Raw genomic sequence first — 72,089 nt, forward strand, 5'->3', positions numbered from 1 at the left:
GCTGTAGGGAGGTCATACTGGCATGTGGAGGCCACACACAATACTGAGCCTCATTTTGACTTGTTTTAAGGACATTACATCAAAGTTGGATCAGCCTGTAGTGTGTTTTTCCACTTTAATTTTGTGTGTGACTCCAAATCCAGACCTCCATTGGTTAATAAATTTGATTTCCATTGATGATTTTTGTGTGATTTTGTTGTCAGCACATTCAACTTTGTACAGAACAAAGTATTCAATGAGAATATTTAATTCATTCAGATCTAGGATGTGTTATTTGAGTGTTCCCTTTATTTTTTTGAGCAGTGTATATCAGATGTGCAAACTATCACAGAAGCTAGGAGGTAAGAGTGAGGCGAACATCATTGGTGTGACTGCTCAGAAAAGACCTCTCACTGACTCTGCCACTGTTGCTCCTTGTTTATGTTCCTTTCATATGTGTGATATAATCATACACTGCATTAAACACTTAATAGATTCTTCACTTAAAAGCTCTCTGTGTGAAAAGTCCTCATTTGTTGACACCTATTCAGCCTCAGCACTGGCTGTACTGATTATTCTATTAAATCCTCAAAAAAGACGACTTAATGGATGCTTTTAAAGAGATGCACAAATCACACGGGAAATGGCAGTTAATAAAATGCAGTGAATGAAGTTTGCCTCATTATGTTGCCCCTTTTCTATCATCATGATCAAACCATGCAGAAATTATTGCTTACAGCTTAAGTTTTGTGATTTTGTGATGGCAGGATAAAATACAAATGAAGCCCTTGTAATAGATTAGAAAACAGATCAGAAAACTTAGTTTTCATCAAAGCAAGCCACCTTTCTGCAGCCTATCCCAGCTGACATAGGGTGAGAGGCAGGGTACACCCTGTACAGGTCACCAGCCGTCGCAGGGCTAACACAGAGAGACAGACAAGCATTCACACCTTTGGGCAATTTAGAGGACTAATTAACCTAACCCCAGTAACTGCATGTCGTTGGACTGTGGGAGGAAACCCATGCAGACACGGGAGAACATGCAAACTCCACACAGAGAGGCGGAATCAAACCCAGATCTTCTAGATGTCATTCTAACTGTGAGGCAGTGGCGCTAACCACCACACCACTGTGCTGCCCCTGTTTTTTTTTTATCCTTTATGTGAAAAAAAAACCTGCAGAAACTCAGTACATTAATTGGGAAACATAGAATCATGAATGTATCAAAACTGTTTTTTTTTATTGAAAATCATAAACTTTAAAACTTTAGGAACATTTACAAAAATCATTAACTGGCATCTGAATTTCTTAAAGAAAGAACTAACAAAGTACTTTCACATTCCATCAAAACAAAGCATAAAACAAATTATACATTATGCACATTTAATTACGTTCGAGCTATATGATTTAAACATCAAGTGACACAAAATAATTAACAAATAACTGGAAATTACACATGTCTGGAAAACCAATTATGTTTACATGAGTAATGTAAGTATCATCATCAAAGTTGACTTTGGTTTTGGTCAGTGATTAAATCTGACCTGACTGAGATTAAAAAAAAAAGTAGAAAATGCAGAAAGAGATAAATGTCACCATCATTTAACAAATGAAGAAGCTACTTTCAGCTGCTCACAGGGGGTCGCCACAGCAGGTAGCTCTGCATGTTTGACCTTTTACACTGGAGGTCCTTTCTGACGTAACCCTCCAGGGGACTTGTGTCAAATGATGGTCATAAAAGGCAGAATGACAGAGTAACAGGCCATAGAGAGAAAAAAAGGGGGTGGAGGAGAGTCAGAGATTGATTGGCTCAGAAAAGGCAAGAACATCGTTGGATAATGTTAACAAAACTGAGAGTGATGAAAAGAATTAAGCTGCAAAAATAGCCCAATCTGCAGAGATATTTGTTATTAAATTTAAACAAAATCATAATGTGTGGCAACATTATACAGATAAATTAGGACAAGAGGATGTCAGACATCTGAATTACTGAGAGCTGAGAAACTTTTGGCAGTGCAGAAATTGGTCACCATCCATGAAGACACTCAGCAGTGAGGAAATGAGTACTGAAACCAGTCTTGTGTCCAGCTGCACATGTTTTCTGCCGCTCTGCTCTCAATAATGTTGTGCTGCTGCTGCTTCTTGAGGTACAAAAGTCCCACATGTCAGACTAAAGCAGTACATTCACAACCGGCACCACCAAACGATTATGTATATTTGAATATGGTTGGTTCTTCATTCTTGATTCTCTGTGCAACTTTCTTCCTTCTTTAACTTCCACCATTTAATCCTTCTGCCTTCACTTGCTTCCTCTTCTTCATGTCTATAATTAGCCAAACAGCTGGGTGAAGTGGCAGTTTTTTACCACGCCCCTGGAGGGGGAATGGGGTATTGTTTTTGGTATGTTTGTCTGTTTGTTAACAATATTACAGCAAAACTACCAGTCCGATTCTTACCAAATTTGCATTAAAGATGGCCAGTGTCCCCTAGATCACCTGATTTGCCAATTTGCCATAATTGGGTCAAGGTTAGAGGTCAAGATTTTCTGAAAATCTTGTGAATGCAATAACTCAAGAGCAATGTGAGGTAGGATGTTCAAATTCACAACATAGATGCATCTACTAAAAATCTTGGATGAGTTGAATCTCGATGACCTTTACCTCAAGTTAAAGGAAAATTATGGGCATGGAATGTAGGACCTATCAGTGGTAGCGCTAAGGATTTTTTTCCATAAGTTTATTTTTTTTCTAAGTGGACTTGTGTGTCTCTTCTGAAGCCTATTTTCATGAGTCCAATCCAAAATTACATGAGCGCAAATTTTAAAGGCAAACTGATGCCAAACGCATAACCAGAGAATGGCCATTTTCATATGCAAATCAATTCTGTGCATATTGGAGATTTTCTGGCTGCATCCAGGGTAAACTGAAGAAGATGCCTGGAAAACAAAGATGTTTTGAAATAAAGCAATTAGAGAACTACAGATGTCTATTGAATTATTTTACATTATTAAGAACAACATAAACCCACTGCTGGCAAGCAAGGGAGATACCTTCTAGTTAATATTTCAGAACTCAACAACAACCAGTGCTTGGCATAACTGGCAGGGTGGAGAGTGAGACAGAGGTCATCTTCTTGCTAAAATCAGTTGTTCAAACACTGATATAAATAATAATTCTGCTTATATCAAAATTTTGATATAATACCATCCTGTTGAAGCACCAGTCAGTATACAGATAATTGTACTCTTTTGTGTTGGTTATAACTTTGGTCCCTAGAAAGTTGTTATAACAGTGTTTGACTGTCTTTCTCTCCTTCAGTGATATAGTCTATGAAAGCGTAGCTGTTGCTGATTGAAGGTGACAACTTCTCCTGATGCCTTTTTATAATAGGGGAGGCTTGGGCTGGGAGTGTTGGAGAAGGATGTTGGATTATTTTAGCTTTTTTTTTTTTTTTTAAATGTGGTAACTGAATAATTCTTGGATTTTAAGCCACGGGCTACAGAAGGCATGAGCATTAGCACCTCTAAGTCTGAGGCCATGGTCCTCAGCTGGAAAAGGGTGGAGTGCCCACTCCGGCTCAGGGACAAGTTACTGCCCCAGGTGGAGGAGTTTAAGTATCTTGGGGTCTTGTACATGAGTGACAGGAGAAGAGAGTAGGAGATTGGCAGATGGATTGGGGCTGCATCTGCAGTGATCTGAATACTGCACCGGTCTGCTGTGGTAAAGAGGGAGCTGAGCATGAAAGCGAAGCTGTTGATTTACCAGTCAGTCTACGTCCCTACCCTCACCTATGTTCATGAGCTGTGGGTAGTGACCGAAAGAATGAGACTGCGAATACAAGCAGCAGAAAAGAGCTTCCTCTGAAGGGTGGCTGGTCTCTCTCTTAGAGAGAAGGTCAGGACTGCAGCCATCTAGAAGGGGCTCAAAGTAGAGCCGCTGTTCCTATACATTGAAAGGGCCAGTTGACGTGGTTTGGGCATCTATCTAGGATGCCCCCTGGGCGCCTCTTGGATGAGGTGTTCTGGGCATGTCCTACTGGGAGGAGACCCCAGGGCAGACCCAGGACACGCTGGAGAGATTATCTCTCAGCTAGCCTAGAAACGCCTTGGAGTCCCCCAGATGAACTGGAGGAGGTGGCTGGGGAGAGGGAGGTCTAGGCTTTTCTGTTTAGGATGCTGCCCCTGCAACCCTGCCCCAGATCACTGGAAGAAAATGGAGGATGGAGGATGGTGGCTACGGAGGGGCCTACGAAAGGTGTACAAATATTGTGGCCGTTTTGGCTAAAATCTGAAGGCAAAAAGTGTCCAACTGTCTCGTTTGGTCACCATTTTTTCTACCTCACTCTCAGACCAGACATGTTGATACTGTGGTCATATACCTACTTACACAATCTACTTCCTGGACTTGAGGGTTTTTTCAGTGGGAAGAAGCTGACCAGACATTATAGGGTATTCTCTAGATGCACTGGGCAATACTCTACATGTTACAGGACTGTCGCTGTCAGCTGACGGATGGATTGTTTTCATAGGTGGTTATTTTCTTGTATAAGCTGAGGCAAAATTCACGCATCTAGAATGTTGTGGACTTTTTGTGGTTTCGGAAGGTTGAGAAACATTTGCCTACCACAGGTCCACTTACAATTTATTGGACATTTTCTGGGGTGAACTTTGAGCTCCAGAATGCATCCAGTGACAACTTCCATGCGTCCCTGAACACATGGACGCATCTTAGCGCTACCCCTGCCTATGTGTTATCTCAGTGATTCAGTGTTTGGAGCGTGGCATGATTGTGTTTAAATCAGCTAAAATGTCTGCTGGAGGGGTTTGCTGTGCCAGGCGCCACTTGTTAGATTTAATTACTTCTACCTTCAAGGCCTGTAGCCCATTACTAGAGATAGACTAATCATATTTAAGATTGAAGCAGTAATTAATGGTGGGATTTTTTTTTATGCAGTCTTACAGGAAAGGGGTCTAATAGAGACCAGTCAGTAGCAATGACTCAGCGTGGGATATGGAGAGTCCTGGTCTTCACTTTTGCTGCCATCACAAATGTGGAAGGCGTATGCTAACACCTGAATGGTCACATCAGCCTGCCTTTCAAACTGCAGCAGAGACTGTGTACTGTATGACCAAGATGTTATATTTAAACTGAGGTATTTTTACTTTGCAACCTCCACTTTGCAGATGACATCTACTAGATGGGAGGTAGCAACCAAGAACTCCAGATGCTAACAGACAAACTGGTGGACAGAGCAGAAGTGTATGGCATGGAAGTAAGCTCAGACAAAAGCAAAGTAATGGTGAACAGCAATAACAACAACAGTGCCAACATTTCAATGAATGGAAAACAGCTAGCAGAAGTCGAGGTATTCAAGTACCTCGGTTCAACTATAACCAAAGATGGTAGATACACTGCAGAGATAAAAAAGCAGGATTGCCATCGCCACATCAGCCATGTCATGGCAAGGTAAAGAACTAAGCTTCCAGACCAAACTCAAGCTCTATAAGTCTCTAGTTCTATCTATCTTCCTGTATGGGTGTGAAAGCTGGACTCTGACAGCCGAGATGGAGACGCGTATACAAATGGTCGAAATGAAGAGCTACTGCAGGCTCCTTGGCATCTCACGGATGGAACATAAGACCGATGAGCATGTCAGAGGACAGGTCACCACCCCAGCAGGACTTCAAGAACACCTCCTCTCAATGGAGAAAAGATGGAAGCTTCAGTGGTTTGGGCAAGTTGCAAGACATGACTCTTTGTCCAAAACAATCCTCCAGGGAACAGTTGAAGGAGGAAGACAACGAGGCCGACCACAAAAACGCTGGACAGATGATGTCAAGGCCCGGACTGGTCAGAGTACAGTATGAACAGCCTGCTGCGTGAAGTCAAGGACAGACCAAAGTGGAGAAAGACAGTAATGACAGCATCTGCCATGACATAGACAGCTATGGTAGCATCTCTCATGCCTCCCTACAACCGCGATGGTGGTTATGGAATGAATTAAATTTAACTTTTACATTAAAAATATTAGCTTAATTTGAATTTTATATTTTATAGACTGTTGTTAAAGGAAGCAAATTCAAAATGTGCTATTATTTTTCTTAAAATGATACATTTTCTCAGTTTAAACATTTGATATACTTTCTATATTCAGGGGGTTTTTTTTGTGGGTTTTTTTTTTGGACACAGTGTCCCAACTTTTTTTTTAGAATTGAGTTTGTACATGTAACAGATGCTGTTTCTGTATCTTAACAGTCTTTTGTAGTAGACAGTTATGGTACACCTTCTTTTCATTCTTCCACTACTTTTGCCAAATAACTGTTATGTTTTCTTTGATGATTACCTCTCTTAAGCACCCTTTTGACTGCCATGTCCGTAACCTCATGCCCTGCTATCCATGTTCTATCAGCCAGTCTATTCAGTCCCCTACAATAGAACCAACAGCTTCACCATTAGACCCGATCGAGTTCCAGGCAGGTTTTCTTTTAGAGCCATCAAAACAACTGAACAAATCACTGCTCTCCCCAACCTGACCTCCTCCAAGCACATATAATAGCTGTTAGATGATTGAATGAGGGGGTTTCTGCTTATACAACAGATCTACGTTTTACAGTACTTCCAGTATGTGTGGGATGTAAAAGGCAAAGCCTGATTTACCATCTTGGGGATCATATAAATCTAGAGTTGACATTCCCAGTTTAACCTTTCCTCCACTATATCATGAAACATATAATTCAACAGTTCAGTATTAGAGAGATGCTTTCAAATACTAAAAATCGCAAAAACCCGAATGTTTTCACAGGGGTGATGCGTGCATTTCCAAATGTGTGGAAACAGTTCTACAGAAGGTAGAAGAAAAGGTTCATTGGTCTTTGAGTCAACCCTGTACCTCAGCTGAGATAAAACAGCCTATCAGAGGGAGTGCTTCTGAGCAGAGCTGCATCACATATGTATCTGTGACCAGAGTCAAAAGGTATACATTCAGCTCATAATTTAGGCCTTATTCAAGAAGCAAGAGCAGATAGTTTTCCAAGCTTAGCAAATTTGGGAGAATTTCATTTTCATTTTTGCTTTTACAAATTTAATAAAAACTCATTTAAAATTGTATAAGAATGAAAAGATGAATAAAATACATGTACAGTAAAAGGCTCAGGACATAGTGAAGGCAGACCAGCGCCAAGCCAGAGCCCTATTCCAGGAAGTGGGTTTAGCTAACCCTGAGCTGAAGGAAACTCCAGGTTTTCTGTTCCTGAAAGGAGGGTAACTTGAACTTCAAGTCAGTTACCAGAGTACCTGACTTTGTCCTGTCTCTCTCCCCTCAGCCCCAACCAGTCGTGGCAGATGGCTGCTCCTCCCTGAGCCTGGTTCTGCCGGAGGTTTTTCCTGTTAAAAGGGAGTTTTTCCTTCTCACTGTCAACAAGTGCTTGCTCATAGGGGTTCATTTTGACTGTTGGGCTTTCTCTGTAATTATTGTAGGGTCTTTACCTTACAATATAATGCACCTTGAGGTGACTGTTGTGATTTGGCACTATATGAATAAACTGAATTGAAATGACACCAAACAATAGCAGAATAAGCTGTTTGGCAGAGAAGGTGGCAAGTTTTTCATGGGCACAATCCACAAATGTATTTTCCTTACAAATGTGGAACAAATAAAAAGGTTTTCCACTGGTATCAAATTTATTGCCAAGAGGCATTTTTACAGCATGGCAGCTGGGATAAGTGTGAAAAAATGGGTCTGTGTGTGTTTATATATGGTGTTCACATCTAAATTGACTTTCTCTGGTGGTTGCAAGATGTTTGCATATCTCAGAGGAGTTTATGGGGCTTCCTCTGCACAGCTCCATTCACACTGGCTGTGTGATAGCATTCATATTCACAAGCATCTCTTTTTGAGTTAGATCCTCTTGAAAATATTGGGGCTCATTCTAGCAGAAAAATTTTCTCCTTCCATGGAGAAATGACAGTGAAAGACATTTGCACAGTGGATTCATGGTCTTCTCCCTTTGTGTCATGTGCCCTGTTTCTCTCTATATTAAGTAGTCAGTCTATGCCCACAGCAGATGAGCACAGACTGCAATTTTTCAGTTCTGCGTTTGTGTACAAGAGATAAATCCATTTGTATGTCCACTAGTTTAAAATCTTAAAGAGCTGTTCCTTATCAGTAGAAACTGGACTTACAGCTTGTAAGCATTTCATTTACAGTGCTGCAAAATATAGTAACAACAGCACCTAGCTACTAGACACTTCCTAATACCCAATGTTGTTTAATGTTACTTATTTGAGCTTACATTCTGGTGACTGAGTACGCAGTATTTACTGACTGGATTTCTCATTCCCCGTTGAGTAAAATCAAGGAAAACAGACTCGAAGTACAAACAAAGAAGCAGCTTCTAGGCTTTTGCAAAGTGTTAAAGAAAACACCAGAAATGTGGTGCTCTGGGAATTTTTCAGATTCAGGAGCTGAAATTATGCTATTTTCTTGGAAGTTAATTTCCAAAAAAGATAATTGGTAAATGTACAAGTCTTTCTGTGAATGCTTGAGTGCTCTTCTGTGGTGTTTTTTTTTTCACCCCATCACTTGCTGCAGTGCTTTATAAAATGAACTAAGAACTAACTAAATTCAAAAGCATTCAGGATATAATGGAACAAATCCTGCAGGTTGGAACTTGTGTAACTTATGTTTGACCATTATGTTGAGAATGCAAATAATGTGAAGTCTGGTTCAACCATCATACCAGTGTTTTCTGTCACATTAAAATCAATCAACATTTTAACTAGGTTTAAAACATACAGTAAATTACAGTGATCCCATAATAAGAATGTGAAAATTTTACATTAGCTACGATAAAGAAAATAATTTCACTACTATCAGCTGCCAAAGTCCACTGCCATCATTTTAATGTTGAGTCATATTTCTGAGATGCAGTGAAAGTGATCTTTGGCATTATGAGAAAGTCCATCCATCCATCCATCCATCCATCTTCTTCCACTTATCCGGGTCCAGGTCACAGGGGCAGCAGCCAAAGCAGAGAAGCCCAGACCTCCCTCTCCCCAGCCGCCTCCTCCAGCTCATCCAAGGGAATCCCAAGGCATTCTCAGGCCAGCCAAGAGATATAATCTCTCCAGTGTGTCCAGGGTCTGCCCCTGGGCCTCCTCCCAGTGAGACGTGCCCAGAACACCTCATCCAAGAGTGAGTTTCTGAAGAAACTTACCCACAAAAAGAAGGACTATACCCGCTACACACCTGCCTGTCCGCTCTCCACTGCTGCACTCGCTCCCCAGCTTGAATCCTGCCTGTCTTCCTCATAACCTTCCGAGGCATTCAATCTACCCACAAGATAACAAGTTCAGCTCACAGTAATTCAGAGAATCACCCATATTCACCTCCATCTTTTTAATATTCCTTCTCCTCTCTCGTAGCATTCCTGGTTCAGTTCCCACAGACTGCTTTACCTCTCTCGTCTCTTCACTAAATAATTTTGTAAATAAATGCTTTAAACTTGCTTCCAGTGTGAGGATGAATTTAGAGTCCAATTTGTGCCTAAGCATGACAGCCTCTTTATTTTTTCTAGTAATGCCCAAACCATTTTAGCATCTGATTGTCAGTTAATTATGTGAAGCTGTTGAAAGCTAGCAGATTACTTCATGGATAATTTGCTGCTTTAAAGATGTGGGTGATATGCAGATATGTAGAAAAACACTTAATGGTGTAAAATAGAAGTTTCAGCTGTAGGAGGAGGAAAGTATGGGGGGGTTTGTGGAGCTACAGTCTACTGAACAGATGCAGAAATGACAATAAGGGGGTTTTAGGCTCTTAGGTTACTTTTTAATCTTAGTAAATTCTAATAAGCAAGCAACAGAAGTGTTTTTGTGTGCGGTGTGTGGGATCCAAAAAAATACCAATTTTAAATTTCAGGATTAGACTCCCCTTTATCATGACTTTTTTTTTTTTTAATTAAAATGTTCTAATAGCCCAATGTGCAAATCATGTTGCAGAATCTGATAATTCACCGAACTTCTGGATTCATATCCATCTTAAAGTTGTCAAAATGTATCCTTAAGCATGACTAAAAGCCTGAATAGGGAACTGTCACCAAGATTCCAAGTTTATAGGTGATGATGTGGCTCTAACAGCCTCGCTGTATGAAACGAACTTATAAACTTACAGCTGCTTCAGAACATAGACACACTCAGCAAGTTGTTCAACTATCTTATAAAATGGATCAGCCATTAGACTGGTATTTACATTGTTTTTTCTAGCTCTATTGACCCCTCAGTGGTCAATCGTCCACATTCACCCCATACACTGCTTTGTTCCATCTACATATTTAGCTTCACGTCCATGAAAGATACGCATCCTTGGGCTGTGGAAGAAGCTCCCCGTAGACATAGGGAAAGCAGGCAATGTCCACACAGTCAAGTGTGAACTACTCACCCTCAGGTATTTATGGTGGAGGGAATCATTTCCCCACTCAGACCATAAACTCAAGTTCAAGTCATAGACATCAGATTTTAACACATCATTTATATTATTTTGTATTCATTATTAATTCAAAATGTTACTTGGTCAGGTTTAGGCACTAAAACAACTTGGTTAGGGTTAGAAAAAGATCAGGGTTTGGGTTAAAATATAAATAATCAGAGTTAGCATCAAGTCAGTTAAACTTCTGGATATTGATCTGGTCATTTCAGTAGCAGAGGGGGTTATTAATCAATTTCAGCTGCTTTGGTGTTAATGAAATTAAAATCAGGTGCGCTAGAGGGGCAACAATGAGACAACCCCCCAAGAGGAATAATTATACAGGTGGAGGTCACTGACATTTTTTCTTTGTCGTCACTTCTGTTTGTTGGGGTTTTTTTCTTTTAGTTTGTTTGTTTGTTTTCTCTCACTAGTCTTGCATTTGGCTAGGGTCAGTGTCACTACCAGTGCTGCAATGAGAACTAAATAATTTCCGGTTTTGCTATGAAACTGACTGAAAGATAATATGAAGTCCAGCCTTTCTGATTCCCACTCACTGCGTGACCTCATTCACTCCAAAAATGTACTAAATACTCTGCGCTTGTTTAAACACATATGTGGTTCATATATTTGGTTACAGTTGTCTTTCTTTTAGTTTTTCCAAAGCCACTGTTCAATATTTCATTGTATTTATGAAGAAAACTATTTCAATTATTTGCATACTACACATAACAGAGACACGGCGAGATGGAGGCAGATGATCTGGCAACCCTAAATGGAGCAACTGAAAGAAAACAGCATGCTGCATATATCAGACTTCCTGGATGGTACTCTCTGTTTATTTTCATACAGTGAAAACAGCCACGAGGCTGCAAAATATCAAGTACCACACTGCACGTCTTTACAAAAAAAACGCATTCTTAAAGTTACTGGAAAAGAGGACTGAGCACTGAATGGCTCAAGAGCCAGATATTTCCTTCTGGAGCTGGAAGAGGAGCAGCTGTAATTCCATATAATAAATATGAAATGACTATATTATCAGAATTTGTCAATTCTGCCTGGTAATATTTAGAAAGTACAAAGGATTATTAAGGAATAAGGAACAATAAGGAAAATTATGTTTAACAAAATGTGATTTGACAAAGGCAAAATTTTGAAATAAAGTAAAAATTCTATATTGATTATAGCATCATCCATCCATTCATTTTCTACACTTATCGGGTCGGGTCGCGGGGGCAGCAGCCTAAGCAGAAAAGCCAGACCTCCACCTCCTCCATCTTATCCAGAGCAACACCGAGGCTTTCCCAGCCAGCCAAGAGATATAATCTCTCCAGCGTGTCCTGGTCTACCCCCAGCAAGACATGCCTTAGTCAGATGCCCAAAACAACTCAACTGGCTCCTTTCGATGCTACGCAGTAGTGTTTCCCTCCTGAATGACCGAACTCCCTATCCAGTCTCTGAAGGGAGAGGCCAGCCACCCTCATAGAAAGCTAATTTCCACTGCTTTTATCTGCAATCTCATTCTTTCAGTCACTACCCAAAGCTTGTGACCATAGGTGAGGGTAGGGACATAGATCGACTGGTAAATTGACACCTTCACTTTTATGCTCAGCTCTCTGTTCACCACAATGGACCCACTCTGTCTGTCAGTCTGCCGCACCCCTCTTCCCTCACTCTTGAACAAAACCCAAGATACTTTTCCGTCTCAGGACCATAACCTCAGACTTGAAAGTGCTAATTCTCATACCCGCCGCTTCACACTCAGCTGTGAACTGCACCGGTGCGAGTTGAAGGCCACCCCCTGAAACGAGTCCAACTTGTTAGTGGCAGTGTGGACCAAGCTCTCACTGCAGTTGTACAGGGCATGAACGGCTCATAACAAAGGGCCAAACACGGCTTCAGGGTAGGGCCCCCGTAACCCTATCCCAGGCAGGGTAAACTGTTCCCTTGATCTTCCTCTCATGAGGGTCATGTGAATTGCTCTTCTTCTGATCCCTCAGGACCAATTTGTCTTTGGAGACCCTATCAGAAGGGGAAAAAGCTCCTGGACAACATAACCCCTGGGGTCACTGGGACACACAAACCCTCCATCAGGATAAGGGGGCAATTCACAGAGGGAATTGAGTATAAGCATCAATTTAGCTGAAATTGATGCTTATCTTACATTATAAAGATGAACTTTATAATATAAGATAAGGATACTGTAATCATAGAGAGAAACCCAGAGAGTCAGATGGTTCTGTGTGAGCAAACAATTTGTGACGGTGGGGAAGAAGAACTCCCTTTAAGAGGAAGACCTCTGTCAGAACCAGAAAGCCACGACAGGTTGGGCTGTTATTCATCAACTCTTTGATTCTCGTTCATTCATGCCACATTAGAAAGTGGGAATTAAGCCAATCCTTAAAAATATCCTTTTCATAAAAAAGAGGCTCATAATCAAATCTGACAGTGCTGAAAGTTTTTTCTTATCCATCCAGCCAGACTGAAACCAAAATCTATATCACACAAGGTGTTCCAAATCTCTATTGTGAGCTTTCCATTTGCTGGAGCTTTCATCTGGCTGCTGGAAACTTGTACATCAGACTGAATGGGAGCCTTTTGGACTAAGAGCTCTTGTGAAAAAATAAAATAAGTGTAACAAAAGAATGGGGGCTGCTCAGAAAGAGAGCGAGGGCGTAGCAATGGGGGTCTGCAAGAGGGAAAATAGCATGAGGAAGTAAGGAAGTAAAGCAATATGGGCTCAGGCACTGAAGCTTGTGTGTTATATAGATCCTTTCTCCATAAGGGCTGCACAACTTCTAAACAAAATGGATCTCCAATGAAAACCTATTAGCTCCTCTATAAGGCAGGGAACACTCTGTTACCCTGCGGCACAAACTGAATACATTTCGGAAAAGTGCAAAAAGCCTGCTTCACTCCAGTGTGCTTTTCACAGTGTAGCCTCCAATTTTATGCTGATATTTTTATACCTTCTCTTCTCAGAAAATCATTACTCTTGTGTGTTTTAACTGCTTCCATTTTAGCCCTCCTCCTGCCCCTTTTTTAAAGCTCCTGGAGAGCTGCAGGGAGGAGCTGCTCAAACAGGCGTGATAGTAACTGTGGTGTAATTAGAAGAGTGCCACTCCGTGCCGAGCAATCTAGACAAATTAGCAAAGCTTTGCTGAATTCTCGGTCCTCAAGGGCCCCACATGAAGCAAACACAAAATATGCTGAATTCACTGTGGGGAAACAGATGTATGTGAGTCAACAGTATGTATGCAGTCTGTCTTGTGACTGAGACTTGTGGTTTCCTCTGCAATAAAGCTTTGATTTGAAGTGAAAACACAACAATGCGAGGTTGCGGTGTTGCATAAATGTATGTGTATTTGTCCCAGACTGTTGAAATTTTCCTGGTTCTGCGTGCTCTGCAAGCCAAACACTCACTGGCTGAAGTCGATGTCAAAATACCCGAGCTTCAAAAATCTAAATTCTAGAGCTTGAGTTCCAAACTAAATTGTTCCAGCAGACCACCAGTCGTCTTCCATCAGCTATAACATGATAGCATCGTTAGCCTTGTGGTTCAGGCAGAATCAGAGTCCATGAGGGTGGCAGGAAGTTCCTGTGTTCTTCAGTGGGACCTGTGTTCACAGACCAGTGCCGTAGAACTCAAGAGAACAGTAGAACTCGCAGGTCAGTCACTGGCACCGGTTCTGTTCACAGATGAGTGCAGGTTCACACTGAGCATGTGTGACAGATGTGAAAGAGTTTGTGAAGAGAACAGATCCGGGTCCTGCTCTCCTTGTGTAAAGTCTCTTGCTGTTTCCTGCACACTCTGGAGACTGTTACCAAAGCAGGTAAAATGGATTCACAATGAGTTATGCTTCCTAACTTCACAGATATCCCTGAAGTTATCTGAATTGATGACCAAGTGTCCCCTTAACTTGTTTGTGTAGTGTATGAGCTTTTATAAGCTTAATTTTAAAAGTACAGGGCAAAAATGGAAAATTTATGCTTTAAATATTAAATCTACAAAACAATGAAATGAGTAAAAAAGAGCCTGTCTGTCCTGAAGCTGTGCAAACTGTTACTATGATCTATGTTTAGAGGTAAGCGGTTAGGCAAATTGCTTAACTAAACAGGCAGAACTCTGTACCCCAGGAGAAGAATGGAACAAGTTCCATATTCCAAAATGATGATGTTGGTTTTTTAAATAGTGTATTTTAACCCAGATCACCACTACTACTTACAGTAACCAAGTCATTGTGCATTAGCAGAACTGAGTACCAGTCACCTAAAACAGAACTGTCCTGTGCTTGCGCGGTGCACAAGGATGCAGTAGTTCACTTGTGGACAGTTAGGTTAGAAAAGTGTGGACTTCATCGGTATTGTGTGTCCAGATTTCTGGCTAGGAAGTGATTTTGACCTTTGGAAAACAGGATAGGCATGTCAGAACCTGGCTAATAAGGTGGTACCAATTAACCCTTGAGTTCATTGGTACTGTACCACCTTATGCTACAGAGTAGTGCTGGACTTTTGAACGTTATCGGAAATCAGTGTGGTTAGACAACCTTGGAAGTGCATCCATGTTCTCCCCATGTTTCTCCAACCACAAAACACCTACTGATACCATAGAACACATTTTACCAATGATCCCTGTGTGTGTGAGCATTGTGAGCTCTGCTGAGGTGACCGAGAGTGGCAGGAGGCTTTGTTATGCTTGTGTAATTATCGCCTTGTAGCTTCTCAGCGGGCCCCTGAGGAGTGGCTGTTTGGAAAGTCCTGCTGGCACCATCTTTCCTTCACCCCATGGCTTCTTTTTACAAGCACTCCTCATGGTTACTGTCATTCAAGTAATGTCCTCGTTTGTGCTTTGTGAGCTGCAGCAACACAAGGTGATCAGGATGGAGCCTTTCACTGACAGAACCTGGGATTTGATTGCTAGAACCCTCCATCTGGGGTGTGACTATTACATAAAAGAAAATTAATCTTTTCCATGTTTAAGATCCCAAATCCTGCACTGAAAAATAATCACAACCAGATGACACAGACATGTGAGCACCGTGGTTAGATTATAACTTGTCCCTTATGGAGGTTTGCTATCTAAATGTTGCTGCCTGCCAACAGAACTCAGTGCTTTGACGGGTCCCCAGGAAGACAAATTGGACATAAAATTTTCATATTCCCAGGGCAGTCATACATATTCAGCTCTCATCCAGGAGGAAGTCGAGTTCAGCTCCCCCCCTCCCACTCGAGCTGAGCACATAATAACTCAGCAGTAAACAGTTGCTGTCGATGTGCCTGCGAATCATGCATTCACTGCTTTCTGAAAACACAAGTAGAGTTTTTCTTGCTTCATAGATTCTTGATTTCTGCAAGAATTATTTTTAATGTGTCACATTTATTAGCTTGATGTATGTATAATGATGTAGTTTCAAATAGACCTGTCGTCATGATATAATGATTGAAAACACACTTTATTCCTTTGAAATGTAATGTTAGTCACATAAATACAGCAGCTGCTCAGTGGTAATTAACCGTAAACATATTTTTGCTTTCTACAGCTTTCTGGATTGACAGTGATCTGTAAATATATAATACAGACCATAACAAAGAAAAATAATAATCAACCTTGTTGTAGTTCCAGATGTCCTGTCCTGTTTTATGGACCTCGCTTTATAATTGTCTGTAAGGAAAATAATTTTGCGGCCATTGGAGCAAAACAGCAGCAAGGCTAATTGGCAGGGCAGTATCCATCTCTCTTTAGTTCATCTAACATCCATCCATGCCCAATTACTCAGTTTAGCTCCTCGAAGATTGTTAGTGGTTTCAAGCTTATTCCATTTGAGAGTGATGGTCTCTGCCAAGCTTACAATGCTCCTGAAATTGATCCCAGGTAACCTCAGAGTCCATTTGGAGGTCACCCAGCATGGCACTGCTAGACACAGCCAGCAGGAAGAAAGGGGACAGGGACCCCAAAAAAACCCCTCCCCATTCCTGACAGTTTTCAGTATCTAGTTTTCGCCTGCTGCCTGGTAGGCTAGTGTCCTGGGGGGACCGCTCTGCCCCGAGGCTCCAGATCACTCAGAAATACATCATAATCAAGATTAAGTGAAGAAGCCACATGTGCAAAGTGCTCACATAGTCCTGGTGCCACTCACTGTGTGGCCACCCAGAGGTGTATCCACATCAGCTGCATGGGGATCAGTCCCCACACACGCAAAGAACATGTAGGGTGGAGAGATTCTCTCCACTCATAGAACCTGGGTTACCAGCTGCTCTTTGACGAGCAGTCAGTATATCAACATATCTGACCTTGGACCCTAAACTTGAAAAGTCTAATAATATAAATGTATATGATCCAGAATTGCACAAAAATTCAAAGCTTTAGAAAAATACCAATTAATAAACATGCCAAAGATAGTTCAGTGAGTTTGCAACCTTAGTATCATCACCGGTTTGAAACAAATCAGTAATCAGAACTCTGAAAGGATTTTGTTTTCAAACCTAGTCATGGATTCAGGAGTAGTGGTAGTCCAACTCCCTCATAATGTTTAGCAAGTGTAATGTTGCATCTTATGAGTATCATTTTATTTGTTAATTAGTACTGAACACAAAGAAATGTCTATTTAAATGGCTGTAGCTGGCTGTAGCTCATGATTTTGCAAAAGAAAAGGTATCAAGGTCATCAAAGTATTTGGGTTTCATCCTTTAAGGAACATTAACACTCGTTAAGTTGCCACAATTGACTCAAAACAACAAATTTCAACCTCACAGAGGACCTAGAGGAAAGTCAGGGGATTATAAAGCTGTCCCCTGGGAACCATCAGTGCTTCACTCAAGCTTGTGGACCAGCCGGATGGCCGTCATTGCCATCCCATTCAGCTAGTGTGACAAAACGGAAGACAGCTGTATAAAAAAAAAAAAAGTATACTGTCATTGTTCATCCCCTGCTTCTCGCCAAGATGTCAGCAGATTAATTGGTCTGTGCATGCAAACCCTAGTTGCCACAGTGTCAAACTCTACAAAAAGTCTGATGCTGTGGTAACTAGATAACCAATTTAGAAACAGTCTGCTGACCCGCATGCGCAGGGTTAAAGTCATTAGAGGCTTTATTTAAGTCTGCCTGCAAAGGACTACAGACATCTTATTAAAGCGACAGGGTGACCTGCTGTCCCCATGCCATGATACAGTCTGATCTGTGTCAAGGCACACAGATGGTAAATAGGCTGGTTCTTATATAGCACATCTTTTTTTTTTCCTGTCTTGACTGGCAGCTTTTGCAATCAGAATTATGATCTGAATGCACCTTTGTTACAAGATGAGCTTTATAAATTCTCTATAGGCTCCTCTTGTTTTTATTTTAATTACTTATTTCTGTTGTTGTTTACACAAGTGTATGCGTATTATGGCAATGCCAGAACTGACAGGCAGGAAGAAAAATGGGGGAAAAAAAAAAAACAAGAAATAAAAAGAGAAAAAAGGGGAGAAAATAGGAAAAAAGATGAGAATGGAGCACAAGTATTTTGAAAAACACAATGATTCACCATCTGCTGCACCTGTAAAAAAAAAAAAAAAAAAGAAGAAAAAGAAAAAGGAGAAAAAAACAAAGTGAAAAAAATACACATATATATGAAAAAACACAGCTACAAAAACCAGCAAGTTTGTTGTGGTGTGTGTATGTGTGTGTGTGAGTAAGAGAGTGTGAATGTCTGTCTTTATCATGAAATGAATTTAATAATGATGGCAGGAAGCTGCAGCAACAACCCCCAAGAAGCCAGAGGCAGATGGAGAAAGACCCAGGAGACCCAGGCCGTCTGCGGTTCTCCAGAAGCACTGAAGACCCGAGGCCACACACGATAGCCGCATGACCACCCAGCAGAAGGGAGAGGGGGGGCCCCACAGCTGAAGGGCAAGAGTCCCAGAAGACCAGAGGCAGCAGGGAGCCCCCCCTGAGGTCAACCATGCTCAAAGTGCCCAAACCATCTACATCTCTTTATACAGCACGTCTCATTCATCCCATTGAAGTACTTTCTAACATTCACACAGGTTCACTTCTTGCCCAAGGATACTTTGGCACACAGACTGGAACAGCCAGGGATCAAACCATCAACCTTCCGATTAGTATATGACCTGCTCTACATCCTGAGCTACAGCCACTAACTGATAAAGCCCTGCCAGCTCCATCTTATCTAATATTCAATCATCAACGCAGCAGCCTCTGAAATGAAAAAGAACACTTTGAGTGAGCAGCTGCTCAAATGTTGATTTTCAGAAATTTTTATATGCACAGAAAAGGGCTCATTTTGTGTGATTGATAGATGCTGTATCACCAGAAAAAAAGGACAAAGTTACTTAAACTCTTTTTAAGTTTGTGGAGGCAGAAACAAGTTGTAAATCTGCATTGTTTTTGTGGGTTTTTTTTAAACTGAAACAACCTAAACAGCTGCTCATCTACAACATAATCTGGAGTCAACTTTGTGGCACTATATACCCCTTTTCCACAGACCAAGCGCTGGTTCCAAAAAGCTACCACCATTGCACCACAAAATGCTAAGCCGAACCTGACAAATTTTAGCCATTGCTGCTTTAAGGTTAATCTGCTCTCACAAAAACATGATGGTGCTTTAGTGCCAGCGCGTGAGGATCATTGCACAGCAACACTCTTTGTGACAATGACAGCAACATAAAAACTTAACATAACACCAAAGCTGCAGATGACAATTATATTTTGTGCTGAATGATCAAATCACCGAGAAGCAGTGCTGGCATCCAACGGCCAATGCAGAGAACTTGAGCTTTAAGGCCAAAATAGCCAGTGACTACAGATTATAGGGCAGTGTAAAAGTTGGATGTCATAACACGATGCAAAAGCGCTTTAAACACGCATTCTGTTTAATGGCCACCAGGGTGTGGAAGATATGCTGAAATGCTGGTGTGCAGATGTCTTCTGTCAGAAAGACTGCAGCAATCCAGGGGTTCAGTGAACTGCCTTTAACAAAGTCCCTCAGACATAATGAACATTGTATAAGTCTTAATCCAAATTCTGCAGATGTGATAATATGTCTGCTTTTCTGGAAGACAGAAACAGACAATTATATAAGTATCCATCCATTTTCCTCCACTTACCTCAAGGTCGCTGAGTTTCAAACGCGATCAAGATTTTTAGTAGATGCAACTATGGTGTGAATTCGAACATCCTAGGTGGCATTGTTCTCGAGTTATTGGGTCCACAAGATTTCCTGAAAAACTTGACCTCTGACCTTGACCCAATTATAGAAAAAAAATTTAATCAGGCGATCTTGAGGACACTTGCATTCTTTGGTGCAAATTTGGTATTAATTGGACTGGAAGTTTTGCTGTAATATTGCTAACATACCAAAAATTAATACCTTGTTTTCCCCTCTGGGGCGAGGTAGTAATCTCACCAGGGTCTGCCCCGGGGCCTCCTCCCAGTGAGACGTGCCTGAACACCTTACCCAAGAGGCACCAAGGAGGCATCTTAGATGCCCGAACCATCTCAACTGGCTCCCCTTGATGTGGAGGAGCAGCGGCTCTACTCTTGTCCACTCTCAAATGACTGCACTCTTCCCCCTGTCTCTAAGGGAGAGGCCAGCAGCTTTTTGAAGGAAGTTCATTTCCATCACTTGTATCCGTGATCTCATTCTTTCGGTCACTACCCAAAGCTCGTGACCCTAGGTGAGGGTAAGGACTGGCCAAACCAATATATCGACAGCTTCTATTTTAGGTTCAGTTCCCTCCTCACCACGATGGACCGGTGCAGCATCTGCATCACTGCAGCCGCAGCCCCAATCCATCTGTCAATCTCCCGCTCCCCTCTGGCCTGATTTAGACTTCTGAGCTGAATCTTTGTAACGCCTATGACGTACCCTACATCAGTGGCCAGTGTTGTGATTGGAAAAGTGATTTCCAATGATGTAATGTCTTTGCTTATATTGGTAAATAGACTGTAATCAACAGGGTTTATGAAGGGCTTTATATAAAACAAAGAAATGACCTGTTTCACAAGTATCTTTATGAGTCTGTATTATTGTATCTACTTTATACTTAATACAGTCCTTTTTAACCACTTCAAATATCTTTATAGAGCTGTGATGTTATATTTGTTGCCATTTCTGTTGCCCTCTTGGCCAGATCTGTCTTTAAAAAAGAGATTTTTCATGTCAATGACTGTTTTTACCCAGATAATTAAAGAATTTATAACAGTCAGGCCAATCACAATCGTTGTGGGCTGCGTTGACCCAACCCCTTGTTATATTTCTTGAGAGGTGCATGTCAGGCTACGGTGTAGGGTTTCGAGGGATTTACGAAGCGCATATCCCCAGTCGCTCGTCAACGAGACCCTGAGGCCCCTTTTACACAAGAACGTTTCCAGTGGAAACGGTGTTCTTTTGCCATTTTCGTTTTTGAAAAGTAACGCATTCAGACACAAATGCTTCAGAAACGATCTCCATTTACACAGATGTTGAAAACGCTCAGTTGCTATTGCCAGGCCACAAGTTGGCGGTGTGGATATTGGAGCCACAACCATAGTGCGCATGTGCCAGTGCCCCCGTTTTCAAAAAGTAGCATTTTCGCCCGTTTACACAGAAACGGAGACCTGAGCATTTATAAAACGCTCCACTCTGGAGCCCGTTTTCAAAAGTATTGTTTTCACACTGTTCTCCTGTTAACGGTAGACTGAAACTCATCTAAACTTGACCGTTTTCATCTGAATACTTAAAATCCTCCACTTGAGGCAGCTACTTGTTCCTGACCCAGAGTGGACACTCCACCCTTTTTCGGCTGATGACCATGGCCTCAGACTTGGTGGTGCTAATTCTCATACCTCTCATACCACTTCACACTCAGCTGCGAACTGCTCCAGTGTGAGCTGGAGACCACCACCTGATGAAGCCAACAGGACCGCATCATCTGCACCGCCCCAGTCTCCACACAGTTTGCAGAGGTGTGTCAACCAAGACAGCCCTACGACATCCAGAGCCTTCAGGAACTCAGGGCCAATCTCACCAACTCCAGGAGCCCTGCCACCAAAGAATTGGTGGGTCACCCCTCTCGTACCCAAACTGCTTCCTCCACAGAAGGTCTATCAGTGGAATTAAGGAGATCCTCAAAGTATTCCTTCCACTGCCCAACTATATCCTCAGCTGAAGTCAGCAGCGCCCCACCTACACTATACACCTTGAGTAGAGCACTGCTTTCCCTTCTGAGTCACCTGACGGTTTGCCAGAATTCTATAATTAGAACAAGTTAAAAATAACTATAACAACATCACCTTCTATTGGGATAGTACACTCAGCACAAACTATCTCACAATGTCCACAAGAGGTCTCTGTAGACCATAAACTGGCATGGCTTACAAAGTTGCCAATAGGAAGGCACAAAGATGGCAAAACTAGCAACAGTTACAGAGCAGGACAGTCATTTTACATGTTTTAACTACAGCTGGTTATCCTTCTGAGAACTGAGGGGAAAAAAAGCAAACTTCAATTTAATTTTTTTGGCAAAATAATGGCGACTGCAGCTGTGTGCAATAAACCTGCAATTTTGTTGCCTTTGAAATGGCTACCTCGAAGACGGAGCCCAGGTCCACAACCGCTCAGTCAGTTGCTGTAATCAAAGCAACTTTGGTGTGTGAAGAAGGAATTAAAACTGCATCGAGATGGAATCAGTCTACTATCAGTTTGCAGTTGAATGGGGTCAAGATGGCAGTTAATGCAATCGGTTTGTGGTAACAGAGCGATTAACTAATGTGTTGGCAATTTGCATTTATAAATTAGATGGCAATGATTTGGAAACATTTGCCAATCTGTCTGAGAGTCAGTGCAAGTTGGAACATGATTGTTTTTGAGACCGGTTGCTTCCTACCAGGTGACCCGTGCAATTGCGTGGCGAAAGTGGTCGCTCAAAGGTCGAGGGTGCTGGTCTCCAAAAGCAATCAAAAACAAAAATTCAAAAATTGGTCAACAGCCAATTTTTTCTAGTTGCAAGGAGGGACCCATCCTATTTTTTTACTCTAGAGCAATAAGACTTTTGGTCATATGGAAGTCTATGTGACAGCAGCCTCAGCTCTGAGGAGTTGATGGTTTCAGTCATTTCAGGTCATACTTAATAAAACATTATCCATTTTGCAAATTTGGGTAATTTTAAGTGTCAGAAAGGAGAATTATCCAGAGTTTGTTTGCTGACTAACAACTTGTGATTTGACAAATAGTTTTGCCAGTGCAGATGCAGTTTCACAGTAAAATCCACCCCTCATCTGTTACACCCAGTTTCAAAACACCAAGACAGCGATGGAGAAAACACAAGCTTGAAGCATCAGAACCAGATTTCACTAACCAATGGGGTGGCTGCATCCATCTTTCATTTGATCTATGGTCTAAATATAGTAATATTGCTCATATTGTATTGAGTTATTTGATACCCGTGCGGTTCAAGGTTTAGCAAAATGTCATACTGCATGCTTTCACATTTCTCTGCTAAAGCCTCCTGCTGAAGGTTAGAAACATTAACAACGTACTTTGTGTACGTGAAAACACGTTCCTGTCAAGCAGGATATGCTGTTTTTGTTCTACATCTACTAAAGACACCACTCACATTAAAGCTTTTACTGTGTCAGTTCATTCTAACAATCGTTCATCCTTTTCTTACTGTGGAGGAGAGCTGCTTCCTGTGACTGTCCATTTACTACAAACTGCAACAGGTTAAAGCGACAAACAATCGAGTTTGTTCAAAGAACCAACGCACATCCACAGCTTGGAGAGAAGAAAAGATTCTAATCATGAATTAATTGTTGCTTTTGGGCTCAGATGGTGGTGACTAAAAAAAAAAAAAAAAAAAAACATTCATCTATGACACCACCCTCGTTTGGTCATTTTAAAAAGCCTCAAATTCACACTTCTGCAGTCATTTCATGTATTTCACCAGCAGACAGAAGGATGAAGAGAGTAGAATAATCCCACAGGACTGCATGAAAACAAAAAAAATAATCACATTTTATTTTCTGAGTGGATTGTACAGTAATTCAGTGTTGCTGCAAAAACAGTTTAAAGGTCTCTGTATCAAAAAAAAAAAAAAAGTACCATCACTACTAGGAAATAACATCTGAGAAATACTTTATAATTAAAAACATGTCAGCATTGCATGTCAGTAGTTTACAATATAAAGTAAATCAAATCTACATAATTGATCTATACAATTTCAGCCAGCTATGGCATATACAAAGTACCATAAAACAGCCAGGAAAATAAAAATATGTACATTTTCTTGTTTTGAATAATTCAGTTATAAACATTGTTTAATTAGAGGTTCAAAAACTTTATAATTTTCTATACACCCGGTTAAGGAACATAAGGTGCCTTATAAGAAAATAATCTAGGGATATGTCGCATGAAAATCAACTAAATGATCAACAAAGTACAGTAAAATGCACGCGTTAGGATATTATATGTCAGTATGATGTTGATTTATTAAAACTACAACTCAGTTCTAACTCTGTCACATTTTCTCTGAGTCTTCAGGGTGTTTGATTTGAAAAGTAAGGCAGGTGCTGTAAAGGCACCTTGGAGCACACTCAGAGGAACAGTGTTTAAACTAGATCAGTTTAGTGGTACCATCAACAGTGCTAACATGAACTGCTTAATGTGCACAGTCTCTGCTCTGGAAGAAAGGGAGGATTTACTCATGAAGGCAGGTAAAGGCATCAGGCAGTGATTTACCCCCCTTCAAGGTCAGTCTGAGTCGGGGACATTTGCAGGTGGTTCTTCACCCTTTTTAGTGTTGGCACCAGGCACCTCCAACATGGATGCTGTCTTGAACTCCACAGTGTCAGATCTGCCTTAGACCCCACTGTGGGGGAACAGATGTGTGGCTCCTTAAGTCCTTCCATTTAGTGATGCCTTCTTCAGCAGGTAAGGAGGCATGGATTGAAGGAAAAAGCTATACAGCACCAGTCAAACGTTTGGACACACTGTCTCCAAATCTTTGGCTGGTACTGTATGAGAAAAATGGACCAAAAGGGACCACATATTCAGTTCATGGTGAGAAGGGGGAGGTGGGGGTTTGTACCTCCTTTACTGGTCAGCATGGACAGCTAAGGCCGATGGAACCTGGAGAAAGGAGGGGAAGGTCAAGGGGTCAGCCTGGATGACTCCAAAATAGCAAATAGCACATGTAAAGAATTTATGGCTGTACTGAATGAAGTTCAAAGATTAATTATTAATGAGAGCTGTAGATGAGCCTGACCGGGTATAGATCCTGCTTTCTTCATGGACCTCCATCTCTGAACTCTTGAATTCATTGAGCTCCTTGCGGATAGCAGCCTGAGTGGAGGAGAGACATGAAAGAGCGCTTCAGGAACGGCTTTTATCCGTTTACAGTAGAGCACAGGAGAAGAAAGGAAGTGTCTGATCAAAGCTTCATGTATTTTGATGATTCTTCCACTCAGTGCTCTACAAACACACACCAACACACTCGACCTGTATTTGAAATCATGCTATATTCCAGTTTCCCCTCTCTCTAACATGCATATTATTTCTGTTCCTACACTTAATAAGCCTCACTGGGCTCGGCAGTTCACCTGGTAAAACGAAACCCAGCCATTATGCAGTACTTAAATTGCATTCCAGGAATCCTTCTTTGATACTCAATCTGCTTGGAATGCAAATCCTCTCGGAGTGGACCAAAGGAAAACGCTGTTATATCTACCCTATTGCCAAGAAGCTCCAAACCACAGGAGGCATCAGGTGCATCAGGAGATGCTGTCTCTCACCTTGTCAGCAGGTGTTAGCTTCGTCCACGGCTTGTCTGCTCGGCGGTCGTAGTCCTCAGCGTGGGTGGACTCGACGTACTCGTGGAAACGCAGGATCTTCCTGGCCTGGAGCTCAGCCACTGTGGGCCTCTGAGACAGCTGATAGTAGAGTGGACAGTGCTGCTGTCAGACTGTTGTTCACAACTAAAACAAACTGTCACGTGAACAATTGTTACTTTGTTGTAATCCTAACCTTTCTGGTGAGCCTTCGTTTGATCTCGCTTCTCTCAAGCCGTCGGTCCACTTCATTCTTGGCTGTGGGAGGAGAACACATTCTATGAGAGGGGGAAATGCTAGATAGATTTCACCTGAGCTGCTGTCAGCACACAGCCCTTGCTGGAATCTTTAATCACTGCCTGGCTCTGCACAAGGCACTGCATTGTTTTTAGCACGCTGAGGAGCATCAGTTCTGCAGAGTCATCTGAGGACAAGCAAATGCAGCGGGGCGGAATGAATCCTGGAATGTGCTGACAGATTCTCCGTTAGGTAGGTAGGTAGGTAGGGAGAAGGTTGTCCACCATACAATTTCCCTGTTGGTTAGACATTTTGGAACGCCACAAACACAACAACCACCCGATCCAAGCAGAGTAGGGTAAGAGTGTAAACAAGTAATCCACAACTTCTAACAACAAAATATGATTTTTAAATTGCATTGTCATATTATTTATTAGTCCTTAACTAAGATAACCTTTTATGTTTCATGTGTCTGGAATAAAAATAAATAAATAAATAAATCAATATATCTGATCACCAAATATCGGTCTGAGTCTAAAAAAAAAAATCCTCGATCAGTCAGGCTCTACTTGAGTGTGCAGCAGGCAGGTCACAGAACACTGGTTTTCCAGCACATGCAATGGAAAGTGAGTCACTTTGATTCATGGTTAATGGTTAAAGGAATGACACATTGTATAGAGCTCCTGCCTGCATACTAATGCTTCTGTAATTCTGACAGACTGTGAAATCCTGCACACGTGCAGAAGCCACTTTGTTACATAACTACAGCGTGTGATTTTGTCTACCACCACACAGACGCCTGATAATGAGGACAGACTATTAATTCTTAACAGGGAGTGGGGATTTGTACACAGTCCTTGGAAAGCTTGTGCAAATTTGTATCGTACAAGGATTTAGGAAACTGCACAGCGGAATACATCAACCACAGAATGCTGGACAAGGATTACAACGCTTTGTGTAGATGAAGTAATTACCTCCATCTACAGGTCTCCATCAGATAATGTTTCCAGCACATATCTTTGTGTGTCTCACAAACCAAAATCCACAATCCAATTCCTGCATAGCTGTTTTAATGAGTCTAGTGAGAGTTAATCAGAGTTTATACAGCGGCTTTCGTGTAACTGCTGATACACCTGGTACTAAACTAGTATAAAAAGCCACTGGACATTTATCAATAAATCATAAAAGCAGCATTCAAACCCAATAATAAAGTCAGTATCAGTCATTATCAGCATAAGAAAACTGAGCTGCTGCCCATTTACTTGATGAAGGGTGGATGGAGCCAGATGTTGTAAAATAACAAATATTTCAGCAGTAAGTCGGTAAGTGGTCCACTCAATTGCTTTTATAAAAGTATTCTCCTTTATCACAACTGCCACTCATTCAGGTGTGCAGAGGTTTTGCACAGTAAAATAGCATCCCATCACAAAGTGCAGAGAATATATACAGTAACAAGCTACTCTTGGAAATGTTAGTGTGACTGTCAAAAATCCCAGCTTTACAGTAAAAGCCTGACACCAGGAATTCATTTAATTTATTTCAGTGACATGTGGCAGCTACCCGAGCTGCTTAATAAGGTCAGTATCTGCTGCGAGGCCTGGATCGGAATACCTCTGTCACAGTCTCTCAGCTCAGGCAAAAGGGGAACACTTTGACAGAGTCGCCTTTTGATTGATTACGACAGGCAGGCGTGTTACAGTAAATGTACTAGCACCGAGTTATTAATCACACATGATCAGTGCCTCGTCTGGCAAATAATGAATAATTTAGGCTCAACATCAACATGGACACTAAGCACAGCCTAAAGGAGGGCTGGATAAGTAATTCTCTCCATGTGCACTGGTGTATTTATTCAATTCATGCACAAAATTCTAACAAAGTGCCCTCAGAACCAATAACGTAATATGTGTTCAGTGACAGTCATCACTGCCTGAGGCAAAAAGGAAAACACTTTACAAATGAACAAACGACTAATGCGGTCTATTGATTTCAAAGATGAGAAATGAAAAGTGGGCTTCTTGACCTTACAGCGCAGATGAGCAGAATGCAAATAAACACGTGTGAATGAAGACGTGAGGGATGGAGAGAGCGATAGATGGAGGAACAGGCTCACCTTGAAGAATGTTCCTCTGCTCCAGCTCTTTCGCTGTGGGTCTCTGACTCAGCCGCCTGAGGACAGACAAGATTTTAGACAGACTGTTTTTTTGTTGTCTTTATTAGACAGATAGTAAAGAGTAGACAGGAAAGCGGGGCGGGAGAGTTGGGGAATAAAGTGAACATGAAAGTGCAGCAGAACTGATGCAGATCACGCTCTACATTTTCCTGTTTGCTACATGTTAATGTGAAGTTAACTGACAAAAACTATTCACTGCAAAATTTCCCTAAAATGTTCCTCTTTACTTTCAGTGAAACTTTTAGCCGACGTGGTGCAAGTCCTTTACCGCGTCAGTGTGGTGCCGATCTTGTTCCTCACTTCCTCCCACTGCTCCTTGTTGGCCCAACTCATGCCGTCATAGTTCTCCTGATTTTCCTTCTCTCGCTCTTGTCTCTCCAGTTTCAGCGCCAATGTGTCCTTCCTCTTCACGCGGCTCGCCAGCCCACCTGTTACACGCATGAGCCACATGTTTATACAACCAGAGTTTATGTGCTGCTGGGTCTCACAGAGGTGCACTGATACAGCCCATGGGAAAAATGTTGGAATGATCACACTTTTCTAAGGATGTTCAATCAGCTTCAGGAAAAAAAAAAAAAAAAAGGATGATCAAAAATTACTGTTTTTTAAAACACCAGCTTTTTATGACACCAGAGTTTTCTGGGGCATGGCCTTCACTTATGAAAAACAGTATTCTCCATCAAGCTGGTTCCCACTTTCTCAGAGTTTTTGACAAATCAGTTTTATGGGATTCTTGTCATGGATTGTTTTTCAGTTGGACTGAGATCCTAACTGTTTGCTGGCCATGTCATGCAGCTGATGTGCTTTTCCTGAAGTAAAGCTTTAGCACTCTTCTCTGTGGCTGCATGCGATACCATCCTGATCAATGACATCATCGTCAGCAAACCTACTTTCTATTAATGGAGTGAGAAACATGCCCAAAATTTGACTGGATACCTGTGCTTCTACTGTTTCGGTCACTGCAGCCACCTCCCCTGTGTTTTAACCTGAAATGTCATCTTTCAACCCGGTCACTAACAAAATGATCACTTAATCTATGCGTTTGTGTTCATGGACATGAATTGTCAAATTTTTTTCTTTATTACTTAGAAGTTTGTAAGTAATATAATTCAATCGGTATATTTCCCATCATGGCTACCAAGAAAACAAAGCTTTAAAACAGGATTAAGTGTCAACAACTTATATTTGAACTCAAACTAGTCTTTTCCTAAACTTTTTTAGTCCTTTTTAGTGCCTAAATCTAACCATTACTGCATTTTGAATTAATGCATTACACACACACACAAAAAAAAATACTACTAAATAGTTATAAGTTATAAACATGGGAGCTTTTCACTGAGAGTGACACCAAAGTAACCCACACAGGACCACAATGAAAACATAACAAATCAATCATGCACTGATATCATCTTTACCCTGCTGAGCAGAGTGCTTAAAGCTATTAAAGCTAAAGTTAGTTAGAATAAGCAAAAATCAATATTGGAAGGTCAAAAAAAAAAAAAAAAAATCTGAATTGGCTAAGAAAAGTGCAAGTGGTCCATGTTTACTGTAAGACATGAAGTAAAATCTTCATGGAACTTTTTCAGGTTTCCTCAAATGCAAGCAAACACTGTTTGAAGCTGGATCTTAAGAGGAAAATGAAAACCAAGAGTTCCCTCTGCTGCAGAGATATTCATTTCACTTGTCAGCCTAAGACATCAATTTCATACAGTTCAAGCAGCAGAGACATCTCAGGACATCTGACAACTTGAAACCTGGACTTTGGTCTGATGAGTAAAAATGTGGGATTTTTGGTTACAGCTTTCAGAAGAAAGAGGAGATAACGGATGGTCTCTGTCTGTGTGTGCTTAACGATGTTACGCACAGTAGGAGAAGATTTATTCAGAATTCTAGGAATCATCTAACCAGACTTAATGGCTGGTTTGACCTTAATGGGATCATAATTAGTTTTCAAGCAGGACACTTCACCACTGAGCTGCGTGAAGGAAAAACAGCCAATCACTGTTCAGTGTATGTAAAAAGTCCTTGAAGGCCACTTGAACATCATTATAGAGAATACTCTGATGAAACTGGGCTGAGAATGAAAGGTGTGCAAAGCAAAGGACTCAGAAAAGAACTGAATTTCAAACACACCCAAAAAGGGAAAGATTTTGCTTTGCGTACACTTTCTTCTCATGTAATTTCTTAAAATCTTGACTGGCAGATCAATTATTGACAGCCTTATTTCAGTTCTCTACAGTCTGCCATCACTTCTAAGGCTTTCAGTTAGGATTCATAAGCTTGAGATGCATAATCCATAAATCTGTTAGGCCTTAAGATGATTTGGGAAATGTGGCCCATGAGAGAGACCCAAAACAAAACACAAACAAACTTTATATGCGCGCACACACACAGCCAAATGTAGACTTGATGTTGTAATTACCAGCCGTGAGCTAAGGTGCAAGCTATATTTTGGGATTTTTAACGTGTAATGTTACGAGTGGAACTTACTTGGAGGACCTTCCTCATCTTCATCATCGTCGTCATCATCTCTATATGGGATGGGGCCATCTGAGTCTGACTCTGTTTCTGACTCCTCCTCGCTGTCTCCGGGGCCTCCACCCTCAGGGATGACTGTCACTCTGGGGTCTCCAATCAAACCTCTCCTGCTGCGAGGCTCCAGCTCCGACTGGTAGGAAGGCCTACTGGGGTTGAGCTTACGCATCTCCTCTTCAATGTCAAAGTCATCGTCTTCTGGCCTGTGAAGGAACACAGCAGCTGTTATAGAGCTGGAGAAGCTCACTTTTGCTGTTACATTCACAGTGTGAGGAGAAAAAATAAATAAAAAAGGATCATCATCACTGGGAAAAGCCAGAGACGGTTACAGCTGCTGGAAAGCCTTCAGTGGATGCCTTTAAATTAAAAAGGGATGTCCAGCATAAACGGCACCAGAATGAACTGGCCTGTCACAAATCTGCCACAATGCATTTGAGTGGGGTGTGATATTCAAATACTTCAATAGTTCCCAGTGAAAAATGAATAGTACTTTTGCTTGGAATGCCCCTCCCTGGTGCACAGCTGAGGGAATAAAGATGCTGACGAGATTCACATCTTACACTATCCTCATCTGTCTTTTTTCAACAGACTGTGTTCAGGTGAATGGCCAGAAGACTTTTTCTACATTATGAATACTGACTTGAAATTCAAAAGTACACATGGAAAATATTTCAAAGAATAGCTTTAAGAGCCCTGCAAATTAAATTAAAACTAACTGAACATCTAATAAACTGATAAGAGTATGAAAAAGTGCAATCTGAGCTTAGCTGGCAATGTAACCAATCTGTCGCTATCAAATACCCTCTCTTTAAGTCAATATAAGCAGAAGAGCCAAAGCTATTTCATTTTAAAAGTTTGAGGACCAGAATAAAAACAGACAAACAGATTAGGTCACATCAAACTATTGTACCATGAAGGGCCGGTTTCCAAAATAAAGTTACGCCTGGTCATGTGACATACATGTGATTTGTTAGGTGTCTGCATATTCATCAGTTCATCCAAAATCTTAAAAAGCATTGCTTATTTCCCATGATATCTTTCAAGTAAAATATAGTTCATTTGGAGTGACGAATGAGAATATAAAAGTTACATAGAATAAACTTCTCATCTATGTAACCGGAGAGACTGAGGCAAACTGCTCCTGTTCCTACCCTATGCTGCAAAGTATATAATGTACAATGCATGGGGCACTTACAGCCTAAGAGGTTCGATGGTGATAGGGAGAGAGCGCCGTGAGTTACCCCCCGTCTCCGTGAAGACATCTGGAGGAGTCTCAAACAGTAGTGAGTGGGCCCTCTGAGAGCCGTCTGGGTTTGGTTGAGGCGGGCCCGGGCTGGCCAGGGCTCTAGAGATGCGGACATGCAGAGGGATGGGCGGAGGCTGGCTGGGAGGCTTGGTGGCTGGGCTCGGGGGATCAATTTGCAAGGTGGGCATGGGACCAGAAGAGGTGGTGCTGGGTGGCTGAAGCGACTGGACCCTGGGTGGAGATGGAGGTATATGGGAGGGCAATGAAGGCAGAGGCTCAGTGGAGGCCTGAGGAACTGTTGCATTTGTCTTATCCTCTGTGTTGTCTCCTTTCACAACAGCAGGGGGCACCAGAAGGGGAGCAGGGGAAGGCTCAGTGGTGAGAGACTCTGGGACCTGACTGGGAGGTGAAGGATCCACAGATTGGGGCTTGATGACAGGGGTTGTCCTCTTTGGCGGGACTGGTGGAGAGCGCTTGGCAGGTGTTGGGAGTACAACGGCGCCGGTGCCAGGCTGTGAAACCTCTGTTGTTAAAAAGAGAATCAATAACAGCAATTAATACCCGTTGCACAGAATGATGCTAACATATACAACAGCAGGTGAAGTTGCACACTCAAACTGTAGATGAGTGAAAGTTAGTTTTATTAACAAAAATTAGCAAAAAGAGCTGGCTGCTGAGTCAGTGGAGGGTAACACACAGGTATGAGCTGCATCAGCAATCTTAACGTCCACTGTGATGAACATCACACACACACACACACTTAGGGCATTCTGGCGCATAAAATGGCCATCACATTTCCATGCAGAGCTTTTCTGGCATACATTAGTTGAGCTAAAAACAGTTCCAACTGCTGCAAAACACATGCGATGGAAGTCTGGGGTTAAGTGGAGGTGAGGTATTCCATGTGCTATGAAGTAGGTGGCTCTATACCACCTCTCTGCAGGCTTTATTACAATAGACTGAGATGTGGCGCCCCTCTGGGTACCTGAGCAGCACAGGCCATCCCTGTGACGCAGGTACGTGGGCAGAGAAAAGTAGAGGCTGAGCTCACTCTGGCGTCTCCATCTGGTCCAGTAACAAGGCTGTCTGACCTTAGAGCCCCTGTTCAATGAGGAAGCTGGCAAAAATGAGTGGAGATGTCAGGGATGGGGCTGGGTTTACATTCCAAGCTGGGAGATGAATATAAGAAGGAGGGGGTTCAGATATATATATATATATATATTTATTTATTTATTTTTGGCTTTATGCTTCCCAGAAGTATGCATCCATCATTACACAGTAAACAACTTCAGTAGAAAAATGTGGAATTTGAGAGCAGAAGATAAGAAGCACTTTCCTGGTTACATTAAAGAAAAGAAAAAAACAAACAAACACACTACAGTGTGGTGTGGTACACATTCCTGCTCATTCATAAGATCAAATCACAGGAGAACATGTTTTTCCTCATTCTAGCTGACCCAACTGGCCTCTTTATTGCTGATCTGCCTTGCAGTGACATATTGCTGGTGTTGCATAAAAGGGGCAAAGACAAGCCGGTGCACGTCTCCTCTGCAGAGACTGGCAGCTGTAGCACCGAAACTCACATACTGCAACATACAGTACTGGAAAGTGCAAACACACTAGTGACACTCAACTTTCAGTTAGGAAGGACTTGATAAAATTATGGTCAAACTTATATGTATTATATGTATTAGAAATACATAATGTTCGAATGGTGGCAACTAAAAGCAGCACTTTTAAAACTTCAAATCCACTAGTTAGAAATTCTCCTAGTATGGAGCTTATAATAGATTCAATAAGCTCAGAAATACCTGCAACTAAGTCACAATTTATTTTTAACTAACAACACAAATCATTATGGTGCTCTTTCTGTATTGGCACACATCACTGTAAACTATGAACTCACTCGCCAATAACAACAAAAGCTGATCGAAGTAAGGATTTAATGGAGTCTGCAGAACTGAACAAGACTAGAGGTGCAGGTTAGAGCTACTCTGACTTAGAAAATAAATTAAGAACAATCACCTGTTGATGTGAAGCATGCCTCACCAAAGAGAGAAATTAGCTAGAAAAAGGTTGAAGTCATCAGCGTACAGTCAGCCCACAGAAAAATGTCTATAAATGGAGACAATTTAGTTCTGTAACCATTTTCTTAGAAAGACTCCCACAAGCACAAAGCTGATCAGAGAGCTCAGAACAACAACTGCAGGTGTAAAGGAATGACTGGAGTTGGTTAACATGTCTGTTCATGACTGTATACAGATCACTGATCAGGCATGGAAAAAACAAAGGGTGTGTGCCTCAGTTTGTCAAAGAGCACCTCGACACTCCACGACACTACTAAAACTGTTTTGTGGACTGATGACACAGAGGTTTGTTTATTTATTAATTCATTTATTTATTTGGGGTTTTTATGCTCGTGTTTTTGGTGGAGAGGTCGAGCTGATCTTATCAAAGAACAATCAGTGTTCGGATGAGCATCCGATTGCTGTGAAGAGCTAAAATTCTGAAGGACACCAGAGTTCCAATGAGCCCACAGTTTTCCTTATTTTCAGCTCTCGACAGTGTCAGGGAGACACTGGGTTCTAGACTATCCTGCCTAACAGCTTTTAGCTCGTCTCTTCTATGGACCAATTCTGCACTGATGAAGGCAGCATGCTTACTGTTGCATGATCTGGGCCTTCACTTCTTTCTCTGGGAGTGTAAACATGTCCACAATGTTTGGATACATAGTTACACTTCAACTTAGACTTATGTAGCCATGCTAGACCAAATTATAGTAACTTAGACTTGATAAAGTTACTGTAATCCAGTGTAGATTGACTATACAGATATTCTGTATAGCAAGGGTGCCCAATACGTCGATCGCGATCTACCGGTCAATCGCAAGAGGAGTGCAAGTAGATCGCACGGAACCCCCAGTGGAGTTGGGGGAAAAATGTATTAAAAGAAGTATCCGTTTCATTACCACCCTACACATGCGCATTTAACCACGCTAGCTTTGCAAGTAGCTCGCAAGCTGAAAAAGTGTGGGCACCCCTGCTGCATAGTATTATTGGTCCTGTGCCATTTCTGTCCATCCATTTTCTTCCGCTTATCTGGCATGGATATACTTTTAACTGTGGTTACATTAGGTGTTACCACATAAGAAAAGTAATAAACAATAAGGGACAAAAATACATTTATAGCTAAATATTTTAAAACTTCTCATGAAAGCCTAAGGGAAAAACTGATGCTGTGTAAACGAGGGTCTTGCATACAACAAGGGACCATCGCTTCAAATGCGAAGCATGGTGGAGGCAGCATCAGGATATTGGGTTGTCATGCTGCCTCTGACCTGAGACAGCCCCCCACCATGGAGGGGGAAAAAACTTAAGGTTCACCAGTGGAGGGATGTTTAATTATTATAGAAAAGATAAACACTTTCATCACTGCAGAGAGGAAACTCAATTTGATTTCTGTGACTGAAATGTGGAAAGGAATAATATCATTGCATCTTTGTAGCACACTTTGTTTTTCCATCATACTGTACTTTATCTCACTCCAACACCTGAAATGTGCCTTGCTTTTATCCTTCATGCAACAAAACTAAAAGGCATGTGTGCGCCTGCCCAAAATACCACGTAAACCTTGAACTTAACAGACAGGTTGTAGCACAGTTTTTCAGATGTGTCACTTTCATCAGTAGGAAAATCTCCACTTACACAACATATCAACCACAACTGAAACACTGACGCATAGACCGCCGTTTCATCAAATAAAAACAAAAAAAAACTAAAGAGAAAACCACTGCTGACTTGGACAGAAATTAAGACACACTACAGGCCTTTTTCTTACTGAATAGACCCTTTTCACAGCAGCCATTTTGACATGAACCACAGCTGTAATAGCGACTTTAATGAAGGACTCAGGCAGGGCATTTATTAAGGTAATTATTAAAATTTTGTGTTTACCTACCATTTCATGTCAACTGTACTGTCCTGTAGGGTCTTTACTTACAATATAAAGCACCTTGACGCGACTGTTTGCTGTGATTTGGTGCTATATAAATAAAACTGAACTGAATATAGTTGCTGAAACAAAGATTTTATTAACACTTCCTTTCCAGCAGCAAAACTGCACTTAGGCCCTGTCCTATTACCAATTACTGAAACTGTCCAGCACCACATGGAGCAGGCGGGTGTGCTGACGTCTGCAAAAAAACAAACAAAAAAAATAACCCCAAAACAATTCAGCTGATCATATATAACACCTTTGGAAATCACTGGTCTCCACAATCTGACCCATGACATCCAAGGAATGGTCCACCAGCATTTAGAAGATTTAACAGCTGTTCAGAAGTCTACCACTGTAGCCATATTTTTCCTGTCAGATGCCAGAATTACCAACAGGTCTACAGTGATAGAGACTGCAGTTTAAATCGAGCATTTGAAATGTAATTTAATACCCGTGTTTCCTCTTGTTGGCTTTGCATTTGCTCCTAAAAAGGCTATTTTAGGATCTTGTTTGATGAATGCTATAAAAAAAAATCCACAGCAGCTGTTTAAAGAGAGGCCGGTTTTGTGTGTGTGGCAGAACTACAGAAGCAGGCAACAAACTCACCAAGCAGTGGAGGGTTGCTGTTGCGGTTGGTGGGTTTGGGTGGGGGGACAGGAGGCTGTTTGGCATGGGGAGGGATGGGGGGCGGTGTGTCAGAGTCGGTTGAAGAAGCAGCAGTAAGGGAAGGCCGGTGTGTGTCGTCTGTGATTAGGGAGACCGTCCTCGGTGGCTTGGCTATAGGTACAGCATTGGGGGAAGATGAGGAGGAAGAGGACGATGAAGATGAAGACGAGGAGGGGGTTGGACTCTCGCTGTGCTCATGGACAGGAGCAGTGAGGAACTTAGGGGGGAGCAAAGCTTGTTTAGGTGGGGGAGGCACTGGCTGTGAGTCCTGTGTTGGATGAGGGTCAGGGGTGAAGCTGGCACTAGCAGACTCTACAGGGGGGCAGACACACACACAGACACACACAAACACAGACGTTAAAGACGAGGTCACAACAAGGCTTCTAACACTGCTACATAAACAGGAAACATGAAAGGGAATGCTGAAGGAAAAGCTGATGCCTGAGTCAGGCTTGTAAAACACCCAGAGCTTAACCAGAGGCAGGGCAACTCTGATCACGGCTCTGCAGTTATTACAGGATGAGAGGTAACATGAATCACATGATGTGAAGATCACAGCAGACAAGGAGGGGGATCAAAGAGAGGGGTCTTAACGATTTGCTTTTTGTGTTCACCTAGATCCATGTATCAAAGCTCACCATTTACGTTTCATCTTCATTACTCCATCAAAATTAATGTTCAATTATTTTCTAAAAATGCCTTTACAACACTATCAGGACACTGATTAAAAATAGGCACAAACACATTACATGCCAGCTTCAAATATTAAATACACCAGTTTCAGCGACTCACACAGGTCAACAACTTGTAAACTTTACTTAAAAACTGGTACTACTATCATATCTGTTGGACAATTAAAGATAAAATAATGGGCAGAAGAACAACTTAAATTACAATGCATCACCTTGACATAAATTCACTTGCAACATTTAAGTCACTACAATCTTAGAAATTCAACTCCATTTACTTTGGAGAAATGCAGATACAACTCACTGCAAGTTTGGGTATTTATTGTAGCATTCTCATTGATTGGATTAAGTGCATTGGGTTGTGCATTTATCACAGGCACACAACCTGTGGTTACAGTGGCTCTGCTACCTTGATTGCAATGTCCCTGGCTCCTGAAAAATAACATCTGCTGTGAAGTTAAAGTTAATTATCCCTCTACGGATCAGGCATTCAATCACTGACTACAAAGTTCAACTGCCACAAGAGAAGTGTTTCTCTGAAAATGTCTCTACCATCTTATCAGATATGTTTTTGTAAAAAATATGTAGATTACAGAGACTTAATTTAGCTTGCCAATTGTTATTGCTACCAACAATCTGCATTAGCATTTGAAACCTGGAAGGAAACTACAAAATGATGCTTTCTGCTGTTTCCACAGGCTGTCACCATCATTCTTGTGGACAGCAGTGTCAGCTCTGGCGTTACTCTGGAAGTGCTATTACCCTGATACAGAGGCATATCAGTGCTTCGGCTAAGCTGCATTCAATGAAGCTTATAATTTAAAGTAAGGCTGGGTGATTTTTTAGATTAGGCAAAATCTTTGCTCTTGCACAATGTGAAAAAAATGCAGCTTGTAATATCTAGATATGCACTACTCCTTTTAAACTACCACACTACTGCACTCCTTAGAACTACTAACACAAGCCTACAGGAGTTACTCCATGAAAAAGTAATCCGTGCTTCCAACTTCATTAAATATCGATCATTAAATATACTGAAGGCATCATAAATTTTCTAACATTCCAAGTGTCACAACCAGTGGTGGTAATTTTTTTCCTGACTAACTTTGGTCCAACAGCAAAACTGCACTAATTTAATGATGCAATGAGTAACCTGGAATAATCATTCACTGCAGACAACTTCAAAAGGTGCATTTTGGGTAAACTCTACATGGTCATATCACTGTACGGGATAGGTTTATACTTAGATTTTGATACCGAGCTCATCTTCTAACCGTGATTCCTTCATATTTTGCCACTTGTGAATGTAGTTTATGGCAATGGAAATGGAGAAGCAACAGTCATGTTCGCATGTTCTAAGTAAGAGTTTGAACATGAAGAGCTTTTTCAGAATCCTTGAAGGGCCTGGATCACAGAGGGTTTCAGGATCACTGGATGTTCCCTTTGCAGTTTGTTGCATCACCACCTGTTCAATTTGGGACAATTTTTCTTTTTGGAACAACATGGCGTGCCCCTCTTACTTAGAGGGGAGAATCCAGTTGCTCTGACACACAGAGCTCAGGAACATCAGCATCATCACTTTATGCCACCAGCTAAGCTTCATTGATTAACAAGAATCATCAAAAGGCTGAAGCTTAACCTGCAAACCACACCTTTGTACATGTTTTATTGATGAACTTTAACCAGCTAAGTAAACCACATGGTGATATGACCCTTTAGGTTTATCCCAAATGCACTTTTTGAAGTTTCCTTCTGTGAGTTATCAGAAAACAGATCAAACATCTTGGGTATCAATAACTGTTTCTGTTAGAGAGAGAGAGAGATCTCACCTGAGCGGTCTCTGAACTCTGTAGGTGACATGTATCTGGGCAGGGTGCTCCTTCGGTCACACTCCGAGGCAGGACGAGCTTTCCTGCTTTCCTCTGAGGAGCTCTTCTGCAGAGAAGGCCTCAAATCCATCTCAGAGAAAGGCCTGACGACAGGCTGAAAGCCATCAACAGACCGCCCTGGCCTCTCTTTTTCATTTCTCTTGGCCCAGTCGTCCCGCTTGTCTCTGTCCTCTCTCCTCTCTCTGTCTTCTCGCCAGTCCCGCTGGTCTCTCCTGTCTCTGTCCTCTCTCTCTACTCGAGCATCTTTCCTCTCCCGGTTTTCTCTGTCTCTGTCATCTTTCCTGTCATCTCTATTTTCTCGCAAGTTTCGCTCAGGACGCCGATCCCTGTCTTCTCTCCTCTCCCTGTCATCCCTTCTTTCTCTATCGTCCCGCTCCCTCTTTTCCCTCTCATCCCTGTCTCTCCTCTCCCTCTCATCCCGTTCTCGTCGTTCTCTCTCATCCCTGTCTTTCCTCTCCCGCTCATCCCGATCCCTCCTCTCCCGATCATCCCTGTCTTTCCTCTCCCGCTCGTCCCGATCCCTCCTCTCCCGATCATCCCTGTCTTTCCTCTCCCGCTCGTCCCGATCCCTCCTCTCTCGATCATCCCTCTTCTCCCTCTCGTCCCGATCCCTCCTCTCCCGATCATCCCTCCTTTCTCTGTCTCTATCTGTCCTTTCATCTCTCCATTCTCGCCGGTCTCTGAAGTCTCTCTCTTCTTTCCGGTCAACTCCACCATCCCTTTCCCTTTCCTCTCGCCAGTCTCTTCTTTCCACCTCTTCCCTGTCCTTCTTTTCATCTCTCCTCTCGTCTCTACGGTATCTATCATCTTGTTGAGGCCCTCGAGGTAGAGATCCTCTCTTATCAATATCTGATGGCAGACGGCTTCGTCTGTCTACATCAACAGCGAGCCGTGCATGAGTGTCCACGTCCAGAGGTGCCCGGTTACTTCGAGAAGCATCGGATGGCGCTCTGCTACGGCGTTCATCTACCTGGGGCAGCTTGAAATTCCCCTTAATGTCAGACTCCCCTCGAGACACTCGCACCCCTGCTTCTGAGAGCCTGTCCACATCCATTGGTACAGGATGGCCATTTTTAACTGGTGCAGGTTTGGAGTGGTTCACATCATTGCCCTCTGTCAAAAACAGTGAAACAATTGTCAATAAAGTTGGAGCCAGTTCAACCACAGAATGAGCAATCACAGTTCTACTTACCATTCTCTGGCATGTCCTTTAGAATGCCTCTTGCAATCAGCTCTTGGCGACTTTTCCTAATGGAAATCTTTCTTTCCAAATCTTAAAAAAAATAATAATAATAATAAATAAAAGCATATCAATAAACCAAGCATGATGTAATGAATACAACAGGTGAACATGGACAAAAAAAACAAAAAAAGAAACCTGCAGTAAGCATACCTTTGGATGCTTCACTGAACTTCTCACTTGGCTTCTTCTTCCTCCATTTCCAGGGCTTGAAGATATTCCCCATTTTGGAGAGCTTGCCTTTGCGTTTAGCTGGAGGTGTTCCTCCACCGGAGCTTCCTTCCTCCCCTCCTTTTGTGCTCTGTTGCAGGTCAACCTCATTGTCTGCATGAACGGGACACAGGAAAATGAGTTTGACTCATGGTAACATCCTCACCTATTCCAATGGACAGGGGCTACAGATACAGTTCAGGAACCTTAGTTCATGTTTAGTGAACAAGGTTGTAAACTGTCATTACGTCACACAATGCAATGTTGTATTAATAAAAACATTCCATGTATTACAGGATACCAAAAGAGCTTTATACCCAAATCAAGCTTATATAGAAGTGTTAATATCAACCTGATATATTAGTACTTCAGGGTCCCTTACTATGAGAACCATCCAACTATACCAAAAACAAAACAGTCTGAAACAGTGACAGTTAGATTCCAGATGTAGGGCAGGGCTCAGACTTTAAGCTGCAGTCTTATCAACTGTCATAATAAAGGCTCTAAAAATTCCACTCTTCCACCTGCTACTGTTTACAGGGTGGTGTGAATTAACATGATTTTTTTGCCACTGAAGTGACAGTAGGGACTTAAGACGTGTTAAACCATCATTATCAAACTCTTTTTTTATGTTCTTGGCTTAAACCAGCAACAACAACAAAAAGAAGGGGAAAAAAAAAGAAAAAAAAAAAAAGAAAGTGCATGTCAGAAACCATGACTCAAAAATTCCAGAGGTCTATTGCTACTGAAAATCCTAATCAGTCATAGCTGGGTGTGAATCTACCCTTATAATTCTTAGGTGATGAGTCTTAAGGTAGTAGTTACAGTAGTTACACAATACTGCACAGCTGCATGGCAGACAGTGACAGGAAGGCCTGTGACATTACAAGGTTTAATGTGCAGGGAGGAAACATTGAAATATGTGTATTTCATTGAAGCTGTTACATTTCACAGTTTAGCAGCTTTCCGTACTGTAAATGAATGAGTTCATTTTATATATTGGCAGTCAACGACATACTTCAACAAGTTCCTTTAGGATAAAACGGCTGTGCTTTCAGTGTTTTACATGTATTCCCTGAGGACGTGTTACAGTCAGTCAAACAGGGCCAAGGCTGCAGTAAAACTAACAGATGACCAAACCCATCATTAATCACCAAATTCTTATAATCTTCTCACAGTATCCTTCACAACTGAGCTATGACTAGTGTTGCTCAGGGTTTAGTTAAATGTGGCCACTGTTAAAAGTCCTCAAGACACGGGTTTCTTGCAGAACGCAATGATTTGAGATTTGCAAATCATTGTGTCAAAACTTTTTTGGAACTGGGGCTTGTAATTTTTGCTTTTGAACAAATAATCAGACTGAAATTAATTTTAGCATTTCCTACCTCAGCATGAGTCTACGTAGCTCTGCAATTACACCTCAAAAACACTAGTTAGCGATGCTGATACTGTGTTCAGCTTCTTTGTGCACTTCAAACAATGGTGGCTCAGCAGATCCTGTCAGCATCAGAGCTAATAAACACCAGTCAGTCAGTTTTACTGATATTACTGTAACAAGAAGATTTCCAAACCAATTAAGTTCTGGAAGGTTTATCCTAAAACAGACTGAGCTACGAAAATCAGCAAAAGGCAGACACATACCTAAATAAACTACAAAGAGCATTTATTTAAAAATAAAAACAAGATGTTAAGTGCCCACAGGTTATCAAAAAATAAATAAATAAAAAAGGTACTGTTCCACAGCAGTCGCTCTGACACGGCTGCCAATGCTGCAGATGTGTCTCCGTTTAATTTTTACTTTACCGACCTCATGAAATATTCACTGAGTTGTGCTGTGAAATTGTCCACCGACAGAATATTTCAAAATGGCATTTAATTGACCGACTACCTAATTTGTCTATCACAACAGGGACGTTGTTAGCCCTGGGCATCTGGGGCTAACGTCTTAGGATGTTGTTTGAATGGCTCTAGGTCTCTATTTATTTAATAAAGGGCAGGCATGTTCATGCATTAGTTTGTTTATTTCTGTCTGACCAGCCAAGCCTAATAATAAAAACCGATCTCAGTAGAGTATCCTTCCGGCAGGTCCAACCTAACATCAGCAAGCTGCCTGTGTTGATTTGAATGCAGTTTGTTGGACCTGCACCAAGGAGACCATGTGGGACAAGGAGGGTTGATCTGGTGGTGGCTAACTAACTATACTAAGATGCAAACGTGACAATGTAGCATTTTCATACATTTACATGCCAGCCCAAAAATGCAGCCCAGTAATGCAAGTATGCAAGTAATGCTAGTCTAACACCCTGATATTATGGTTCAGTTTGTTTTGTTATATTTTTTTTGTATGTACAAAAATTTCGACATCAGTACTTGTTGCGTTTTTAATGCCTCTTTGTATAGCTAAAGCATTTCAACAATGGACACAAAAAGCTTTTTTTTTTTAAAAAAAATAAACTGAGGAGGGCACGCGGGAGGAAAGAGGAGGAAGAGGAGATGCAGCAAAAATATCATGAGTGAGCACTGCCTCAGATACAAACCCAGGTTTGTGAATTCTAATCTGTCAGTGCTTCTAAAATGTTTGTCACACTGGGCCACAGATTCACATTTCTTTCACCATTTTCTCATGCAGCCTAATCGAAAAACAAATTCATTACACATAACATATTCAGATCATGAAAAATACCCACAAATATATCAGGTTGTAGACATGAAATCATGCATGCTGCTCAGAGTAATGTCAGACTCAGAGAGCAGGACAGTCCCCCCTATCCTGCTCTCGACTGAAGACTTTTGACTATAGACAACACGCTGCTGTGAGACTGCTCGTCAAGCTGAGAGCACTCTGGAGGTTTCGCGCAGAATGTTGGATGAATTTAACTTCAAAATAGACAATTATTTTCTCAAATAATTGCCCAACCAATAGTCTAAAACTAGGGCCATCGCTTTTGACATTTCTAATGTAAGTTCAAAGCTGTATATTCAGCGAGCAGCCTATTATTTCTGTTCTGTGATCATTGATGCATCTTTATATGCACCAGTTGCTGTCAACATACAGCAATTCCCGAGTTTCAGATTAACCACTTTGAGAATGAGTAACTTCTACACTGTCGGAGGGGCAACAGCAGACTATCCCAAACATGTGTACTATTGTAGTCAGTGAAAATCTATTCAACTCTGTCTCACCTGCAATGCTAACAACATGCATTACTATACTACACTGTGTCATCCATCACAAGCCAGGAAAGCCTGTGTCCTTTCCACCAGTGACACCTTTTTAAAAGGCTTGTTGTTCTCAAAGGCACCTCAGATGAAGTTGTACAATATGCTAATAAGCATTTTGGAAATCACGTGACACTTTGTGGTTCTGTGTTTGTTGTTTGGCATACATGGACATCACACATGTGGCCCATAAATACATACAAATATTTACTCCTCGCCTTACCTATAAAAATAAATGACCTGTTTTAATTTTTTTGGCTTCAATCATACAATTTTTAACTATTTGTGACACGGCAGTTAGATATTGGCTGATGACGTCGCTATGTGTCATCATATTTGCCATATCATTCAACAGGACCAATATCGGGCAGTACCCATATACAGCTGATAATCTGGAGCATCGTTAATTATTTCAGCCATTTATAGATTGACCATTTTTCTGTTTGACTCTCTCAAATAACAAGTCAGACTGTTGGTCAGACAAAAATAATACATTTGAAGTTAAAACATCAGGCAGCAGAAATTTCTGGGATCAGTTTGTGGAGGTAACATCTGACAAATTATTGAAAATATAAGTGATGACCCTCCACTCCAACAAAACTGAGAACATCTTCTCTGTGAAGGTTTTTTTGTTTCTTTTGTCTCACCACTGTATGATGTGACCAGGCTGTTGGATGCATGTGTGGAATCCCATGCTGAAATGCTGGCACAGAGAGGTCAGTGATCTCTGCACTGATCGCTGCCTCTCACCGCTATTTCTGACACAGTGTTTAATGGGAGGGGCAGGGTGGCAGTAATCTGGGAGAACACTGATGTGATCAGAAATAGGATGTGAGGACCTTGTGTTACAGCAACTGGACAAGGCTGTTTCTAATTGAGTGAGCAGAGAACTAAAGGCAGTGACCCCTAACAGGGACAGGCAAGGAAAAGTGGCAAACACTCATGTACAAACTACAGGTTTGCTTTAATAAACCAGCAAGAAGAGTGAAGCTTTTCCCAATCTGACCTAGCTCCCAAAAGAGTAATAAAAGTATTAAAGCTGCACTAACCAGCTGGCACTGAGGTAGTAACCTGCAGTCCTCTAGTCAAGCTACCCATATGACTCATGCCAGTCATATGACACAGTGACGGCAACTCCACCAAACAGCACACCAGAGGCAAAAATGCATTTTGCACAGAGAGCAAATATGTAACGAAGATGTTCTTGTGTTACTTGTTTTGAAGGAAGAAGTGTTGCAAAATGTTTGAAGATAAACTACCCAGCAGCATACCACATCACAGCAAGCCATGACTGACACACTTTGAGACATTATGCAAAAGAAAAGAAAAAAAAAAAAAGTCCAGTGGTACGCAGATGCTTAATTCCAAAAAACGACGAGCTGTTTTATGAAGAAAATTTTCCTTTTGACAGCAGAAGCCAGTTCTGAATGTTTGAGCTGCCATTTGCTTAACCAAAGACATGAGGGATTTGTGGTTCCCTGTAGACCTGTGAATTACAAGATGGCTTGAGGAGTCAGGCTGTTTCAGTTAAGACAAGAGGAGAGCTGGAGTCAGCTGGTGCCTCGCACCCCCAAATCTTGGTTTTCAGATAAGCTTCCACTCGGAGATGAGTGCTGGGTGCACACAGAGAGAGGTCTGTGTGGCTTTCATATTTCACAATCACCACATTCCATCTGCACACATTCTTCTACACCTGTCTGTGCCTGCCGTCTTCCATTTTCTCGCTGCTTTGAAAACACCTGTTCATGTATACTCTTTACTCACTCCATATCCTCTGGCTGCCAGATTCCTTCCTCAGTTTAAAACTACTCACAGACATGTTCGTGACAGCTGTTAAGTGCAGAGCGTCTGGCCTTGGACTCACCCGTGTTGTGTTGGGCTTGTTGCTGGGCCACAGTCTCGCTGCTAGCACTGTGTCCCATGCTATGGCTTCTGTCCCTGCTGGCCTGCCAGGCGCTGCCTCTCCCGAGGCCCGCGCCAGCACAGGAAAACCTAAAGCCACCTCGCTCTCCTCCAAACAGACAGAGCTCCTGTAACTCAACACTGTCTTGACTGCTCACTTGCGTCCTTTAATATCTACAGTCTTGCCCTCCCTTCAGCTTGTGTTATTTCTCCCTCCCAGCCTCCCTCCCTCCTTCTCACGTTAAAACACAAACACACTCACTCGCTTAGTACTTTGGTCCCTCCCTTCTTGGAGCACTGACTTCATAAATAAGGTACACCAATAAGGTAATCCAGCAGTCTGGGGCGCCTTTCATTCTTCAGAACTGATTTTTTGGGGGGCAAATTTCACAGCAGGATATCTGAGGTTTGGCCAGGTCAATCATCAAGGCTTGAGGGATATGAACCACGCTGTGACCACCCACTTGCACCATTTTGCAGAGTGACAAAACATTACCGCCTTAAGGGCGAGGGGGCGGGATCTGCAGGGTGAGGTAACTCGAGAAGTGGAAGGTGAGCTGAGCCAAGGTGGAGCTCTGTGCCAGAGAAGAGGAAATGGCACCGTGCAGGTGTCCAGTGACTCCCTGGAGGTTGTCCTTTAAAGCCACGATACAACATACAAACAAGCAATTCTGTTTTACACCAAAGTTCTGGAAATACATGTCCTTTCAATGTTAATCCTAATGCTTTCAAGCTGGTTTTTTTAAAAAAAAAAAAAAAACTACATCTCCTTTCAGAAAACAGAAAATGCTGTTTAAAGAATTTAATCTGACATCCATCCCCATAAATGGCAGACAGGGGGCGGTGTGACTAAATTATATGTAATGATCGTGTGGGAGTTTGGCAGTTCCTTCTTGCAAGCTAGTGAGATAAACAGTCCAAAAAAAGTATGTTAACCAATTTGTCTTTTTTTTTTTTACTGTGACTTAAAATTTAGTTTACAGAACATGTCTCAGAGGACAGAAAAGTCCACTGTAATAACCTGTTCACAGCAAATAAATAAATAACTCAGTATACTGGAGGACAGAGAGATAAGAACAGTTAAAACTGCACTGTAATGAAAGCCTGCTACTGCCACAGTCTTGGATGCAAGAAGGTTAAACTTTGTTTTTTAAAGAAAGGTTTAGAATGAAGTGGGAGCCTCAGCAAACAATCTGAGTGTGTTTTTAGGACATGAAAACATCAGAAGCTGACTTCAAGATCTGCTCCAACACTGTTGCTCCCTCTACAGGCCAATTGCAGCCACAGCACCTCAACACCACTGACAGGAATGTGGGGAATGCACAGACACAAGTGGGCTTATTGGTACAAGGACAGCAATTAGGACAACAATCCTTGAAATCCTGGCAAAATAAACAGGGAAGTTCACACCGTTGACAATTACTGTCGAGTACTCATCGTGGTACTTAAATACTTCCCACTCTTTCAGGAGCACAGTAGCAAACACATTGTGGTCTCAGTTACAAGTTGCTTGAATACCTGAACCAAGAAGCCCAAAAAGAAAATATTGACTTGATGACTCACAAAAATACTGCTATCATTATGACAACCACAAATCACACAAACACAAAAAATGACACATCATGCTGAAAGACCTGTGTGGATTGAGACACAAGAACACGTGAGGCTTTTTGGCTGCTCAATGGCATCAATTTTAGAGCCGACCTGAGGAGGAAGTGCAGTTTATTTTTACCGCTTGGCCACAGGGACAGGCAGGGATGAGTAGATCAAGCTTCCTTAATCTTCTCCAGCGTGGCCCAGTGCTCAAACAGCTATACCCTACTCTACTGTGGCACTTCACTGGATCAAAGTAATATAAGATTATTTCTCTCAACACAATCACAAATGTTCTATTACTTAAACACAAGGTATACTGACAGGAAAGAAAGCGCACTATCCTTTGAAGAAATATAAACAACATCTACAACAAACAAGACCAAAAACCAGCTTACTCACGATTATATTCAAACTGCACAGCCATTCCAGGTGCGTTTTCACAGAATAACTACACGACAATAATTCAGTCCAGAACAAAAGATCTTCTACGTGAGTGTGTAGGTGATACCAGGAGGCCGTCAAACGATCAGTGGTGAAAACAGACACAAGGCCACACTGCAGTGAGCGAAACCGGCAGCTCGACTAACCTACGGGTGTGTCCTATGGGAAAGGGCCAATCAGATAGCTGCAGTGATAAAGGGCAGGATGTGTCACAGGACAACCCCTATATGGGCATCCCATCAGATGGCATTTCTGTTAAAACTACAGAAGCTTTTCTGCGGTTGTCGTAAACCTTTTCACACAAAATATATATACACACTAAGACAAAATATTTAATCACAGATAAACTTTGTTTTTCTTACCGTGATTTTCCATCACTGTGCAAACTCAGTCAGCAGCTCCTGAAAGAAATATAATACAAACATGTAGTAATCATTTTAAACAAGCACAACACATTTATTATAAGATGTTTTCCTTATTTCTTTGACCCAACATTAAAAAAAAAAAAAAAAAGTTTCACTTTATAACTTGTATTACTGTTAGAAAATGTTCAAGTGAAGTTAAAAACAAATAAATAAAATGAAACAAGAACCCCTTTGTTGGAATATGGAGCCCCAAAGCAAATAATACTGTCATTGACTCATAAAAACACTTGAAATCACCAAAATGAGTCCAGTCAGTGAAGCCTCCACATTATTACTGAGCAAGTCAGTGAATTACTCTCTGTTTGCGCCAATAGATTAGATGTTCTCTGCAGTTAATGGGGACACTGAAGCTAAACAAAAGCTCCTGTGTTAGCCAAGATGAAACAGGACATTAATTACCTCAAACACTGACTTAAGATCAATTCTGAGCTAAAAGGGAACAGAAAAAATAAAGTCACTATAAAGAAAGTATCGGGCAGCTGTAGTGTTGCAGAGAAAGGAGTGAACCCTCTCCCAGGAGCTAAGGTACAAATATTAAAAAAAAAAAAAAAAAAAAGGAAACACTCAGTGAATACTCTTTAAAATAAAAAAGACTTTTCTTTCCCATAGTACCGAGAAGTTCTCTGGAACACTGCTTCACAGTGCTTTGAAATAACCAAACAACAACTGTTACTGTGTGACAGGATGAGACACTGCATGAGTTAACCTGTCAGATTGCAACCATCATAGGCTGATGTATAATTTTCAAAATGCAATGCAATTAAAAGACTTAATGTTTTGCATTTAAAAGAATAAGTCTAATGAAAGTGTAGGTCATGGAAACACCCACATCTTCTCTGGGAAGTTTTAAGCTTTTCAATCCTCAGGAACACCTGAGACAATCCCATCAAAGTTTCATTAATAATGTTTTGAACCATTTTAAATCATTCTGTCACTGTTTAAGTTAAAGCTGCAGGAAGCTTTACGAAAAATCCTATATTGGATATTTGTGGTTCACTGCACACTGCAATGAACACACTGTGGAAGTTATACAAAGCCTAAAATTACTGCAGTAACACTTAAGTTGTGAACATAATCTGAGAAACTAATGAAAGGATCTCAACAGTCATGCAACAACAGCAAGTTTCTACAGCCTGACCGATACAGGATTTTTAAAAACAATACTGATATTTAGCAACTTAAAAATCTAACATTCTGATATCTCATCCAATTTTTTCCCTCCTTCCCTAACCTAACATTTGTTATGTGTAGTTATTTCTTTACTGGTTTACATTCTGCTTGACTCCGCTCGGATCAGCTGGATCAGCTGGTTGTTGTTTGTGGCCAACAGAAAAGCTGCAGAGTGCCCTCTGGTGGACAAACTATGCATCATCTACACACCTCTAAAATCAAAACTCCGAGTACAATTCCAAAACAAAACAAAAACACAAGATGCACTTTATCTCAAAAGGTAGATGGAAAATTCCATACTGCAGCAGCCCAAAACAACTTAATAAAAGGTAGCTTAACCCAATAAAACAGAAAATAAACTCTCCCTCCAAAAGTATTGGAACACTGAGGTCAAACCCCTAATTTTTGTTGTACACTGAAAACATTTGGGTTTGACATTAAAAGATGAATACGAGACCAAAGATCAACATCTCAGCTTTTATTTCAAAGTATTTACATCAGAAGACAGCACCTTTTGTCTAAACAGCACCCTTTGTCTGAACCTACCCATTTTTCTTGTGCAAAAGTACTGGAATGGATAAACGTAATAAATTAAAGTGAATAAGCCTCAATATTTGGCTGCAAATTATTTACTTGCAATAACTGTATCAACCCTGTGACCCACTGACATCACTATCACATCTTTTGCGATGCTGCCATCATGCATGAATGTGGTAGAAAGCTGGATGTGTAGTTAACCCGTGTCAGTGTTAATTTACAGTTCATTTGGTAAGCTGGTCTGAGGGGTGCTGCCTGTTAGGCCAGGGTTCGCGCCAGCAGCCGATCGCCCGGTGCTGCGCCACTGAGGTAGTCTTGTGCCGGGCTGAGAATTTTGCTAGGCTATCACTGCAATTAGCAAGCGGGCGCACACCCTGTCCCGTCACTGATACCAGACCGATTTGTTTTCTCTGGCTAGATCACTGAACTTCATAGATTTTCATATTATTTCACCGCAATTTGCAATCTACCATCAGGCACGGCCAGTTTCGTACACAATGTGATCTCACAACAGTCCTGTTTATGCTTGATTTTGAAGGGCTACAGAGAACAGAATGGCAACCAGTGTCAACGCGAGGGAAAGAAAAGGAAAAAGGGAGCTCAAATGACAATTTCAAGTTTCCTATTAAACATAAAATCCCAGGAGCTGTGAGAGGCCTTGGTGAAGGAAAAAAAATAAAAAATACAGCTTCCAGCAAAAATGATGACACTTAATGTTGTTGTAGTTAGTGAATTGGATTAAAGGTAACAGTTCATGCTGACAACGTGATCAAGCTTATATGAACCCTGTATGAGTTACCACCAAAATGTATCTGTGCAAAAACATGAACAGGCTCTCCTTAAAACTCATTAAAGCCAAAGTGACTTTATCAAACAGCCAGACTTGCACTGAAAAGTTTAATACTTGTTCTGGTTTTACATTTTTACATCATAGATGAGAACCAAAAACCATTTAAACTGCTTTCAAGGAAGTGATGGCAATATCATCATCACCCGGAGTCAGATACCAAATCACTGTCCTGAGTGTCCTGTAACTTTAAGACCAAGCAGCCGGGTGGGTTGGTAACTGATCATACAGTTAATTTCAGGATGACAAGGTCAAAAAAGCAGCTGACACTGACAAACTCACAGGAGCTATTCAAAGGATGGCCCTGCTTGCCAGTTGGTCAGAATCAGTGGGTGCGCCTACATAATGACGCTAACAGAGCTGGGTCCTAACTGCAGTATCACACTGCACTTTGGAATGTCACAAGTCTCTTGAGAACACACTGGTATAACCCCACCCATGTGACTGACACTGTGTACATTACAGAATAAAAGGGTGAGCATAGCCTGGTACGCAGGAATGAGAGCTTCTGCTTTTCTTTTCTTGATAAAGCACAGCATATTCTATGTGAATTCAACTGCAGTCGTGATCAAGGAAATGGACAGGGAGCCAATAATTATTGTCTTTATGAGATTAAAAAAAAAAAAATGCCATTATGAGTAAACTTACTTCGACCGAAGGTCATTGATTATCAATAAAAATGTTCCCGGGAAACAGTGTCTTTGAAGTTTTGCTGGGACTTCTGGTTCCAATGGGGAAAAACTCAGCAGCAAAGTGATCCTGTAAAATATACAAACAAACCCATACATAAGGCAAGAGGACAAAGAGTCAACTTCCTTATTGCTGAGCTGTTCTGAAAACCTGCTGAGTAAGCTGTTATTAGATAAACTTTTAGTTTGTGCCTTTTTCTTGGAATGTAGCAGAAGCTTCTAACAGAAGCTGCCCAACCCCTTTGCTTGGTCCATTTTGGTTCAGTCCAACTGGTTTGACAAGTCTTCGCCTACATGCTCAACAGCTGTAGCTGCACCGCACTTCACTTCAGCTGTTCCACTTCTCTTAAGTATATGTTTACTGAAATACGTCAATCCTAGGTATTCCCCAAAGTGACAACATCCTCAACAGTGCACTGACTCAGAACACTGAGTTCCAGTATATAAACAGATGCACACAGTTAATAGTAAAATCATGTAAAAACAGGTCCTGCATACCAAATTGAAGACAAAGGCACACTAATAATTAATAATAACACTAAGTATCTGCTCAGTCTGACCCAACACTGATAGAGATTTTCATTACTTTATTCCTAGTAAAGCTTAATCTATTTATTGTTGATCATTTCCAACAGACAAGTATAGAAAGAGAAGTAGATACAGAGTTCAACTCACAAATAATTTACTAGATAAAGTTGAGCACGACTGCAACCCAATTCTGTTCTCAAATATCCCCCCAGCACTGGTGCATGCTGGCAGCACAGCAAACAGAGCTGAGTTAATGTGCACCAGTTTGTGTGAGAAAAGCAGAACAGCTGAGCCAGTGGACTCAGGGCTCAGAACATGTAAACATGTGCAAACACACACAAACACACACAGTACCATCATTGCTCCTGCAAAGATGAAACACCCCAGCCTCTGATTTACCTTGGTTTCACAATAGAGTTTCCATGTTGGCTTTCTGACTCAAACCCGCATTGTACACATTGAACAGCAGCCAAAACAGCTGCTAGATTTTCAGGTTTGTTAAGAGAATACAACAAAGTTATGTCTTCACATTCACATGAAGCAGACATATTTCTGGCTTTTTTGCAGTAATGTGGCATTTAAAAAACCCTGAATTTAGATCTGGGGACAGTTCCACACCAACAGTGATTATAGAAGTATGACTTTCAGGGGGGAAAAAAAAAACTATTTTAAATCTGACTTTGGGGAAAGGTCAAACTTTTTAAATCAGGCTTGATTTGATTTGACTGCTGATTATATACTAGGGCTGCAATGATTTGTCGACATAATCGATGATGCCAACTACAAAAATTAGTCAACGTGGAACCACGTATGTGATTTTCTAACTGCAATACACAACAGCATAGGGCTGGGCGATATATTGAGTTTTTAAGAAATATTGATATATTTTCATACACTACATAAGATGAGACAATATAGTTTATATCAATATAGTCCATGTCACATTACAATCATACTTCTAGATCCACCAGTTCACACTGCTTCCTCACTGCTTCACCCGTAAATCACGCAGGAAGCGACAGTGTGGCAGTGTTGCCAACTTAGCGACTTTATCGCTAGATTTCGCAGCTTTTCAGACCCCCCCAGCGACTTTTTATTCCAAAAGAGCAAGTAGCGACAACTTAAGCAACTTTTTCCCAGTGATGTCGACGACTTTTGGAAACCTGAAATCCTCCGCTGTTGCCATGTTTTGTGTACATATAGCCTTCATACTGCGTCCGTTCATACGCTCTGGAATCGCTGAGAGTCCCTGTCTGCAGGAAAGAGGGCGCCACATTGAGCAAGTGGGCCCATTGCTGTGATATGTCAGTGCATATATTCAGTCTGTTTACATGTTTTGTTATTTGCACAGAGTACTAGATGTACAGGAGTACACACAGGAAGCACTTTGGTGAAGTCTACTTCACTGGAGACTGTCCTTCGCTATTTTTGCTCCGTATCTTTCCTGTTTACATTTTAATAGCACAGCCGTGAGTCTTTTGTTATGGTGGAAAAAAGCATTATTTTTTTGAGGAGCATTATTATTTAAATATGCCAATAGTTTATTTTTGAGCAATTTCTCATGTACATCTACAGCTGAATGTTAATAAAAGTCCTTGTGTGACATTTGGGACATTAGCTTTGACTCAGAAGTGCCGTTTTGCTTATACCTTCTGGGAAGAAAAAAAAAATATCAAGGTATATATATCGTATATCGCCATTCAGCTAAAAAAATAGAGATTATTTTTGGTCCATATCGCCCAGTCCTACTACAGGAAGATATAGGGGTAGTATCACCTCCACTATCTGCCAACAGCAACAATACTAATAAAAAAGAAAGTGATGTGAACAACATAACGATGGTGGAACAGAGAGGAGGGTGGAGAAAAAAAAAGAAAATCGAGACAGACTGTCAAAGGTGTGGGAGCATTTTACAGACAACAAAAATAAAGTTGCAGACTGTGCAAAGCAGAGCTTTCCTTCCGCAGCAGCAAGATCAAATCATGTGACTTCAACTATTTTCAATACTGCAGCCCACTGAGGAGCTTGCTTTTGTCGGTGGTGATCAAATTGTTAAAAGAGCTGTAAGTGAAACTAGCGTTGTTTTGTGTGTAGAAAAAATGTTTGACAATCAAACTTGAAGTAAAAGTTGTAACGTTTTTTTCCGTAGGTGAACCTGCCGAGTGCACTCGCCTGCCTCCGTGAGGCCAGTAGGGTTCCTGTCTCCTTCGCTGCCGAGAGTCTTGGCGGCGGAGAAAGCCGGGCGGGTCGGTGACTTGGCGTCTACCTGTGTGCAGATGGCGCTGTTTGCAGCCCCATGTCTGCATCCCCTCCATCATCAAAACCCCTGCGGCGTCCTAGCTACCATTCTGTTACTGTTGAAATAAATGTGCTGTCATTTTGTGCCACTGTGGTTGCACTGTTTGAATCTTAGTAGAACTCATTTTATCACACTCTCCTATTTGAGCCTTTTGTCTTCATTCAATCTGGGCAGCATGAAAAGAATGATCAAATATCTTGACTGAAAATGTACGGCACATAAATGGAAATGGTGAATTTCTGATTTAGTCTGTATTCTTTTATCATTTTCAATGTTTCCAGCTCCACCAAAGGTGTCATTTTTAGCTACGTCTATGAGGAAGGAGTGGATTTAGCGGTTTTTGTCAAAAAAAGAACCTCTGGATTGAGCTGGTTTGGCTGACTTGTTTCAAATTATTACAAAGTTATAATTGTTATAATTTTGTAATAATTAAATAAATTATTGTTCTCTTTTTTCCTGTAGTTTAAGTGCATTAGCACCAACCTCCAATTCAGCAACAAGTTCCCTCTTCAGGTTTTTTTTTTTTTTATTAAAATCTAATCAATCTAATTACTAACAACCAAGTTACTGGTAATCGGGCTAAAGTACACCCCAGAAAGCCAGAGAAATATACTTTACAGGATAAGGTTATTACCAGTTCAGCTGCCCTCAAAATACTTTGAAGTGTTTTCTGTGCTTTTGGTGAGAGCACTTACTCACTAATATCCTCTTTCTTTCCCAACGTCTCAATTCTCTTCCTTCATAAAAGACTGCTCCTTGAGCTACTTACACTTGGATTGCATCTAATTTGGCTGTCACTTTTCATAAAATGCACTACACGAGACTCCCACAGCTCCACAAAGCCAATCCACAGTAATTACTCCCATGAATATAAACCAAGTCCAAGAAATCTCCTCAAACAGTCACTATACTTTGTTAAATTCCTATCTGACTCTGTTTTAATAGAACCAAAGCACTGATTAATGATGGCAGATTATGTGGCAAAGCAATAACCCATAATGTGATGAAGGATACACTTAAAAAAAGAAAAAAAGTCATTTCATGCTTTTGTTAGCTTTTTTAGCAAAGTATGAGTCCTTTGAAAATTCCATCTTTAGCTTTACTGCTGGGTTTGTACTGCACTGGCAGTTGATAATTTTTTTCCCCCCACAATCGTGTTTGTTCACTGTAAGCTCCCAATTAGCTCACTCTCAGCTCACGGAAAAACAGTCAGAGCTGAGCATAACTGAGGGCAGCACAATCAGCCATTGTGCTGCCTTTATTGTGCGGGCCTGGTGATCAGTAAATGAAGTTGCATGGCTCTCAGTTAAATACTTTAATAAGCTCATAATGCCACATGCATTTGATTATGCACAGCTCCACTACATTAAAATAATCATATTTTTCCACCCATTTTTATCCTAACCATAGGTGCAATTGTTTACAAACTCAGTCCATTTTACACTTGCATGCATAATGCTACAGCTCAACAATGTTTCCTGCAGCATAAAAACAAAGAAAAAGCATTTGAAATATAATCTCTAGCTAGATTCAAATCATATGTGCCATGTATTTTTCCTTCATATGCATTAATTACAAGAGGGGTAAAAAGGCAAAAATAAGAGATTACAACTTTCCAAGTTTTGTGGCAAATGAGAAAACTCCTGCAGACTGCCATAAAACACTAACCAGCTGCAAGCCAAACAGATATCTGCCAAAGAATCCGCTATGGTAAACACAATTAGGTGGATGTCCTTTCCCACCATTTGAAAATCTGAACCTTACAATAAGGCCTACCCTAGACAATCTCTCAGCCTCATTCCACAGTGTTACATACCTTTACGTAGAAGGATTTTCATGGATTTTTGCTCCTGTCAAATCCAACTATCCCCGACAACATCTATAAATACCCCGGTAACAATGACAGCGGGTTGCAATGCTGCCTATCAGAAAAACAAACTGCGGCTCCTACAGGGCGTGTTACTGTTTTCAGACAGGTCTAAAAGTACCAGGTGCCTGTCGGGACACGCAGATCGACATGTGACTGGAATGCAGAGGAATGCTTCATGAAGCGGCTTACCTGGAAGTCAAATAACCTACACCTCCACATCCCTCCTCTCGGTCATTATTATAATGTAATACAAAATGTGCGAGTTCTCAGGCTTCAAATGAAAATCTACTGAAGTTATAAAGCAAGACAGAGAACTATAATGAATAAATAAAACAAGCTTTAAATATCGTCCTCGTGTACTGAGAACAACAGACCTGTAAGCAACGGTGAAAGAAACTATTAGGTTATTTCGGGATATTTAGCATCGCTTCAGCAAACGTCAGGCAGGTACAGAAAGTTACATAACAGGAGCTAACTGGGAGGAAGATACTGTAGCATCCATTTACAGGCATTCCTTTACATTGTTTTCAATATGTCTATATTCTCCTTCCAACGCTGACCAACCAAAAGTTAAATATGTTACCATAAAACAGAAGCGTATTACAACAGCACCTGTAGACAAGCTAATCCCTGGCTGCTACTAGCTAAAGTTAAGAGTCAGCAACAGGTGCTCGCTATCCCCCTACTGTAGCATTAGCTTTGTTAGCTAATGTAAATTAGCTTACAGTTGTTGTTCAACCTTCTTAAGGCAGATATGGTGTGGCGTACAAGGGTGACTCACCGTTTCCCGTAACCCGTCAACCCGTATTTATCCAAAAGGCTGGAGATGTTTTTTCCCTGGATTTGGTTGAGCTCTTATTACTTTTGACACTTGTCGCCTCTGCCCATCCCAGGCGAAAGAGCGAGGCGGAACTAGCACCAGAAACTACCTTTACAACCAACCCGAGCCACAAAAGTAACTTTCTGCAGCGGTCCAAAAGAGATGCGGCGCACAAGCATCGCCTGAATTTAACTCCAAGTGCCAAGAAATATGTAAAATACTGTTTTTAAAAGTTCTTTGTTAACACTTTGCTGCCGAAAGGTGTTGCACGGTAACTCGCTAGACAGATTAAATACTGTCGCGCATGCGCACCTCAGCGCAGAGAGCTCGCTCCCCCACCTGGAGAAAAAGCCACTAGCGAACCTCAGAAACCACGTGACTGGTCGGGTCTGGTTGGGTGTGCGGAGAAAGCTGAAAAAGTGCGGTTGGGGTTTAATGTTGAGCACCTGATAGCGCTTTGACATCAAAATGACGCCATTGATACTCTGAGGGAAGTGCGCCACCTCTTACCAGCTGTATACGGGTGTAATGGGATATGATGACTTAAAAATTAAGTAATCATAAACAGTGTAAAGATGTTTGTAGCTTTTCATTTGTTTTCATAGACTACATTACATCAATTTCAATGTATTGTTTTTTTTTCAACTAAATAAAGATTAAATAGCCAATAATAATTTAACATTTCCTACTCAGATCACTGGCTTCAATATAACTAATTTTAAAATCTTTGAATACTTGCCTGTGAATTATTTAAACTGCTGATTTACAGATTTATTGAATATGAGTATTTTTGCTGGACACCTTTTAAGTACGGTGGGGGGGGGGGGGGGGGGGGGGGGGGGGTCAAAAGTATTTGAACCAAAGCATTTTTTTTTGGCTATGTCAGTATATTTAACATGTAGTTTTAACAGTAGGTTATTCCCAAAATGTTCACAAGTGGCTCGGACTTTATTGAGAATGAAGAGGCACCCAGTAAGGATGAAGATAATCAGTACAACTCTTATCAGAGACACATCAGCGCTGATTGGTTTGCTAAAATCAATTGTTCATACATACTGTAGCATGCCCCAACTTCTATCCTCTTGTATTAATCTGACTGTAAATGAGCTGCTGGAAAGCAAACAGGCAGAGAGAGTCCTGATATTGATATGCAAAAGTCCACCCCTCATTTCTTTATATCCTGTTAGGAAAATGGGAAATAGGTCAACACCTGAATTCAATGATTTATACATAGTGTATGATATAATATAGTGTATGAACAACTAAACAGTGAAATTATTGGGACCTTTAGTGTGGGTGATGTAAAGACATGTGCCTGTGATTCTGTAAGGGCAACGTTTGCATAACGTGAATCCAAAATGCAGTGTAGGACAGCCCTTGTTTTAAGTGGTGACCATTTCGAGTTTCAGCACAAACTGGAGCCAAAGTGGTTGTAAAAAAACAAACAAACAAAACTCTAATGTAAATCTGCTGCATTTATTACACAAATGGGGTACTGCGGTATTATTTTTTTATTTTATTTTTTCAAATTAAATGTGCCAAAACTCAGAAGACAGAAAACCAACAAGGGAAAATGCCATATCCAATGTATAGAATGAAACTTTGAATATATAGAATATATTAATATTAGCTTTTTATTTATATTTTATTGATTTTTTTTCTCTGAATAAAACAGGCTCACATTATGTGCTTTAGGTTCAGGAAGTGTCATTTTGGCCAGTATTCATAAAACACTTTTTTTTGGTTTGTTTGTTTTGTTTTGTTGAGTACGGTTACTGAGCATTGAAAATATGATGAAAACCCTTAAGGTGATAAAATATAGTCTGTAAATTGGATTGTTTGAGATGTGACTAGCTGTCAGTACTTGATATAACTGGTTCCCAGTTATATCAAGTACTGGAATATTTCAGCGGATGGCATCTGACTCTGGACTGTCCTCTGTTTCAGTTCTTCTTGACCTCAGCTCAACCTTTGTAGACCACCCTATTTTAATCAGCTGTCTGAAAAATGATGGTGACATCAATGGTGTGTTGCTATCAAACAGGTGATTTTCTGTAAGGAAAAGGTAAAACCTCATCTGCTCATGCTCCTTTCTCTTGTGGGGCCCAACAGCCTGGGTCCCTTTTTATTGACCATCTACTTACTTTTGGCAGATCCTGCAGAGATTATGGCCTCTAAATTTCCACTGCTACGCAGAAGATACACAACTCTGTCCTGTTAAAACTGGCACTGATGTCTCACAGATTAGGTCTGGTTTGGCTAAAGTTAGGATGTCCAAATGTTGTCTAAAATTGAATGATTTTAAACTGAAATATTTGTACACCGTTTTCTTTTATTTCTTCCAGGCTTGACTATTATAACGCTCTTTACTCTGGCATCAGTCATCAGTCATTACAGGATACAATTCATTTAAGATGCTGCTGACAGGCTTTTAACATGTAGTAATTACGAGGACTTGTTACATTATGTTAGTTTTTTAATTTTAAGATTCTATTGCTTGTTTTTAAAGCCCCACATGCATTGGCTCCTGCCTACATCTGCAAGCTGTGAACTGCAAATGTGCTGAGATTTTCCAGCGTGGCCTTGTTAGTGTTTCCAAAGACTCTGATCACTAAAGGTGAACGAGCCTTTTCAGCTGGAGCCCCACGACTGTGGATTCCCTGCCTTAAGATCTCAGGCAGGTAAACTCTCTAACTGCTTTTAAAACCCTTCTTCCAGTTTTTACAATCACTTTGACTTTAGTTTTAGAGTCCGGATGTCATTTTTCAAAAGTCAGGACACGAAACTCGTTCAACATTAAAAACATTGCATTTTGCATTCATATTTTTAAAGCAACCTGAAAAAGGTTGTTGATGCGGGCACGTATCCACCTCCACCAACACGTGGAGAAAAATTCTTCAGTCGGTTTGAGGAAAGGTATTAAAGTGGAGACGAGTACATGGTGGTGAACTGAAACACTGCAAATCAGAATATAGGTTTCTTTTACAGTTTTTACAGTCTTTTAAGTCATTCTCACCAACGTGCGCAAAAGACACTAAAACAATCAAAACCTTTTTCACATCAGTCAATCACTTCATCTCTGTGATCAATGAATAAAGATTTAGACATCAATTTTATTTATTTTTTAATTACTGACTTTTGAAAAAAAAAAGTGAGCCTAATGTAGAGTAAAAAATGAAATGTGAAGGATTTACAGTTTTTCTCAGTCAATTTGGAGAAATTCTCACAGCAGAAAATTCTTTCTCACTGCTCTTAATGCATTTCTCAAATCAGTAACACATTTCCTCACCCACAGTAGCCTTTCTCATTGTTTCTATACACACTATTGTTTTTATGCATACTTCACTACTAGTGTGTTGATGCACTTCTCACTTCTTGAAACAGTTTGTACTTTTGTCAGCTCACTTTCCTGAATACTGTCCAGCATTGCATTACTGTGTTCAATCAAATTACTTTGAACATTTTTTTCAGATCTGTACATGCCGTGCAGGGTTCTGTCCTTCCATGATGGTTCCTGTTCTTGCTGCTCTGCTTCTCTGGTTTCTGCTGCCAGAGGTATTCACGTGATCCGTTCTCTTTATATTTTACTATCTCTTTATATTTTACTATGGTTTTTATGCAGTAACCACCATGGTTACTGCATAAAAACCATAGTTAACTATAGTGGATTTTCGTAAGGGACCAAAATTGGACATTAGAAGACTGGAAAAATGCTGTACTCCAATGACATCCTCAGTCACCAGAGCTCAGTCCAGAGGAGCATCTTTGGGATGTGACTGAAGGGGAAATTTGGACGAGCAGCTGACAAATCTTTAGCAACTGCGTGATGCTGTCACGTTATCATGGAGCACAATTTCTGTAATGCTTCCAGCAGCCAACCACTGGGTTGGCTTTTTTTTTTTTTTTTTTCTCTGTCTTTGTCAGGTGACTAGTTGGGTGGAGCTGACCCAATTTCAGACAAGGCACACCTGAGCATGTCAAGCTCAACTGCACTATAAAAGCAGCATTGCCTGGCTCTACAGGGTGGCCTGTTTGCTCCTCTTCTCCTCATGGAGGCTGTCATTTTGTATTGGACTGGTCCTTAGTTTCTAGTGTCTTTATTCTATTTTTATTAAAAGTATTTAATAACCTCCCATGTCTGTGTGCGGTCTCCCTTTTGTTTCACATGCCTTGAACTGGGTTGTGACATCTTATTGAATCTATGCCAAGAAGAGTTAAGGCAGCTCTGAAAGCAAAAGGCGGTCCAATCTTGTACTACCCAGGTGTAACTAATAAAGTGCTTGACGACTGAACATGTTTAGCATATGCTTGTGTGTAATTAGCAGTGCCATGACATGCACCTGTGACACGAGAGTATGTATTTCTACTTGTTTCAACTAAACCTCTTCTGAGAACATGTGTTTATATTTGCTTTCAACTGAAGGGAGATTTCACCTACGCGCATGTTGAATACAGGCCTGGTATCGGTCTGCTGTGATGTCATCGCTTGCCTCGCCTATGGCCTGGAGAAAGTTCACCACACCTGTTATATACATTCCACCTCCATGTGGAGAAAAAAGTGCTTAGTCAGGCTGAGGAAATGAGAGTGTGGGTTCAAGTACACTGTGGTGAATTGTGGGTGGGCCTGAAGCCATGCTTGCATCAAATGAGCATGGTGGAGTAACAGAGGTCATGCCAGCAGCTCTACAGGCCAGCGTTATCTCATCAAGGACTGCCACAAGGAGCTCTGCATTTTATGAGCCAGTGTAAGGTCTGTGTCCCACCACATGATCCACTGATATAACTGTACACATACTGAAACATGGTGATATCAGCAATGTCAAGGTCATAAATACGGACCATAGATTCCCAAAATTTATTCAAGATTCTTAAGTATGTATCAACAAATTCTGACATTCATTCCACACATTCGGGATTCAAGCCATATATTTGGAGTTTCACTCCTCATATATGCATTTTTCTTTTTCTTTTTTGTAGTTATATGTTAAGCCTGTGGTGTGAACATGTGGTGTTTGCCAGAAGGTGCAGCACTGAAAAGTTTGAACACTGTGATCTCTTCTGGTCATTTGCTGAACTACACAACACCAGTGCAGTATTTAGTTTTTTTAGACTGTACAGCACAGATCTGTGGCAAAGATTGTCTGCCCCCTAGTGGGCTGGTAAAAACCCTGTTACTTTATAATGTTGCTGCACAGCTTATATTAAGAAAAATGTTCCTAAAGTCACTCATTTAATTCCCGAACAGAGTTTGTGATTCTTCACTTCACACGAAAAAGTTCCTTAAAGAAACGGAAAAGAATCCAGCCAGTTCTCCCACTGCTGGATTCACTCTTGTAATGCTTGCAGTAATCCAAGAATAAGGCGATGGTGACAGAGCTGATACTGAAACAGTTCAGTTTGTGTAACTGATAAAATTTATGAGCCCTTTGTTGTGCCACAGCACAACACACAGTCTGCCTACTGTGAGAATAACAGCTGCAGACGTTCCCAGTCTGAAGCTGGTTTTCTTTTTAATACTCTGCTCAGAAACTCTCTGTGCGAGGAACTGCTCGGAAAACTGAGGAAAACTCAGACAAAAGCGATCCTGCCAGTGACCTTTGTGTGGACCCGTCGTCGTCGTCTTAGTCCACCAGACAGGCCTTCCCACCCTCCTATTGCATTTAATTATAGCACACTTTTAAGTTTTGATCCCAGTGTTTTTGCTGGGTCACTGCTCAACGCCTGTGAACATTTATAGTCACAGTGTTATTGTTTAAGTGCTGGGATATTAAGATTCAAGGGAAAGAGGAAGAGGAAGCATTGGAGTTTACTGTTGACAGCAACATGCTATAAACATGCACTGTGCTTTATTTTTAGACTTAAAGGAGCTTATTATTCCTCAGCAGCTGATTTTGTCCTAAATACGACATAATCATTGCCTTCTAATAACTGTGCACATGATTGTTTTAGATGTACTCATGTAGCCTTTTGTATGCCAAAGTCTCAGTGAGAAATGCAGTTGGTGTTTTCTAAAACATTTTTATTACTGTTATTCTCATAAACTCAGAAATAATTCCAATCCAAAAATCATCCATCCATTGATTACCTTTACTTGTTTATCCTTTCAGAGGGTCATGGAGGACGGGCGAGGGGGGAGGGGGGGGGGGGTATGACAGGAATAAATAAAAAAAAAATTATATATATCCAAAATGATCAGCAAAAACCCACCAAACATGGCATTATATTAAAGTTTTTTTTTATTAAATGTATTTATGTTACATGCATTATATGTAATGCAGAAATGTTAATCAAATTTGGGATGTTTGAGATGGCTTGATTGACACAGTCTTGTCCAAACAGACTGAGATGCGTCTGATACTTGAACTCTGGGAAGTTCAGAGTGCTGATTCTGAGGCTGGTTACTCTGATAACCTGATCCCTGCTTGGTCTTCTTTTTACTTTTTCTAACAGAATTTAAAATAAGACACACTTTATCTACCCCAAATTTGGGAATTGTTACAGTTTAAGTTTAACACAGCAAACACATGACCATTAATTTTTTTTAACTGCTTCTGCATTTCATGGATCCAGTGGAGCTGTCCACCACCTGTCCAGGGGTGGTGGACAGCCGGGACAGGTCACCAGTCCATCACAAGCTTACAACACTCAGGGTGGCATGCCATGCTGATCTATAGACCATATAAAAGATGAATGTAGCTACCCTGATGTCATCTACTAGTCTGTGAAGATCTGATCTGAAGTCTCAGTGTTTCCGCCACAGCCAACTTCACTGCAGAAAACCAGGTGTGACTTATGACTAGCGATTTCATACCAAAAATAATCCTGCATTTTGAAAACATGATATGACCAAGATTTACAAAACAGATTTAATTTTATACTCAATATAATTCAAAACAAGTTGGAGTCCATAAACTCAGCAGCAAAGTGTTTCCTGAGGTCGACTTAGAAACTGTTTTCCCCACTTCTTCAGGGCCAGAAGCCTTTTTGCAACCACAGCTATCGCCCTCTGGTGGCCTTCAGATAGAATGCAGGTTTTAATGCGTTTCCACATTGGCTCCATTTTTCCACAAATGTTTTATCCTGTCTGTGGCCTGGTTAGTATTCAGATGAGAGACTGTGCGGAATTTTTTTTTTCTTTTTTTTAAAGCTTAATCCTATGGTGGCCAAAGATAGCTACTAATTAGTTTAGACAATTTACGTGTTATAAACCTCAATGAAGCAGAATGCAAAATGGAAAAAAACACATATCTCAATAATTTAAAAACTAATTTGAAATCAAATAAATGCAAGAAAGTAAAATAAGAGTGAAATTAAATAAAATATAAAAATAATAATAAAATAAAGTAAAACATTTTTTAAAAATCACATCAGTAAATGTACATATATAAATTCAATGCTTTTTTCTACCATCAAACAACAGAACCTACTGTTATCAAGCTTTTAGAGATGCGTTTATCGACTATTTGAAATTATTGTGGCCCGTTTGTGTGGAAGAGAGACACAGAGCTCAAGGTTTCAAAGTTGTAATTCCTGTGCTTCTCACACAACACAGCTACACAAAAACAATCCACATGACACGTGCACAACACTTAAACATTCCTGCCTTTGCACAACTCTGTCTCGAACCCGTGCCTAGTCCAAGCGATCACTCCCCTACAGTATACACTACATAAGTATGAATGGTATGAAATCAAAGCTAAGCCCAGTCCCTTTTTTCACAATCCATCGTAAAGGTCTCTGTGGGACCACCGATGTCAAAACGTGCTACATAAACGCAGACAGTTTACCATTTTGATCTGAAATTGAGCGTAACAGTAAAACAGCTCGCTCTGTAACTGTACCTGCTGTTTCAGCTGAAACACTAGCTTGATAATCTGAGGCATCAACACAGTGTTTTTCCACAAGATGGATCAACTTTCATGTTGCACAACATCCATTCTTGGGTACATTTTGTACTGAAAGAATCATTTTCCAATCAACGTTGTGATCTTGTGTGGACCTCCCTTATATTATACTTAGAACCAGCAAACAAACAGAGGAAACCAGCTTCTCTGAAGCCTGAAAAGATGAACTATAAATATGCTGGATAGTCTGACTGCTTTACATGGTGAATAGAAGCTGCACAATACATACTGTTTGATTAGTTACACCCATGTCTTCCAATCTATTATTAGTCAGCAGGATTTTATTTCAGCTATTGTTGTCTCTCTTTTCCTGTGACAAATTTGAACAATCCGACTATAAATTCACCCACCGAATGAGAGGGGAAAGCTCACTCACCTGCCTGTCAGCTTTCAGAGTATTGCAGATTAATAGATGTCTGATACCAGCCCAGGTTTTTGTTTCCTGTGCTCCGTTGAAGCTCATTTATCAGCAATTCTGTGATCAGCAAAATGCATGTGTTTTTCACTGTTCACAATTAAATTTACTTTGCTTTGGCCTGTGGGGATGGGCAGGATAACATGCAGCTACAGAAGAACAGATTCAGCGAATACATGGTCTGTGGTGTGTAAAGGGTTTGTTATTGAGCTACTGGATTTTAATGTGTTATGGATGGAAAAAAAATGAACAAGTTCTGTTTAATTTTAGTGAGTTTGGTGTGTTGTTTCTGATACTTTTGCTCAGTGCTGGAATATAAAGAAGTATGTCATACTCTCATATTCAAGGCAAAGGCCAACTGTTTTGCATGTCAGAGTTTGGATTTTTGGATTTGCATGTGTTATGACTAGTGTATTCCTGACCCCCCCCCCCCCCCCCCCCCCCCCCCCCCCTACATTTTCTATATCGGATATCCAATAATATTATTAAAGTGAATTGTTTTGGGCATTCTTTGGGCTTGCTTAATTAGAGTGGACTTGGATAGTCCTAAAGAAAAAAAAAAAGGGAAATGAAAACCTGTTTGGTTTATATCTGGTAGCAGGGGTGAAACCACAGTCCTGATAATAGAGCTGCCTACGCTTTCCTTGTGTCACCCAGCAGGAAACAGACAGGAAAACAATAAGGTCGTCTCTGTGGACACAGAGACTGATTACACAGTTCTGTATCACAGTTTCACTCAAACATTAGATAAACCAGACATGCAAAGCAGTCCTGAAAAACAGATTATGGGTGACTCATGATTATAAACCTCGATAATGACCTTTAGAAAACTGCGTGTCAGCATCAATCATCAGCAGGCTGCAATTTCCCTGTCAATCACTGCAGGCTCATCACAGGGTCTGTTAAAAAAATCTGATTGCTTTCTAAATTTAACCAATAATGATGTTTTCTGACAGAGCAAAGTGTGAATGTGTTATTTCTGTGCAATTCAGACTACAACAAACTCCTGGTGTCAAATACTTTAGAGCAACAATGTGGCTCTTTGAGAACTCATCATAGTGGAAAAGCAACAATCAGTAGTGTGTTGGCCAACTGAAGACGGTGCTGGCTGATCTGGCGCTCAACACGTAGTTTAATTTTCCATCCATTCACTTTCTTCTGCTTATCCAGTTCAGGGTTGTGGGGCTGCTGGAGCCGATCCCGGCTGTCACAGGGCTACACCCTGGACAGGTCGCCAGTCTGTCGCAGGGCTAACACAGAGAAACAGACAACCAGCCAGTGAACCTAACCCCATGCATGTCTTTAGACTGAAACCGGAGTACCCACTACTCCGTACAGAAAGGCAACAGGCTGGATTCAAATCCGGGACTTTCTTGCTGTGAGGCGACAGCGCTGCCGGTTTAATTTAACTTTTAAGCCAAATTTCAACATATAGTAATTCTGTCACATACTGTGTGTGTGTGTGTTACTGATGAACCCACAGGAGTTTAGAAATAAAGCAGCTTCATTATACTCAGCCAGCACAACCATCACTGCACAGACAACCTCTGCACGTTTCACTGCAAACAGTTTTAAGAGTATTAGGAGAGAGTATTAGAATGAGCCGTTCATTTGTGAGCTGATATTTGATTCATAAATTCTTTTGTATGATTCTTTTTTCATTGCCCATCAACATCACAAATAATGAAGTGCTTTTAAAGTGAATCTGTTTATTTATGGATTAACTGGTACTCTGTAATGCAAAAGTTACTTTGAAGCGATGCAAAGTATTTTAGGAAGAAAAAAACCTGCCTTGGCTGCTTGTACCACTCTCACCTTTGCACAGCTAATTAGCTTTTAAAGTTTGCCTGGCTCTGGTCCAGCGCTGGACAGTTAGTAAACAGTTTTTGGTGCTATATCAGGGCACTGATAGAAAGCTGAGGCTCAACTGAAAAAAAAAAAAAAGTTAACCATCTAAGGACCTCTGATGATTGAGCTCTTGCAACCCAATATCATGGCAGAGCCTGTAATAGACACGCCGGTCCACCGTGTGGATGCCACGCTTTTCCTGTCCTAGGTGTGAAATGGACACTCATGCACGCTTCAGTACCAGCAGGGGGCCATATTTTATTCAAAGCCATCAAGACGCTGCCGCCTTTTTCTTGATTAGCATCATTTCAATGATACTGCGCTACCAAGAAAAAGGAAAGATGAGACAGATGAGACAAGAAGTGCAGGGAGGCTGAATGTAAATTCACATGGTGGACCAACATGTTGTTTTGGCGAGATACTGGGTTGCATTTTAAGTATTTATAGTATTTACATTCTACACTTATATTTACTTAGTGTCTCTTGGTTATATAAATAAATATTGCTAATAAACCTATTTAGCCACAGCTTGTTGGCTGCCTCACCTTTATCAAAAGGCTTAAACCCCAAAAATACTCCCAAACAGAAACAGTGGCATGCTAGTTTTATTAAAATATAAGCAGTGAATTAAAATCAAGAGGAGTGGGAAATGTCACAGACAGAACACAAACAAGGTACTAAGTCTGGAAAGTCTGAAAAGGTCTTGCATTAATAGATAAACAGTATTAAAGTTCGGAGAATGAACTCTGAGTGCTCAGTAAGAGTATTTAAATACCAGACCTATGGTAGCCCTGAAAGGTCAAATGCAATAGAGCTGGTGAAAACACCAGCAAATAGAAAAATACTGCAAAAGTAGCCTCAAAATCTCAAATTTTGAGATTTTGTTTTGTTTATTTATTGATTTGTTTGTTCTTTGCTGGTGTTTGCTTAAATTAAAGTGTATTTGACCTTTCAGGGCCACCGTACAGACTGCATAAACAACAGTTCACCCCCCCCCCCCCCCCCCCCCCCCCCCCCCAAAAAAAGTGCAACTTGTAAAAAGGGTTTAGGTACAGAAGCCTTTTATATGGACAAATTAAAAAGCTTGTTGGTTTCTGTGAGCACCTACCAAAGTCTCTGTTAGTGATGACACATCATCCATTCATGACCTCACAGACACTCAAGGCAGCAACGACACTGTGCAAAGGTTTATGATGGCTAGATAAAGTATATATAATGCAACATTATTTACTTACATTACAGTAGCACAGTCTAGTCATAACATTCATGTGGGGTTTACTCGATGAAGTTCACATCAGGGTCAGGGGCTTACAGCAGGTACTGACCAAATTCTGTATTATTCATTATGTATTCAGTGACTGATTCTCTTTCCTCTTCCTGGTTCTGGGTTGTGGTTTAAGCTTTGACATTGCAACTGCCAAAACGTCCACTTTTGCACAGACCTGCATCGAGCGACTGCAACCACGACAGCCCCATGACAGCATAGCTAAACGTTCTCCGCCAGCTGCTGCCGCTGTCACCGTCACATGACAATGAACAAAATTAAATATTTTAGATGGAAGACGTTTGCCTTGTATTAATCTAATCAAACAGCTGGTAAAATGAAATCACAAGTACAGCAAAAGTTTGAAAAGAACGTTCTTACAGTCGTGTGATTTATACGTTGCGAACAGTGCTTGACATTCCAGGTATTTCAGGAGTGCTGGGAACGGGAAGCCAGACAGTTTTTGCTTTTTGATTGCACCTCATTTTCCAAACTTGGTAACAAACAGATGGCCAGCAGACACAGTCTGAGGGACATGAAGAAGCTGCTTTCTGCTGCTCCTTTGTCACCACAGCCAGTAATACTGCATTTGGCAGAGTTTTACACCAGATGCCCTTTCTGACACAACCCCAAAGGAGATTTGTGTCTCAGGCTGGAACTGAACCTGCAACTTTTTACTTGCCAGGTAACCACGTAAAGCCCCAGACAATGGAACTACACTTGAGTAATAGCAACAAGGTGGGCCGGAGACCAAGAAGCCCGACAATGAAATAAAGCAAAGAAATAAAGAAGAAAAAAAAGAAGAAAACCTTATAGTCACACAGATTTAATGCAGTCACAATAAGCTGCGTAATAACTGGTCTTATAAGCTGAGATATCACTGATTGATTTGCCCAAGAAAAGCATGACTGTCACAAGCTGCGCATGTCATTATTTTTAAGTACACTGTTGATGCTACAGGCAACCCCAGCAAAGCCATATGGATTACTGTACTGTGATAATGAAGCTTTTGAGACAGCAGGTGCTGCACCCCCCCCCCCCCCCCTCCCCCCCCCCACACACACACACACACACAGAGTTCCACTGCACTTTTAAGCAAAAGATTTAATAGAGTGTTAAATTATTTGACTTTACACAGAATGAATCTAGACCCTCAACTCACTTGAGCGTGATCTCTGGGGGAGATGCTCTTTGCTTAGATGTATGAAAGAGACCTGGATGGCAAAAGATGGTGCCTAATTTATTCCAGAGAAAGATCCTCTGCTTTCCGGTCCTCTACGAGGTTCCTGCACGTTCACACTGCACTTTCAAAATCTTACATTAGCATCTCTGTCAGCTGCCTGCACAGATAGACCGCACTTCACACTGTTAGAGTGTGTTGCTCAGTGATTGTAAACCACAGCTTGCTCCACCCTTCCTACTACAACCCTGTCTCCTGCCCTCACAAAAAAAGCCCATCATTCTGGGTGTCCCCACTGATAAACCCGAGGACAGGAGCGTATCCAGAGCCGACACACCATGGAAACTTGATAAAAAAAAAAAAGGTTTGTGGCAGTTGTCTTTGTTTTAAGGGGAGATTCCTAAGACTATAATTAGTTACCCGAAGATCTGCAGAATGTCAGATATATTTAGAGGAAAAATAAATAAATAAAGCAAAGGTGAGTGAAGCTATGGAATATGTGAGAGTGTAGCTTGATAAGATCAAAGTTCAGGCCAGTGTCTGTATTGTTTATAAGAGGATAAACATTGTCAGTGGGGCATTAAATCAGTTTCCCCCCTGTGCCGTGTTCAATGATGCTAATGTCTAGGACTGAGACACATTCCTTTCAGCACAAGGTCATTGTAATAGTTTCATCATCCCTATTTTTAAACGAGCTACATGATGTACATGGAAAACTCCAACTTTCTCCAAAGGAGAGAAATGTAGAAAAAGGGACGAATCTTGCTGACAATAAAACAAAGATGTGTGTTTAATGTGTTTGATGTTAGCAGCACTCAGTCCTTAAAATCACAGTCATACCCTACCTGAAGGCAATGTTAATGTTCAAAGATTAGCTGCTTAACTGTATTTACTACAGTTTGAGTAGATGGGCTAGCATATTAAAAATACTTGCTTGGGTTTATCAATAACATTAAGATGCAAGAATGTCTTTATAAATGCAAAAACAGAGGTGTGGATTTATGATGCAAACCACAGGGAAAACTGACATTTCAAACACTGAAGATTGTTTTAGCCTGTCATGAACGCTCAGCTTGACCAGCAATGATATAAGAGGCAGAAAAGAACTCTCAGAGCCCACGCACCAAGCACACCTCTCATTGTATTTCATGAATGTTGTGCTATTGATGCAGTATACACGGTGTGTGGGTGTGCACACCAAAGGCATGCATCATCCAGTCTGTCTCCAAAAAGTCACCTCAGTCCAAAAACACTAGCTAAATCCTACACTGTAAATCATTCGCCAAAAAGAGACCAAGCTCCCAACAAATACAATCAAGTATGGATTGGATTGAAAGCATTATTGTTCTTTTATTCGTAAATTTTCTGTAGACACTGCAGTAGTGCCATAAACCTATCAGCATTCACCAGGTGACTGGTTAGGCCTCAGTAACACAGGCCCAGAGACCAACTCCCTAGCAACAACATGGCAGCTTTGAGTCAGTAGGGGGAAAATGTGTATTTCCCCAGTGACTGGCAGGTTTTTTCTGGCTGTCGCTGGGTCAAACTGGTCACAAAGAGGGTGCGGCACAAAAGCCTCATCGTGATTGCGTTGAACTCTGGCAGATTGCTGCGGCCGCCTGTTGTTTACGTGGAAGATGCTGATGCAAATCAGAAATGGAGAACATTTGTCTTCAAAGTAAAAGTCATGCCTCATTTCTGCAGCCAATATATGTCAAAAGACACAATTTTTGCTTTGAAGGTGAACGTTCTCCTTTTGTTTTGTTTTTTTGGGGTTTTTTTCTGGTTGCACAGTTCCACTATCGCTTGGCGAGCAGTTTGCAAGTGTTTACAGACAAGTGGCCATTTTCTATGCAATCTAATCTAATCTAATCTATGCAAGCTACAGGTAACCACAGCAGTATGTAATGACCATATCAATCAAAAGAAGGTTTTTGGTGCAACACTGTATACCTCTTTGCAACCAGTTTCTCCTAGCAGCAGCAAGCAATCTCCCACAACCTCTCGCTAACTGTTTAAGCTCACTTATTGGTCTCTAGGCTTGTGTGGCTGGAGCTTTAGCCATCAATTTCACAGTAATTGCCAGCAACCACTTACAAACAGTTGGGGAATACTCTATTATTACCTAGTGACCAGTGGGTGCCAGGCATTCATCAGTCAATCTCAAGGCCTGTGTGACCGGGGCCTTAGGAATAGGCATAGCGAACAGATTTGATTATGTGTGTCTCTTTGTACTGAGTTTTTATTAGTTTGAAATACCCCAGTGAAGAACTGCAATGGCAAACATTCCAATAGCCTTCTATTTCTTTAGTATGTGGCTAAAACAAAAGTCAATCCTGACCTTTGATGTGTTGCTAGTGACCTGCTGGATGTTAAAGGACCTACAATATTTTCATATCTTTGCAAACATCACGTGTCCAGACATCTTTTATATTGTTTAGTATAACTGTTGAACAAATCCAGGTGATATGATGAGCATCACTCGCACATAGTTGTAGTTGATTTTTGGCAGTGGTAATGCAGCACTGTCTTGTTTTTAGTGTCTTTAATGTAATTTTGATGTCTGTGGTTATTTTGGTCTTGACAGTCGCCACAAGGCACAACTGGAATTTCTGAAAGGACAAACAAATTAATAAATAATAAATCTAATCTAATCTAATCTAATCTAATCTAATCTAATTTTTCTGGCATGTATGAACAGTGGCCTGAAACAGAGTCAAATTCCCAGCCTGAATTATCATTTCCCTCTGCCTGGAAGGCCAGATAAGACTGCAAGAAGCATGGCCAAATCTGTCTAAAGAATCTTGATTCTTTATTCAGATAAAACCGAGATTGACCTGTAGCAAAATGATGGGACGAGTATGGAGGAACAACAGTATCTGTCAAATATGGAGGCATGTGTGAGGCAGTATTGTGGCCTGGGCACGGCTGCCAGATTTACCAGGTCTCTGGTCGTTATTGATGATAAGACTGCTGACAGAAGACTAGGATATATTCTTAAATGTATACAG

The 72,089-nt window shown here is 41.1% G+C and overlaps 1 protein-coding gene across 7 annotated transcripts; it reads right to left on the reverse strand.

Annotated features, from left to right (window-relative positions):
* Positions 1 to 23,478: 23,478 nt before the first annotated feature.
* phactr4a (phosphatase and actin regulator 4a) lies at positions 23,479 to 56,755 on the reverse strand. Of its 7 annotated transcripts, XM_030741446.1 has the most exons (16): positions 56,429 to 56,755; positions 50,910 to 51,020; positions 47,645 to 47,683; positions 40,068 to 40,238; positions 39,867 to 39,947; positions 38,615 to 39,787; positions 36,037 to 36,408; positions 32,420 to 32,551; positions 31,384 to 31,957; positions 30,144 to 30,391; positions 27,922 to 28,081; positions 27,594 to 27,649; positions 25,440 to 25,501; positions 25,208 to 25,345; positions 24,682 to 24,758; positions 23,479 to 24,545 (listed from the first exon to the last, which is right to left on the reverse strand). In XM_030741446.1, the coding sequence occupies exons 3-16, from the start codon at positions 47,655 to 47,657 to the stop codon at positions 24,530 to 24,532; spliced, it is 3,273 nt and encodes a 1,090-aa protein (XP_030597306.1). In that variant the 5' UTR covers positions 47,658 to 47,683; positions 50,910 to 51,020; positions 56,429 to 56,755; the 3' UTR covers positions 23,479 to 24,529. The 7 variants fall into 7 exon arrangements, with proteins under 7 accessions (XP_030597306.1, XP_030597307.1, XP_030597308.1 ...); XM_030741447.1 differs by lacking the exon at positions 50,910 to 51,020; XM_030741448.1 differs by lacking the exons at positions 50,910 to 51,020; positions 56,429 to 56,755 and adding an exon at positions 55,594 to 55,611.
* Positions 56,756 to 72,089: the final 15,334 nt, after the last annotated feature.

This window comes from Archocentrus centrarchus, chromosome 11 (genome assembly GCF_007364275.1).
Source record: "Archocentrus centrarchus isolate MPI-CPG fArcCen1 chromosome 11, fArcCen1, whole genome shotgun sequence".
NCBI classification, from domain to species: domain Eukaryota; kingdom Metazoa; phylum Chordata; class Actinopteri; order Cichliformes; family Cichlidae; genus Archocentrus; species Archocentrus centrarchus.

Excerpts from the sequence above, each read along its gene's own strand:
- phactr4a (XM_030741443.1), bottom strand. The coding sequence starts at position 45,265 with ATGGGACACAGTGCTAGCAGCGAGACTGTGGCCCAGCAACAAGCCCAA. Across the intron at positions 36,409-38,614 it reads AGAGTTCAGAGACCGCTCAG|AGTCTGCTAGTGCCAGCTTC; the intron begins GTGAGATCTCTC and ends GCCCCCCTGTAG. Across the intron at positions 25,502-27,593 it reads GCAGAGGAACATTCTTCAAG|CCAAGAATGAAGTGGACCGA; the intron begins GTGAGCCTGTTC and ends CTCCTCCCACAG.